The 72,089-nt window shown below is 44.0% G+C and overlaps 2 protein-coding genes and 1 pseudogene across 2 annotated transcripts; 2 read left to right on the top strand and 1 right to left on the bottom strand.

Moving 5' to 3' along the window:
- The first annotated feature begins 22,037 nt into the window (after positions 1 to 22,037).
- Positions 22,038 to 23,632, top strand: LOC109767664 (uncharacterized). Its single transcript, XM_020326398.4, has one exon. It carries the CDS (start codon positions 22,179 to 22,181, stop codon positions 23,334 to 23,336), a length of 1,158 nt encoding a protein of 385 aa, XP_020181987.1. The 5' UTR covers positions 22,038 to 22,178; the 3' UTR covers positions 23,337 to 23,632.
- A 4,582-nt stretch (positions 23,633 to 28,214) lies between these two features.
- Positions 28,215 to 29,919, top strand: LOC109767667 (transcription termination factor MTERF15, mitochondrial-like). The gene has a single exon (XM_020326399.4). The coding sequence runs from the start codon at positions 28,536 to 28,538 to the stop codon at positions 29,715 to 29,717; it is 1,182 nt and encodes a 393-aa protein (XP_020181988.1). The 5' UTR covers positions 28,215 to 28,535; the 3' UTR covers positions 29,718 to 29,919.
- Positions 29,920 to 34,212: 4,293 nt separating this feature from the next.
- Positions 34,213 to 60,552, bottom strand: LOC109767673 (disease resistance protein RGA5-like; annotated as a pseudogene).
- Between the last annotated feature and the right edge of the window lie 11,537 nt (positions 60,553 to 72,089).

Here is a 72,089-nt window from a genome sequence, read left to right as displayed (position 1 = left end):
ATACACATGTGTTCTAAAGTCTTGTTATCTGAATTTTTAAATATTTCTAGGGAACAAAGATTGAAGCAATTGCCTTCAGCAACCAAGCTTATCGATTCAACGCCATTCTGCAGACCGGGCTAACATATGACTTCAGTAGCGTCGGGATAAACCCCACGGAAATGCTAGACGGTCACTTCTGGTATCTATGCATGGAGTTTGTCATTGAACTAAATGCTATAACCATGGTTAGGACATCGGTGCACAGTATTGCATCGACAATCTGTCCACCATTTTTCCCACAACTTGGTGCCATATCCTTGCTACAGGACAAAACCATTACCGGTGCAACATCTTTTAGTTTGTTTTTGCATATTTATCGATTTAACATTTTGTCTCACCCAGACTTAATTTTTTCCAGATGTTCTTGGTATTCTTGTCTATGCTGGTAGGATACAACACAGGTGGGATTCAGTATATAGACGGCAGGTCCATTTTGTTGAGATAGGCATCATGAATTTTCGGTAAATTCCAATCAGTACTTGAGGTTTTATATGATTATTAATATTTGATAGTTGCCTACCATCAACATATCTTTATCATTCCAGACGGGAGATACTGTTTATACGCCTAAGTCAAGAGCATGCTGGTCGTCACTTGTACCACTTGCAGAGCACTGAAAATTTGTTCGAGAAAATTGCAGTTACGTACATATAGGTAAACCGGAGGGATAAGTGCATGGAGACTATGAGGGAGAGCACATTCTTGTTCTCCCCCAACACTAATGATGATGTTCATCATCTTCAAGGTAAGTTATATAAACTATTTCGATTTTTATGGCTTTTTGTTCTTTTCTGTATTACGATGTTATTAGTACTAACAAATTGTTTTTACGTAGATATCCACGAAGCCTGCTTAATGACACTTGACGAAACACTATCATACGTCAATGCTGCAGTTGTAGCCAGGAAAAATGGACAGTAGATGACTTTGTTTTTCAACACGGCTCAATAAAAAGCTCGTTTCCCTCGGTCCTTTTATCTACATTTGGAATAATAATGTATTCACACAGAACAATCATTTCTGTTAAAGTGTGTTTTCTTTTTGCTTGTCAACTCTAAGTGTAGCCATTATGGCAGTATGTATTATTTGTACGCGTACTTAATTCGGGATATCTGGTTTTATACAAAGGTTGATTTTTTTCGATTCGTTGAGATTGAACTGTAAATATGTCATGCCTTAGGAACAAAATATTCAACTATAAAAAAGGAGAAAGATCTGATACGCCCCCGTCACGTTTTTTTATAATTAGAAAGAATCATCTACGTCTTAAATACGACTTGATATATTTGGCAGGCAATAAAAAGCATTAAAAATATATCCGTTTATATATGTGCTGCATCGACATCCTAATTGCAAGACACCTCAGTGAACGATCACTCACGCGTATCGATCAGCGATGGAGCCCATCATTGGAAACAATGCGCCGGCGATCCCTAGCTTTTGGCAATTGTTTATACACATATTTTAGCCTATTAGACTATTATTTAAATTACAATTGTGCCACACCCCTAGCTTTTGTACCGATGAACAGTTCTCACTGTCTAATTTTGCAATGCAAATTAAAATGCATGATTAACACGTAGTGCTTTCCTGATCATTTTTTTCAGTGAATTATTTAAGTGAACAAATAAATTCATTAATATTTCATCGTTATTGTGTACGTCGTTAATTTTCTTTTGCTGTAGCTAATCTCGTATCGTATAACTTCATCCATACACGCACTGTTATACGATACGATGTATACTTTATTCTTCAGAAATAATCACATTCCAGCTATAGAATAGTAAATAAACATATGAAGGTCATACGACACGTACCTTGCATATATTATTTAATCCTGAAGTTGTCCTTGATCTTCCTCTCTCGCCGTTGCCTTAAATTCCAGCTAGCGATTAAACGCTGATTATTTTTTATCTGTTCCTGAATAGAGTAAAATAAATGATATATGCATGGTTTTTCTTATTGATCAGTACCCTACAGTACACAACTAGAACCACGTTAATAGTAGATATGTTAGTGTGCATGCCGTGAATGTTCTATTTTGATACATGCTAATCAATGATAAGTTCATGAAGCTTATGTGTAAGAACATAAGCATTTTGGAAAAAATGAGTACCACAAAAAAAATTAAGGCATGACAATTGACATCATCATGATCTAAAGTATGGATAGGACATTAAGGACAATCTAATTTTATAGTAAGTTTTGATTTCTGACTTCTTTTCTAATACATTATTAAAAGTTATGCGTTTGATAAAAAAGGAAAGATATCTGCACCATACATAAGTATATATATGAAAAAAGCAAAGACATGTGCTACCCAGCCTTCCTCTGCATGGCCTACCATTTTATGTTAACATCCTGTAAAATCCGTCAATGCCTAATTTATTAACAGGTGTGATTTTGATGGAAAAAGGAAATAGATGTGCAGGGGACAGGTATATATGGTAGTGCTAGAGTAAGCAATGATCTGCTAGCCAGTTATCCTCCGCATGGCCTACCTATATATGTGAACCTCCTCTGCCATCCCTCCTCCCCCTCCTTGCTCTTCTTTCGTCCATCACAACAGCCAGACCAGGAGGAGAAGTTCCCAAGGAGTACTCTGTGTAAGCAAGGAGCATCAAGAAGGCGAGTACCTCTAGGTATGAACAATTCTGGATCTTTATTTTCTCTAAAACTGTAATAGTTGTTATGTTTGCTTGAGGTGTACTATCAAAAGTATGTTTGGTTGAGGTATACTACAAAAATATTGATTGCCATCATAGCCTCATAGGAAAGGAAACTGCTTTTTGATAGAAGTAGCTTCTGATTTAATTCACTGAATAATAATTATAATACAGGTAACAAAGGAACACTTATTGGGGGGAAATGAGCTTAGAATTACTAAGATAGGCATTACCTTCTGTTGCTCAATCAAATCAACTGGTACTAAACCATATCATATTTTGGCCTCCCCTTTCTGATTGAGGTGGTTTGGGTTATCATTCCACAGTTGCACGTACATGCGCTCCCTATATTACCATCATTAAAAAAAGGCGTATGAGTGCAAATGATGCAAAAAATTATACAGACTATTGACACAAGATATAATATGACTTACCACAACAGTTAGCACCAAACAATAGCCAGATAGCCAGATTCCTAAAGAAAGAGAACATTCAAAACAGAAAAGCCAGTAGAAGCCATGAGCAATGAATTGCAGTGAGATAAATTCAAGCTAATTGTGAAAATGCCAACAACAGTGAATATTATGTATTTTACATAACCATTGATGGATTTTTGTAATATCAGGATTCCTGATAAGCATTTTTTACTATAGGAAGGGGATCGCTGCTATATTAATTTTTAAACTGTAAATTTCTTAACCTGCAACACAGACTAAATGAGGCTAGAATCACAATATCATGTTGAACAAAAAAATGCCATTTCAATATGAAAGACTTGGCCTTTTTATTGTTAACTAGGTAAATGAAGCAAGTGCACGCCATGATATTCAAGTTCACCGAAACTCTATTTCAGATTATTTTTCCTATGATGGAGCTAAAGTATTCCTATATACTTGTAGGAATCATAAATCACTAAATCAACAGGAAGTCCGGTCATAGATCACTATAGTTCCTCTGCAACAAACTGGAGCTAGCAAGATGAAGAAAATGATGCCTGATTGTTAAAGCAAAGTGTGGATAGATACCTATATATAGTAATTAGACACTTATATGCTAAACCAAACGGCACCTGATTGTCTTAAAGCACTATAATCATTATTCAGTATTTAGATACTTATATTTTAAAAGGTGGACAGATACGTCAAACCTTTCCTATGCTAGCAACCAATATTGCTACTTAAAATTAATACCTCACTATGGTTCAGCTCCTCTGTAGTATTGGCTCGCCTCGTCGTTCTCGTTATGCACAGGTTTTGTTTGCCGAGGTGGCATCAGCTCCATGGTGGCCTCCTCCGAGCTACTGTGCTCATCGACGCCCAAGAAAAAACCAAAAAAGAATCTGGCTATTTATACATGACGACAACAACAAATAATTATGAGGGTATACAAGACCACAACAGTAATTACCGTAGCATGCCTCTTTCTTGGTAATTAGTTGTTGAGAAGCCAAGTCAATTATGCTGCTCCCATTGCCAGCTTAGAAATAAAACAGCAAATTGCTCAAATATACAATACATTGTCAATGAATGCAATACACATTGCACAACACATACACATGCCTTTGTTAAAGAATTATGCCTCAAATGCCATGTTGTAAACAGTAGCATAATTTAACTCCAAAACTAAGAATAGACCCTACCAAAATCATGCATAACCAGAATTACGATGGCATAACAACAACCATTGCAGAGATGGTGCTGACTAATCAGGGCATAACCAGGAACAATATAATTAACCATAAGCCATGTAAATAAAAATAGTAAGAACTTTATACCGATAAACTGAAACCATGATTACAGGCAATGAGGAAATCAAACAAACTTCACCTTATAATTATCCATGGCATACGCATATACAGGAAAGTCAAAACCCTGCCTAGGCAGTGAGAGAACACAAATTAGGGATAAGACCAAAAAAGTATGTTGCGCCAAGACTCACAAATTTCATGGAACCATACTAACCAAGAGAGCCTTGTCGAGCCGTTTTGCTGCTGCTTGGCACTCCTTCGGTTTCTCTTCCGCTTGCTGTTCAAATGGTAGAGTTGAGAAGTAATGAGGAACGTTGAAAACAAAATGAAGTGTGACAGCAAGAACACGTGCAAGGTCTATATTTAAACCGAACTGAGAATTTTAGGAGCTCAAATTTTAACAATAACTTTGATTCCAAGACTCAGTTACAAAGATGTGGTTTTAAGGATAACTTTGATTCAAAGATACATGTTCCATGTACAAATATGAAATGGATGAGTTGGACACTACAGTTCATATCACAGCTACAGTGACAAGTCAACTTAAGAAGCACTATATTCTAAAGATAATATTTTAGACGGCAAGCGGTAGAAGAAGACTTCTCCAATGAGCATATTCAACATCTTCAAAACGAAGATGTTTCAGATGGGCGTGAAGTGTGTTAACCAAAACAAATCCCTGAATCTCTCTGCAGAACCCTCCTAAAACTAAGCATCATCAATCAAACAGTCTTCCAATCTACAACCCCAGAGCATAGAAACAAAAGCAACACATGAACAGCATTTCAATTTAACGGTACATTCATAGAAATTATGAATGCCCCACAAGAACATATTTAGCATGAGCATGTAAATAGTGACAAGACTTGTGTTTTGCTGTACCTGATTGTCCTTGAGGTATAGGGTTATCTTAGTACCCCTTCCAAGGGGCTCTCCAGTAGTATCATGTCTCACAGTGAAGGAGCCACCATCCTGGGACTCCCACACATACTACTCATTAACAAGGTAAGCGGAGTAGAAACTGACACCAAACTGACCAATCATGGACACGTCGATGCCAGCAGCTACAGCCTCCATGAAATCCTTCTCGCCCAACCTTGCAATGGTACCAAGGTTGTTCACGAGGACTTGGTCAGGGTCTCAAACCTGATCTTATCCAACACCTGCACATCATAGCACCAAATACCCAATTTAGTGAGATTCTCACAAATAACCAGTCAATAATGTGTTGGTGATTATGCAAGAACTTGGTTTTGAGACTAATAATGCATTACAGTAGAATCAGCCTATATTTTCATTTATTTTACATTACATATGCAAGAACCTAAACAACACATGCATAGCACACTGCCTCTACCTAGCTAATGGGGCATTTATTTAGCAGAAAAGCAGGTCGTTTAACTAGCTAGCTAACAAATAGCAATCACTGGAATATTAGCATAGTAGCAGGTGAGTGAGGAGAGGGAGAGGGACGTGCTACCTGCTGGGAGCAATGCGTCGTGGTGGCCAGGCTGGACTCGTCGAGCTCGGGACCCTTGATCGCTCGCCTTGGAAGAAGAGGAGCAGAGGGCTTGGTGGCTATGTGCGCCCATCCTCCTCAGTCCAGGGGCTGCAAAGTGCCCTCCTCCCGACGTCGCCGTCTCGTCCGCGCCATGGGCGATCTGAACCATATTACATATAGCTTTAGTCTGAGAGCAGAGGCGGCTTTAAACATTAGCATGCCATGGGCAGGTGTAAACAACCATAGAGCAGAATTATGGCCATGAGAGCAGTAATAAGCCAAATCACTTGAAACAAACAAACTTGAAGGACCAATGGTAATAACAGAATCTATACATTGCTTGAACCAAAAAAATGCTGCTGCATATTCATTCATTGAAGAAACTTGAATCATGTGCATACATAGAAATTGAACCAAAACTGGTGATGTGTTTTCATCACATAGTTGTCCAATGCAAACCAAGAGATACCGAAACACTGGAAGAGCAATAATTAATAATGGACTAGATTAGTTAGTAGGCTAATTGAATTGAGTGCAACAACTAATTACCAAGAAAGAGGCATGCTACGGTAATTATTGTTGTTGTCGTCATGGAGGGGCCGTCTGTCTCACCTTGCCGCGGAAGTGGTGGGGGTTCTGGAAGACGGCGGAGTGGTAGGCGATGTAGACCACAGGCTGCACCACCGTGGCCGTGTCTTGGCCGTCGGGGAGCAGTCTTCGCCCTGGCCATGCCTGTGAGGCCGGGTCACGGCGCCTCGATAGAGCAGCGAGTAGGAGATCAGTTCAGGGCACGCCTAGAATATTGAAATTTAGAAAATTTGCATGCCTTTACCAAATTAGAGGACATTTTCACCTTGTACGTTAACTGTCACAAACGTCTATAGATCAATGCTGTTGCTACTTTGTGTTCCTTATATTTTGCAAAAAAAAGGAACTCTTTTATCCTGTGCCATAAAACTCTTCCTTTTAACACTTCTATATGCTGGGTTGACGGCATCTCATCAATATAGCTAGGTCTCTAATTTTAGTTCTGAAGTAAACGGACCCAGTGGGTAAACAAGTGGACATACAGTAGGCTTATCCTTGCCAAAATGGACAAATAGAGTGTTTTGAAAAAAAAAATTGAAGCTCTAACAATCGGGCTGTTGGTAATGAAAATGTAAAACCTTCATACAAATAGGCAGCAAATGCACGTGCATACTGGCACTACTTGTGTCATACTGGCATTCTAAGATGACGATCACATACCTTTTAGACTAAAAATCATAACGACAGTTTGACTTCTAATTAAAAATCCACTTTGTTTATAAAAAACTATGTACGTTATGCGTTTCTTTTACAATTCTAAGGCAGAGCAAAGACCAGACCTCATTCAGTGTTTCACTCTTCCCTGTTCTTCTGAATTATAGTTGTAGTTACAAGGATCATGACGCAAGCAAGCACTTCGACAAAATTTAACATGAAGGTTCTTTTACGAATCTAAGCAAATTGGATTGGACAACGCCGCACACTCACTACACTCACTCTCAGTTGCGTGATCTCAAGAGTTAATATTCTAGAGAAATCTTGGTTGTAGTAGATGACTGATTAGAAAACAACTATCCATAAATTAGTGCATGTTGTTTTGGTATGATTATGTATGTACATCCGCAGGTGCAAATGCAAACAACAAATGTGCATGCAAAAGTAATAATTCAGACGAACACACATATGCACAGAAATAAAAGATACCACCTCACCTTGAGAAAACCCATGAGTGAACGGACATTGTCGTGCGACAACATTACTGATCCTCACATACTTCATCCCTCATCGCCACCATTGTATAAAAGAAAAGCCTGGACACAACATCAACGCCTCGACCTACTTCATCCAGAACCCCTGAAGCACACCCCTGGTCTCTCCATACAAGAATAATCTGTATATACAAAATATAGCATACAAGCACAAAAAATTGAAATCAAATATTGGTGCGGATCCACATGTAAATCATATGAAAATACACAGAAAATGCAGTGTATAAATGCATACACAAAAAAGAAAAGTAGAGGAGGAAAGGGGTCGGATCTGCGTACCGGAGCTGCTGGCGTTGTAGATCGAGGCACCGCGCTGCGGATCCACCGTCGAACTCGTCGGAGACCAGCACCACCGCGGATCCGACCGGAGGGCGACGGGATCCAGCACCCACGTCTGGGCGATGAAGCTCCATGCGTGCGTCGACAGCAGTCGCACACGTCTCGCCGGAGCATGGTGCGGTGGTCGCGGCTAGATGGCGCGGTGGTTGTGGGCTCGGCGACGCGCGCCGCGATGCGGCGGGGGGGGGGGGGGGGGGGTCAGAGGGCGAGAGGTGAAGCCGGAGACTGGTGCGGTGGTTGCGGGCTCGGCGACGCGCGCCGCGATGTGGCGGGGGGAGGTGGGAGGGCGAGAGGTGGCGCCGGAGACTGGTGCGGTGGTCGCGGCAAGATGGCGTGGTGGTTGCGGGCTCGGCGACGCGCGCCGCGATGCGGCGGGTGTGGGGGGTGAGAGGGCGAGAGCTGGCGAGTGAGTGGACAGGAGAGATGAGTGGAGGGGAGAGGGACTGATGCGGCGGGCGGAGTCGCGCGGCCGCCACCTACCCCGCGGCGATGCGGCGGCGGAGGGGAAAGTGGGAAGATGAAGTGAGTGGAGGAAGAGGAGCGAGTGGGTGGATAAGGTAGGCGGCGGGGGAGGCGGGCCGACGCGCGGGGAGGCGGACCGACGCGCGTGGGAGGCGGGCCGACGCGCGGGGGAGGTGGGCCGACGCCTAGCCCGTGATGCATTTGGTCTGGGCCTGAACGTGCTGTTTATGGCCCGTGTAATTCATTATAGTTTTTTGTTTGAAATAGTTTACAAATGTTTTTTTTGTTGGACATTTGTTCATAGCCTACAAAAATATTTTAAATAATTATCAAATGACTAATTACTTATATATGAACATTGAGGTTTGTTGTTTATCCCGAGTTTCATGGGGTAGGACATTTATTTAAACAACATTTATTTAAATAGGTATCCTTTTTTGCATAGAAAAAATTTGTGTTAGTTTCACTTTTATTTTTTTTATATTATATATACAAATATGATGCAGTATGAAATACCATTTATATTTCATCTTAAATATTTCATCATGGTATATTTGTTATTAGTGGACGTCTGAATTTTTTTTTAAATTATTTTTATACCTCACAAAATATCATATATATTTACAGTATACATACCTCAAAAATTAAACAAATTTGAATATATATATATATACTAAATATGGTGCATAAAAATAAATATTTATATTCTTATGACATATACTAAGGGTATCACAAAACAAATCATATAAAAAATAAATATACTTGGTTAATGTTGGTTTGTTTGTTTTAGTTTTTGTATGGCAATTTTCCATAGCCTATACAAATAATTTAAAATAACTTAAGCAATTTCAGACGCTTAATTACTTATATATGAACATTATATTTTGTTGTTTTCCCCGATTTGTTGTGTTAGTAAAATGATCTAAGCGTCATTTTTTCCTAATATAACCAAATACTATTTTTATTAGCAGAGAAAACAGTTGTGTTAGTTTCACATTCAGTTTTATCATATATTATATATTATTTTATGATGCAGTAAAAAGTATTAATTATATTTTAGCATAGATATAAATTGATGGGTTCCGACATACTCACTGATGAAACGATGACAGACCACAGTGAAACACCACGAGAAGAGGTGCATATAGCTAACCTTCCTCTGTATGTATCTTATAGATGATAATACGGAAGGGCTTTCTTTATTTTTCTTGTTTTTTCAAAATACAGGAGACATGGATATGGACTTTGGAGATGCACGGAAAGAATCCATTGAGGGTTCAGATGCGATGTCGCTGAAAGGGGACGAAGATTCACAACATAAAAATGTCAAAGAGGTTATATCTCATAACAAACCAGAAAAGGATGCTAATTTACATATTATCCCACAAGGTATTTTTTATATATTATTATCAATCTTATTTTTGTAATATTGTCTTTTGTATTGAACTAATTTTGCTCATTTTGATTGTTAAGTTGGCTCATATTTTTATGAATTCGACAGACTATGTTTGTACCGCTAGGGATATTACAGTCATCGAATCAATCAAGTCTGCCCCAAAGAATACCCAGTTCGTAGACATTGGAGATGCCTTGTTATCAACCGACGATTTGGAATGCCTTATTAAAGATGATATGTTCTTACATGACGGTGTAAGACCAATTGCACAAACTTTGTAATTAATAATACGAACAATATATAATATCATAAAATATAAATATAATCTAAATGCCCATTACAGGTGATAAATGCTTACATATATTGCATGCTTGCTCACGACCATCTACAAGACAGGGCGGGTGAAAAGGTACATATTATTAGCACGTTTGTATCGGGCCAGATAAAAGAAGACGGGGAAAGAGACATAGACCCATCAAAATATCGCATCGTGCGTCATGTTAATTGTTATCTACAACAAGATATGGTTAGTTTTTGTATCGTAATCCATGCATATAATTATGGATTGTTTTTATTTAGTTCATATGTTTAATGATTTATTAATAACTATATTTAATTGTGACTGTGACTTGTATCTTATTTACACCAGTTATTCATTCCGATTAACATGCCGGGCTACCATTGGTATCTAGCAGTTGCCAACGCCAAAAAACGAGAGATCCAAGTATTGGACTCACTTGGTGAGAATGTCAAACGCAATGACCTTGCTACTACGGTAAATATCTATTTCTTTTCTCATCTTAGCATTTATTTTGTTTGACTTCATCCTTAACATTTCTCATATATAAAATAGTTGCTAGGGCTCAAGAAATGGCTGAAACTTGTAGAGCATAGTCCGGAGTTTATCAAAGGTCATAAGTGGCATGATCTCAATGTTACAAAATGGACGGTTGTAGAGCAAATTCAGGAGGCAATACAAACCGATGGGTAAGCACTTGTTACAATGGTTTGTTTTTAGATTCATCTGTGTGATATTCTGAAGCATTATTTTATAATATTATAGCGTATCATGTGGATTGTTTATGCTAAATTATATGGAATACTGGACACCACATGGACTGTCAGACCAGTTTACGCAGGTATTTCAGTTTTATACATTATCTCATAATGTTTTATCAAAATATCTTATAAATTGTTTTCATATTTTTTTTGTAGGAGGATATGAAACATTTTCGACAAAAATTAGCAATTATTTTGCTCGATTCAGAGCTTAATAACTTAAAAGGATATCCCATGTACCATCAACCTCTCAACGAAGAAACTTTAGCTAATTTTGATCTTGAGATCCTGGATAATCCATCTGACGTGGTCGAAGAGAAACGTCCCGCCCCAATCACTATCATTCCCACGGACCAACGTGAAATACTTGCCGGCCTCTGCAACTACATCATGTCGATCAATGATGCTGGATGTTTGGAGTAAGTATCATGTATCAATATTTAATGTGCGTATGTATATTATTGTTCTTCTTACCATCCAAATTACAGGAGGGTATGGGTCCGGAGCTCCACACCCGATCCAATGAGCTTAAGTCTTAAGAAACTTCAGTGCATACTTAACATGGAGCAGCCCATGGACAATGATCGCTTCAACACCGCCGTGCTTATGCTGGCATGTGACGAGGGAGTATTGTTCACAGACCCTCCTATACACTACATGGATCTACGATTTTGTGTAAGTTACCGTAACTCTTCATTCTAGGTGCCATTAGTATCAACATGTTGAAACAATATTTTTTTTCTTTTACTTAGTCCATGCTGCTAGAGTCAACACGAGGTCAGAAATTTTGTGAGAAGGAAACTATCCAGACGTTGGCAACATTATTTGATAGCTGGCCTGGGATGGAGACCGACATCTCATCTTGCAATAAGGTAAATAAAATATTTTGACCATTGTTATCATGGTTTGTTTTTGTTTCTAATAGCTCCACTTGTAGATTTATCTTCCCTATGCATCCATCGGCCGATACATCCTGTACATCATCGACAAAGAGGCACATCGTCTATATATTATGGATCCTATTCAATCATCACAATCGTCAGAGGATAAAAACTTGAGGCATTCACTGAAATTAAAAAGTTTTTCAAGGGATTTCAAAGAAGCACTCGAAATAAAGCTGCCTGGGTGGAATTTTGATATATCTAAATGGCATCGTTTATTTCCGGCCGGTGTTCCAACGAGTATAGACGGGTAATGAATTCATAACAAGAATATTTACTTTTGTTATCATTATATTATTTATAATATTAATTGAAAGTTTTCCAGGAATGTGTCTGGCTATTTTGTTTTTCATTTTATGCTCTGGTGGAACGGTAAAGAATTGGTCAAGCCGGTTTGCGCGGTGAGTATTGTGGGTTACATGTTTTAAGACCTTCTCCGTGAATTTTTCATACTAACTACATTTATTTTTTCTGCAGGATGGGTATGAATTGAGGAAGCATTTTTTATTATACTTGCTAAAACATCGCGGGAATGAAGCTAGAGGAAACTTTCCTGATATTGTGAAAGAATTTCTTAAGCGCATCATCTAGATATTAGTATTTTTGTAATAGATGTTAAGTTGTAACATCACTCAGCTTGTTACATTGCAATAATGGACTTCAGTTTGTGTTATATTGTTTGTATGTGTGGATTTTAACATATAACTCTGGTAAACTATTTCAAGAGCCCGTGGCAACGCACGGGCACTCTACTAGTTATTATTAGTGACAACCCGTGCGGCTGCTGGTGTTGTGGGCCCAACGGAAAAATCAGTTGACACGTGTGGCAGCCACAATTTATTAGCAATTGGCCATGACCTCTTCCAATGACCAGAAAATTAGGGCATGACCAGTGGCGAATCGAACAGGGGGGCTTCGACAGGCTTGAGCCCCCCCCCCCCCCCCCCCTCCAAATATTGGAAAAGAAAAATTGCTAGTATTTGTATCAAAATTTTGACCATATTTTGGACTAAAGAATTGAGAGTTTCTAACTTTTTCTACACACAGTTAACTTTGAGCCCCCCTTATTTTTCTTCCAAGATTCGCTACTCGGCATGACGGTGGTTTGTATTATTATTAGTGACAACCCGTGCGGCTGCTGGTTTTGTGGGCCCAACGGAAAAATCAGTTGACACGTGTGGCAGCCACAATTTATTAGTAATTTCAGACAAAGAATTGGTACTGTTAGCTAGTATGCTACTAGTACGAGTAGGCTAGTACTGGTGATGCGTTTATCAGCAGTGACCTACCACCAACGAAGCTGGCCTAATCCAATCATACAAGGAAAGGAATAATATCATCTAAAGACGAGTGGCAGAGATACTAGGATCATCAGAGACTAGGATACCACAAAAAATCATTTACAGGCAGTTCATGCAGATTGCAGAGTCTAGGGGGTCCTCTCATCTCGACCGCATACCGAGCAACCTCAAGCCGAAAACACATCATCTTGATTTGTTGGGTAACCTAGGTTTTTAGCCTGCTGCATGCTTCTATTAAGACAGTGGCGGCAATGTGCAAGTGACAACCCGTTGCAGCCGTGCTTGATCAATGTGGACCATTCTCGCAGGAAATCAATTGGCACGCACAATTATTTCTGACAAGCTACGTGCGGAATAAACATTTCTGCATCTACCCAAGCTGGTCCATTATTGAAATTCATAGCTTAGCCCCAAGCTGATCAATGTGGACCATTCTCGCGGGAAATTCATAGCATAGCGAGCAGGCTTGCAATCATCACCTTTTTAAAAAAATTGCGAAACGGATCAGTAGGTTGAGTTCCGACATAGATCTTCCCGCGTTCATGGTTCAGCCCTGCAACTGCAAGGAATAATACCACAAAATCATCTGCAAAAAAAGGTGATGATTCCAAGCCAGCCTGCGATGATTCTCCGTGCTGATCCGATCTGCACGCACACGGAATTAATTTGCAGAATAATTGTGCTCATGTCCTTGCTGATCTTGTCTGAATAATTGCTCTACTTGTACAACTGCAGCCTTGGTATGCAGAACTGGATACCAGATGGGGCATTTTGATTTTTTTTTACTTCTACTACTTCACGTCCTGCACAAAAAAGATGTGCCTAGTTTGGTTGATATTTTCCAGACGTATTGCTAGTTACTCATGTCAACCGACTCAACCCTGGGGCTTTACGCATAAGTTGATGTAATGTTTGTACCTTTTTTTTAAAGGGCAGCATGATTATTTGACCATAACGTACACCCACCTTTCGTATGTGACACGTACTGACGTACACAGCCGATCCGCCCGCCACACACCCCTCCTCCTGGGCCTGGCCCATTTCTTTTCTTTTTTTAACCCTCAAAAAATAGGGGTATGGGGTAGGATTTGAACTCCAGACGTTATGGTTTATTTTCACCCACTATAACCAACTAGGAGACAACTCACTTGTTATGCATAAATACTTCTTTTACTCTTATTATTGTTTATTTTCTCAGACTACTAATGAGAAAGCTTTGGCTTGTTGGATTTGACTTGAGAACGTGGCTTTTCATAGATAGTTTGTGTTAGGGAACGTAGTAATTTCAAAAAAAATTCTACGCACACGCAAGATCATGGTGATGCATAGCAACGAGAGGGGAGAGTGTTGTCCACGTACCCTCGTAGACCGAAAGCGGAAGCGTTAACACAACGCGGTTGATGTAGTCGTACGTCTTCACGATCCAACCGATCAAGTACCGAACGCACGGCACCTCCGAGTTCAGCACACGTTCAACTCGATGACGTCCCTCGAACTCCGATCCAGCCGAGTGTTGAGGGAGAGTTTTGTCAGCACAACGGCGTGGTGACAATGATGATGTTCTACCGACGCAGGGCTTCGCCTAAGCACCGCTACGATATTAGCGAGGTGTAATATGCTGGAGGGGGGCACCGCACACGGCTAAGAGATCAATGATCAATTGTGTGTCTAGAGGTGCCCCCTGCCCCCGTATATAAAGGAGCAAGGGGGGGGGCGGCCGGCCAAAGGGGAGAGGCGCGCCAGGAGGAGTCCTACTCCTACCGGGAGTAGGACTCCCCCCTTTTCCATGTTGGAATAGGAGAGAGAGGGGGAAGAGGTGGAGGGGAGGAAGGAAAGGGGGGGCGCCGCCCCCCTCTCCTTGTCCTATTCGGACTGGGGGGAGGGGCGTGCGGCCCTGCCCTGGCCTCCTCTCCTCTCTTCCACCTAGGCCCACTAAGGCCCATTAAGTTACCGGGGGGTTCCGGTAACCTCCCGGTACTCCGGAAAAATCCCGATTTCACCCGGAACACTTCCGATATCCAAACATAGGCTTCCAATATATCAATCTTTATGTCTCGACCATTTCGAGACTCCTCGTTATGTCCGTGATCACATCCGGGACTCCGAACAACCTTCGGTACATCAAAACATATAAACTCATAATATAACTGTCATCGTAACGTTAAGCGTGCCGACCCTACGGGTTTGAGAACTATGTAGACATGACCGAGACACCTCTCTGATCAATAACCAATAGCGGAACCTGGATGCTCATATTGGCTCCCACATATTCTACGAAGATCTTTATCGGTCAGACCGCATAACAACATACGTTGTTCCCTTTGTCATCGGTATGTTACTTGCCCGAGATTCGATCGTCGGTATCTCGATACCTAGTTCAATCTCGTTACCGGCAAGTCTCTTTACTCGTTCCGTAATACATCATCCCGCAACTAACTCATTAGTTACAATGCTTGCAAGGCTTATAGTGATGTGTATTACTGAGTGGGCCCAGAGATACCTCTCCGACAATCGGAGTGACAAATCCTAATCTCGAAATACGCCAACCCAACAAGTACCTTTGGAGACACCTGTAGAGCACCTTTATAATCACCCAGTTACGTTGTGACGTTTGGTAGCACACAAAGTGTTCCTCTGGTAAACGGGAGTTGCATAATCTCATAGTCATAGGAACATGTATAAGTCATGAAGAAAGCAATAGCAACATACTAAACGATCGAGTGCTAAGCTAACGGAATGGGTCAAGTCAATCACATCATTCTCCTAATGATGTGATCCCGTTAATCAAATGACAACTCATGTCTATGGCTAGGAAACATAACCATCTTTGATCAACGAGCTAGTCAAGTAGAGGCATACTAGTGACACTCTGTTTGTCTATGTATTCACACAAGTATTATGTTTTCGGTTAATACAATTCTAGCATGAATAATAAATATTTATCATGATATAAGGAAATAAATAATAACTTTATTATTGCCTCTAGGGCATATTTCCTTCAGTTTGCACATAACAAATGGAACTGGTTCCAATTTGTTCCCTAAAACTGTCCAGCGGAAATTAAGTGCGCTCCTAAAATCATGCGGAATTGGTTCTAATTTGTACGCCATATATGGTAGTAAACTCAGACGCATATTAAATTTGCTTCCACCGTCATGAAAATGTGCTTCCTTTAGTTAATCAAATTGCTTAAAATTTAAAATATGTTCGAACTTAACCAAAAGTTGTTTTGTGTTGGATAGAATTATTTATCCCATCACATCTCGAACAGGGAATTTGCTTGCTTCCGATGCATACCAAATTTTCTTTGAGGCAACACGCGTTTTCAACACAATGAAATCATGTTTTAATCAATTCGAGAATTTACTCGTGGTGCAACTAAAATATGCTTCTGTTATTTTTTTGCAAGGAATTAAAATATGCATCGACTTAACATAAAATGTTATCTATATAATTATTATTTTCGTCCATCATAGCTCAGTTAGAGAATCTGCTTCCATGAGATAGATACATGTTTCCGAAAGAAAAGAGATAGATACATGAGTCCAATGTAATATAATATTCTCGTTTCCAATCACAGTAAAAATTGGGCACTCTAATTGTACATTTTGCTTCCATCATGGTTCAAATTTTAGAAATTTGGGTCATGGATGTCCAAAAAAACACCATGTTCAACGGAGGGTGGTCGGCTAGGACAGAAATCTCCATTTGAGAGCACATTTTTTTGGCATCCATCAAATGACGCCAATATTTATTTCCATGAGCTTATATGACCAATTAAAGGCACCATGCCAAGTTGTTTTATTTTTTGACAAATTTTGCATTTTCTGGAGTTTTCTCGGGCAAAAAAGCTCATAAATGGCCGAACGTGTCACAACTTGCATACAATTTTGGAAATCATTCAAATCTAACCTGGATGCCTACCATGGGCATTCCCACCTACTTGCAAGATTTGGGATCATTTGAAGGATGTACAAACATAGACCATGTCCAACGGAGGGTGCCCGGCTAGGCCAGAAGGCTTCGTCTGAGAGCAGGATGTTTCCCGATATCCTTCAAATGACCCTAATTTTTTTCTATGCCTTGTATGACCAATTCAAGGCACCATGCCAAGTTATTTTGGTTTTTGACAATATTTGCATTTTCTAGAGTTTTCTCGGTAAAAAAATGGTCAGACGTGTCGCAACTTGCATAAGGTGTCGAAAATCGTTCAAACCTGGCATGAATGCCTACCATAGCCATGCGCTTGCAAAAGTTGGGGTAAGTTCAAGAATTTCTAAAACTAAACCATGTTTAACGGAGGGTGTCTAGGTATGCTAGAAGGCTTCGTCTGAGAGCATGTTGTCTCTCCACATCCTTGAAATGGCCTTAATTTTTTTTCATGACCATGTATGATAATTTCAAGACATCATACCAAGTTGTTTTGGTTTTCGATAATTTTTGCATTTTCTGGAGTTTTCTTGGTCAAAAAAGTCGATAAAATGACCGGACGTGTCGCAACTTGCATACGAAGTCGGAAATCGTTCAAACCTGACATGGATGCCTACCATGGGCATCCCCACCTTCTTGCAAAAGGTTGGTTCATTTCAATAATATCCAATACTAGACCATGTTTAACATAGGGTGTCCGGATAGGCAGAAGGCTCCGGTTTTGGGAACCTTTCAGAAGGTTCCTAAATCGCTTTTCTGACAGGTTTCCCTTTTAATATTTTATTTTTCAATTTTTTGTTTTTCATGTTTATTTTTATTATTTTCTGTTTATTTTCGCAAAAAAATTCACAAATTCAATAAAAGTTCCTGATGAACAAGATTTCCAAAATCTGTTTATTTTTACCATGTTTGAGAAAACATGTTTCTTGATAACAAGTGTGTGTGCATTCGTATACATGTAGGCACGGCAAACGAACGCAAGTTTTCTTCCATCGATACAGTAGCTGACCCTTATACATTTCCTGCTTCTAAATATCACGAGCGGCAGCGTAGTCGGGTGGCAAACAGTGTAATCAGGATGATGAGGTTACAAAATTTGTTCCCAAATTCAAAAAATATTCTTGATTTCAACAGTTGTTCACAAATTCAATAAATGTTTGGAGAATTTCAAAATAATGTTCGCACTTTAAAAAAATTGTTTGTAGTTTTCTAAAATGTTCGTGTTCTCAGTTTTGTTCCTGTTTTTCGAAATGTTCTACTTTTCAATGTTTTTTCCTTTCTAAAACAAAATTTTGAGATTCCCAAAAAAATCATGTTTTATTTTTTAAAATCACAAATTTGAAAATGTCGCATTTCCCAAAAGTTGTTCACAATTTCAAAAAATGTTATCATTTTCAATTTTGTTCATTTCCTATTTCCCAAAAAACTTCCACATTTTCACAAAATGTTCTAGTTTCTTTTAATCACAGATTTTTAAATGATCGCGTTTCTAAAAAATCCAAAAAGTAAATGAGATCCGATTTAAAAAATATATCGCGGCTTATGGTTCATATAGACCGGGCTACCTTTTTGGACACCAAATCTCAGTTAATATAGTGGCTACCGAAATGGTAGACTGGCGTGAGGTCCCAAGTTCGTTCCCTGTCGCACACTTTGGTTTATCTTAATTTTCTAAGCTCATGTTTTAAGTTATGCCAGGACATTAAGTTTCTTAAAGTTTCTTTTAATACCAATGCCACTAATGCATTCCTTCTTAGAAAACATAATCTTTTTTTTGTGTGTGTAAGTATAAATGTAAGTACTAAATAATATGTGTGTAATTATAGTACAATGCGAAAATTGCACTATTATATACTTATTCTATGCGTATTTCAAAAAAGTGCAATTTCAGTGCAAAGTTGTGTGCAACTTATTAAAGGTTTTTTTAAAATTTTCTTTCTTCTTAAATGGTTTCATTCTTTCTTAGAAAATTAAAAAAAACCATTTTCATTTTTTGTTTTCTTCCTTCTAAAAGGGTAATACCAATGCCATGAATTCATTCTTCCATAGAAAACTCATTTTTATTTTTATTTTTTTTATTTTTTTATGTCATTTTTGTTTTTATTTTGTTTTAATTTTCTGTTCTTTTATAAGGGTAATACTGATGTCACTTATTCTTTTATATTGTACAAATGCACAACTTTATGTACATTGTGTACAATTTTTATAATTATTGTGTTCATTAACTAATTCATTCTCCGTTAGGAAACTTCATTTTTTTGGTTTTTCTTTGTTTTTGTTCATCAATGGGCTGTTGTTTTGCATATGTTGGTTTTGCTTGGAAAAAAAGGCTTAAGTTGCTATAACCCTGAAATTGACTCAAACATATTAGTCCATAGAAATTGTCACTGATTACCAAAACCACACATAGGGGCTACATGCACTTTCACATGGAATAGAAGCTACGCTGCGTGAGAGCTGACATGACGCCAGCCTTCACTTAGACGTCGTCGCACTGGTGCGCCAAGGAGACGGCCTTTGTTGCCTCCTCCTTTACCGCTGCCTAAATCCCGTCGTTGATCTCGTTGTAGGCTCTGGCAAACGCAAACTTCATGTTGTCATACATCCTTTGGCATCGCCCAAGCACCGCCTTCGTCTTGGCGAAGGAAATACGGTCCGACATAGGATCCATCTAATTTCTTCCCCATACATAGGATTTTTTTACCTTTTTACCGAGATTGCCACGGGCATCCATTCCCCACGAAACTGAACACGTGTGTACAATGGGCACCCAGGTTTGATATTCCAAAATTTCATAATTTTTTAAAATTTCCTGATATATATTTTTAGTGCTATATTCATATAGGGGTGCCAGTGCGTGGCACCCGAGAGCCATAAAACCTCCTCTTAGTATACTTACATGAAGTATTTGTCGCTCAAACGCTAAAGGCCTAAATATATCCCTTTGAGCAGCAAGTAATATGCATCGAAGAGAGTACCAATAGTTCATGACCTCTTTCAGTAACCAGATCATTCGGACACGACGGCTTGTGAGAGTGCAGCTGTTGGTGACCTCTTTCAGTGACCTTTTTTTTGCAAGTTTCACATGAAGAGAGATTGCCGACAACTAAAATTCTGGATCGAAAAGGGCTACATCAGAGATACCTATTCTGCACCACAAGCTCCGGTGCACCAGATATTTTCCCGAGCATGACATCCTCCCCTATTTGTTCGGCATATCTTTTGCCCATTTGTCATTTGTTCAAGCAGCTAATCTGAATATTCGACATACATAGTTTAAACATAGAAATACATTGTTTAAATTTGGAAGTACATTGTTTAGTGTTACGAGGACATAGTTCAATTATTTTTGCCAAGGACATCATGAATCCCTTAGTTGAAAACATATTCATCTTCCTTCTTCATCGCTTCGAGGATACTCACATCATCATCAACTCAGTCGTCTTAAATGTCGCCATATGACGATTTGAAGAATTCATTGTAAATGAACTCATCCGCAATGTCCATCGTGTGCCTTGTAAATGTACAAAAAAGAAAGTCAAAACATGGTTGGGCAATCTGTCGGACACATGGCATGCGAGGTGAATCCATCCAGGTGGTCTAGGGCATACCGGGGCGATGAGTGTGTTGGGGGGTAGTGACCGTGTTAGGGGCAGTGCTCCAGGGTGGCCGTCGGATGGTGTCAGGCACGGACAATGAAGGAACAAAGGAGGACAGGAGGAAGAGGGCAGGGGGGATTTTGTCAGTTTGGGAGTGGGGCTTGCGTGTCTAGGCAGACAGTCCCATTTTCATCCTGACATATATTTTGTATTTGTGAGCGCCTAGACATATGGGCTAGGTTTGGGGAGCCTACTGGGCGGTCGTATTTGTGCATGTATTGTCTTTCTGACATTTGGAGGAGAATTAATGGCTACGCCCCTAGAGACGTCCTTAGCACATATAATTCTAGATTATATTATTTTCATCAAAAAAAATCTACGTAATAAAATGTATTTACCATCATGTTTATTGAAAATGATACTATAACATAGTAAATTCAAAATTATTATAAAATATTGAACAAATATTTTTTCCAACAAAAGTTTTCCAAAATATACCCCCCTCTATAAAAAACTATATGCTAAAAAAGTTCACATTTATGACAAATAAAAAATTTATGCTACTTTTTTACTTGTAAAAATGTCCCGTTTGTAGATTTATTTTCTCTTGAGATACATCTCACAGCTCACAAAAATGATCATGCATGTCAAATAGAAGTGTTATCTATTTCTATTTTTAGATTGATTGAAATACCCAATATGTATTTTTTTTCTTAAGATTTATACTACTTCATTGTATACAATTTATTTATGTATTTCAAATAAAATATTCACTCTATTATAATAATTATTTCACCATACAAAAAACATTCCATGTAAACCTTTTATTTATCTCAAAGGAATAAAAATCTGCTATTGATAACAAAGTATCCACTAGTGAAAAAAAGGTCTGCATTTTTAAGTAGTGCCAAAGATATAGATAAAATTTTAAGGCTCCATCCGATCCATATTACTCGTTGCAGTATTACTACAACGTTGTACTAACTGCGACAAGTAGTATGAATCAGAGGGAGTTTATATTGCATTGTCCAGGCAATTTGATTAAATTTTCACTGTGCTTGTAAAAGTTATTATGTCAGATAAAAAATATCCCATATGAATGAGAGAATTATTCCATAATACCTATTTTCTCTCAAATTAATAAGATGTCACTGCCGAGAACAAAAAAAAAACCCATGAAAAGAGAAGAAAAATGGATGATAAACAAAATAATCTGGATACCAACACCATATAGCAGGCCTATCAAAACCCGGCCCATGCAGCCCATATTGACTAGGTCACTCGCTACGGCGGACCAAAGCAACTACTCCAGTGAGATCGCAGTAGCAATCGCAATCCGTCGGAAATATCTCTGTCGCGCCGCCGTCCGCCGTCGCCGCCGCCGCCGTCCGCCTGCGCCATGCTCCGCCTCAGGAAGTGCGTCGTTTCCTATATCCTCTCTTCTTCCTCCACCTCTGCCATCTCCCCACTCCGCCGCCTCCCCTCCACCACCGCGGCCCCCATTTCCCCGAACCCCAGTAGCTTCGCCGTCGAGGAGTACCTCGTCCACGCCTGCGGCCTCACGCGGCCCCAAGCCCTCAAGGCCTCCACCAAGCTCTCCCACCTCAAGTCCCCCGCCAAACCCAACGCCGTCCTCGCCTTCCTCTCCGGCCTCGGCCTCTCCGGCGCCGATGCCGCCGCCGCCGTCGCCAAAGACCCGCAGCTCCTATGCGCCAAAGTGGACAAAACCCTGGCCCCGCTGGTCGATGGGCTCACCGGCCTCGGCCTGTCGCGTTCCGACATCGCCCGCCTCCTCTCGCTCACCCCCGACCACTTCCGCCGTAGAGCCATGCTCTCCAGGCTGCAGTACTACCTGCCCCTCTTCGGCTCCTTCCACAACTTCCTCCGGCTGCTCAAGAACTCATCCCGCCTGTTGTATTTGAACCTCGACAAGGTTATCAAGCCCAATGTTGTGTTCCTGAGGGAGTGCGGGCTAGGTGATTGTGATATTGCCCAGCTGTGTATCCATGCGCCGAGGTTGCTCACCGCTAACCCGGAGCGCGTCTGGGCGATGGTGGCATGCGCCGAAGGTATAGGCGTGCCCCGTGGCTCTGGGATGTTCAGAGAAGCGCTACATGCTGTCGCATTCCAAAGCAAGGAGAAGATTGCCGCCAAAGTGGACTACTTGAAGAATACCTTCAGGTGGTCTGATGCCGAAGCGAGCGTTGCTGTGCGCAAGTATCCACGTCTGCTGAGGAAGTCAAAGGAATCTCTGAAGCGCAGGGCCGGGTTCTTGTTCTCTGAGGTGCGGCTGGAACCCGTGTACATTGCTTATCGACCGGAAATACTTTCTTATAGCATGGAGGGTCGACTCAGACCCCGGTACTATGTTATCAAGTTTCTCAAGCAAAATGGACTGCTAGATCGTGACTTGAGCTTATTTTATGCGGTCAAGATGACTGAGAAAGTATTTGCGGAGAAGCTCATATGCCCTCACAAGGAAGCTGCACCGCACCTCGCTGAAGACTACGCAACTGCTTGCAAAGGGGAAGTTTCAACAAATTTCAGATTTAGATGAACCAGGAACAGGCTATGAAAATTCGTAACGTGTGTATGGCGCAACAAAGTTTTCACTCTGCGTAGTAAGCTGGTAACTCCTGCCTTGGTGTTCTATGCCTAACTGGATGTTTGCTCTCTTTTGTAGTGTGTTTGTTACATGCCAGTTTGCTCATTGCTAACTCTTGCTGTAACTGATAAATTGATTCCTGAACCCTGATATGCTGTTGTTGTCATTCCTTAGAGAAGATCCTTCAAAATATCAGTGTGGTCTCCTTTCATGGCAACGTTTATCTAGCATGTTCCCTTTTGATTTCACTTTCTTTTCAGTTGCATCATATTTCAGTTAGTACTAAGTTTGCAGTCAATGTTCAGTATTTGGATTATTCTTACAAATGTTGTGACAGTTAGTACTAAAGTTTGCAGTTCAATGTTCAGTATTTACATTATGCTTGGATATATATTTCTAATTGATGTCAGTTCTTTTTTAACCTTTTATTTTCTTCCTCCGTATTCGTTCCTAAATACCATAGTTGACCTTTCTTTAGTTTGGAATTTTTCAAATTTCTACACATAAATCAGTCTTATCATGAGCATCCCTCATTAATTGTCAGAATAAACCAATGGACGTGCTTTGTATAACAAGCGAATCCAATGAAGGTTGAACTAACATTTATTCTTGTGAACATATGAAGAAGAAAAGGATATGCGATTTTCCCACTACAACCTACACTGAGGGCAAAAGTTGTTTTCTTCATATCTGTCTACAATTCAGTGAAATTGTAGATTTAAGAATATATTTTGCAACAAAATTCATCCCAGTTTGCTGCCTTGAAATGACACTGAGACCTTCGACCTGTTGTGTCCATCCTAACATAAAAAGTTGTAAATTGTTTTGTTTAGCAAGGACCTTCGACCTATTGTCTCCATACTATTTAACCATCACAACCACAAATGCCAATTTTTCAGGACTCCTCAAGTATAGCAAATCAGAAATATGTATGCATGGAAGGTCACTTCATTCAAATAGAGAGTATTCCTTACTCTATTTACACATATCTTATATTCCTTCTGCATGTTCGGCATATATGGTTTGCAGGGCCAGTTCTGTCTGGTCGAGCTTGTTAATGTATCAGGGGAAGACTGCATTCTGAGATCAATTGACATGTTAATCTGGAATAAAAGAAAATGGCACTAAGCTTCTCAACGTAGACATTCTCGACAGCTAGGTAGTTATATAAAATATCCTTATCTATATATACCGAAGTTTATGTATGTATGTCCAATTTATCCATTAATTTACATCCTTGGTCCTCATGGTGCTGCCACTGAAGTAGACTATATGCATTTTACTGAAGTGGGAGTAATGCCAGTTCTCCACTCAGCATAATGTCCCTCTGATATATATGAATCTACTTTTCGTTGATGCAACTGATGTACTGCCACACAAGGACAAATACTTCTTGTGTACTATAGGAAAAACATGATTCTTCCATCGTGTGGCTGAGTGGTTGTATTCAGAGAACCACAAATATTTTCTTATGATTGTGTTGAATAGTAATAGTATGCTTCAATTCCATGCGCCTAAGAATAATTAAGTTGACCAAACTGGTTCTTTTGTAAATTTGTAACCCAGGTAACTAATTCTGGAGCAGAGGAAGTTAGTACTTCAGTATGAGATAGTTACCACATTTAATGGAAGATAGAAGAAAAAACAGATAATAGCTCAGTTTTCTTTTGTTCTACTAATATGCAGTGATATTATGTAAGGTCTCGCCAGGTCAATACTCTTTGTCGTCTGATTAAGATTCAACTGGTGGAGCTGTCGAATCCATGCCTCTGCACACACCTGCTGGAAAATTTTCCAGGTATAAACAGTCTCAATGTGCCATCATGTTTCTTATGCCCTGCACCTCCAAGTAGTATTTTCATTACCGACTTTATGTTATCAAATAGTGCCAACAATAGCCAGGGATCAACTCTCATCTGTAAGGCCCTGTTTCACACTGTAGACTCACAAGAACACTTTACTGGTATTTTTATATTTATGGCCTCTATCACACAGAGATCTGCCTTATACACTGTATTATCTATTATTCCAGATGCGACTGCCTTCTCTTTCTGTGTAACACTGCAATATTTTTTTTGTTTATCTGCTGAGATCTGCTTCTCTATGCAGTGCATTCCCTCATCACAGTTACTCAGCATACAGTCTATTGGGGTGATTCTCGAAATCCAAAGATATGATTTAAAACTTAGCATTTTGTTTTGCTGTAAGATACTACTATCCAATAAATAGTAAGTAGAGACACTAAGTTCTGTGTAGTCTTACTGCTGTTATGGAGAAAACAAGGGGTCCCTTCTGTCTGGTTGCTGTGAGGTGACCCCTTGGAAACCAGCATTGTGCTGTGTCACAGCAGTTTATGTTCACATAGTTTCTAACTTTCATCTACAACAATTTTAATCAGCATCCACATTCACTATCTGACATATAAATCCAGTTCCTTCTATTCTGTTGCAGTTAATAGTGTAATCTTCAGCTCCTTCCATTTATATATTACTTTTGCAAGACTGCGACTATGAATTGTGACCATTAATATGTTATATGAAATAACAAAGTGGAAAATACGAAAAAATGTGGCAAGACAAATTCAATGAATGATTGCAGGTCTTAGCAAAAGCAGAACCTAGGCGATCAAAACTGAAGGAGAAATAAGATGGGAAGGAGAGGAAATTACAGCTATGGAGGGGAGGCAACAGACAACCCAAACTCATAGAAATAGAGATAGTGGTGGATCTTGAAGGACTCGAGGGCTCTCTCCCTGCTGTTTTCAGCGGCATGGTATGCCTCCATGAACTCCCGGTACTTGGCCGGATTCCTTGCCTCGTGCACCGTCTTCGGTGTCGGGCCTATGCGGCACTCCATCTTGGGCATGACGAGGGTGCCACCAACAACCTTGCTGCTATGGAGTTGGTGACCACATGGTGCTGTGCTCGACCCTCGCTCAGCACCCCATTGCTCTCAATGACTCCGTCTGGTGCCCAAGTTGATGACAAATGTATCGGGTACTGTGGGACTATGAGCCACCTTCTGTCACCCTGGGATTGGGAGAGCATGGTGAGGAGGTGGGGGTCGCAGTGTGGGAAGAAGCCAAGCGTGACGGTGACGGTCGGGTCTGGGCCCATTGCTCTCAATGACTCCGTCTGGTGCCCAAGTTGATGACAAACGCATCGGGCACTGTGGGACTATGAGCCACCTTCTATCACCCTGGGATTGGGAGAGCATGGTGAGGAGGTGGGGGTCGCAGTGTGGGAAGAAGCCAAGCGTGACGGTGACGGTCGGGTCTGGGCATGGTGGGTAGTAGTTCACGATTTATCTGGGTCACCCCCTCAGCGGTGAGCCGGAGCATGTCTGACAAAACAAAGTGCGTGCATGTACCTGTAAGTAGCCGAACTTCTTGCCAGCCTGGATGACATGGTTGAATGATCTCATCTAATTATATTTTTCCAAATCATGGCTGAACGAATTATGTGTTGTCAGTTCCATTTTTCCCCTTGTTCAGTGATGAGCCAGCACAGTGAACTGATGCTCCCCTTCCACTAAGAAAGCCATGTAGCCTCAAACTTGGCTTACTCTTTGATTTTGATTTTTTTTTGGAGAACTGTTCCTCTTTCAACCTGGTGGATTTATTATTTCTTAGTAAGAAATCCATGTATTTTAATCTGATCTAGATTTGCCTCTTGGCCATTGTTTGATTTCGTAAGTGAAGTTCTGCATTTCTGCCTCTCCTTTTCTCATTGATTCATGTCATTAGTTAATTAATTGGCATGGAAGTCCGCAGTGTGTTTTTTGTCACCATGATGAGACAATAAAACATTTATTCTTCCAATGCAAATTGGCTTGTTCTATATGGTCAGTCACCCAGATAGCTTCTGGCTTGTATCCTCCTTGTAGTGTTGCTAATGTATTTAGCAACTGGTTACATGGGTTCTATCACAGGTTTAGAACTCTTCTCATGGTGGGAGCGCTTGCCGTTATTTGGTCGGTTTGGCTATGTAGAAATGATAAGGTTTTTAATGGTAAAATTACTTCTCTGATGCAGGTTATCTACAGATGTACCGGGACTCTTCGTTTATGGTCATCTCTACAACGCGAGGAGAATCGAGACCTATTTACGGAGGTGTGTACACGATTGGAGGCTACGGCGAGGTTTACTTTTACCATACATGGGTGGCAGCATGATCTTAGGATTGGCCCCCTACGCTCTAGGCATTATATGGACTCTACTGTCTCTTTGTATTTCGCCTTTTTTTTTTCAATTTTTGTTTGCATGAGAGGACATTATTTGGCAGCGTGCATGTTAATTATGTAGAGGCCGGGTGTAATGCTTAAAGCTTTTAAATAATAAAGCGCCCCTTTTCGAAAAATGTCATTAGTTAATTTCACGCCTTGCAGTTAGCTGTTCATAGTTGCAGAATTGCAGAGTTCCATTTAACAGTTTGCCTCTGTTCTATGTTCTGTTTTCTGCTTGTCATCTTGTTTACAGATTGTTTGTAAGTGCTTCCTCGTATTGGCGTTCTTGTGCTTTGGTTGTCAGATTGCCGCTGTTTATGATCTTGAAACAGCTTTCCTTGTCGTTGCCCCTGGTATTTTCTCTTGTTTCCATACAGGTTAATCGGGAGTACATATACAAAGAAGCCTTTTTTGAAATTTCCGAATCCCCATGTTTCACCGTTGGGGTGGCCATCAGGCAGGCCTCACCGGCAAATTAAGTTTTGCATACTATCGATGGTGTTCTGTTCTGATATGTAGACCAGGAGTTTGGTTGCTGCTCCTGAAATCGGCTGAAATTTGATACCGTGTGCTCCATGGATTGCTGTTCTGATATACTCTTATATCATATGCTTTCCTATTGTGGCAGAAGCTACAGTACGTAGATTTCAAAAGTTGAAACCAGTATAGCATTGTCACCAGCTGCGGGACGATTCCATGTGTCCACGCACACAGAGAAAAAGACGTCCATTATTATTGGGTAGAGCCCACGGGAACCAGTATAGCATTAGAACAAGGGAAGAAAAAAGGATGAGAAAGAAATGAACATCTATTAGTGGGTAGAGCCCACGCACACAGAGAAAAAGAAGTCCATTAGAGCCCATTCTGACTAACCACGACACGCAATCCATCGGAGATCTCTGCATCGCCGCCGGCGCCGGCTGCGCCATGCTCCGCCGTCTCCTCTCTTCTCCATCCACCTCAACCTCCACCTATGCCATCTTCCCACTCCGCCGTATCCTCTCCGCCGCCGCGCCCCACATTTCCCCAAATCCCAGTGGCTTTGCCGTCGAGGAGTACCTCGTCGACACCTGCGGCCTCACCCGGCCCCAAGCCCTCAAGGCCTCCAAGAAGCTCTCCCACCTTAGGTCCCCCACCAAGCCCGACGCCGTCCTCGCCTTCCTCGCCGGCCTCGGCCTCTCCGGCGCCGATGCCGCCGCCGTCGTCGTCAAAGACCCGAAGTTCCTCTGCGCCAAAGTGGACAAAACCCTGGCCCCCGTCGTCGCCGGGCTCGCCGGCCTCGGTCTCTCGCGTCCTGAGATCGCCCGCCTAGTCTCGGTTGCCCACTGCTACTTCCGAACCAGGCCCATCGTCTCCAAGACGCACTACTACCTGCCCCTCTTCGGCTCCTTGGACAACTTCCTCCGGGCGCTCCAGCGCTCGCCTTGCCTACTCTCGTCGGACCTCGGCAAGGTGATCAAGCCCAATGTCGTGTTCCTGCGGGAGTGCGGCCTAAGTGACTGCGATATTGTCAAGGTGTGTATCCCTGTGCCGAGGATGCTGACCACCGACCCAGAGCGCGTCCGCGCGATGGTGGCATGTGCTGAAAGATTAGGCGTGCCTCGTGGCGCTGGGATGTTCAGGCCAGCGCTACAGGCTGTCGCGTTTCTCAGCGAGGAGAAGATTGCCGCCAAAGTGGACTACTTGAAGAATACATTCAGGTGGTCTGATGCCCAAGTGAGCATTGCTCTCTGTAAGGCTCCGTTTATCCTGAAGAAGTCGAAGGAATCTCTCAAGCGTAGGTCCGAGTTCCTCTTCTCTGAGGTGGGGTTGGAACCCGTGTACATTGCTCATCGGCCCATATTTCTCAGTCTTAGCCTGGAGGGCCGGGTCAGGCCCCGGTACTATGTTCTCAAGTTCCTCAAGGAAAATGGATTGGTAGATCGTGACCTGAGCTTCCATACTGCAGTCAATAGGCCTGAGAAGTTTTTCGTGGAGAAGTTCATATGCCCTCACAAGGAAGCCGCACCGCACCTCGCTGAAGACTATGCAATCGCTTGCAAAGGGGAAGTGCCAACTAAAACCAAAAATGGGCCAAGGAAATTGGTTACTGCGTATGGCACAACATAGTTTTCACCCTGCCTGCGTGTAAGCTGTTTGGTGTTCTTTGCCTAAGATGATTTGGTTGTTTTCTGTAGTATGCCTGTTACATGCCAGTTAGTCATTGCTAAATGCTAACTCCCTATGAAACTGATAATTTGATTCCTGAACCCCCCCATATATGTTGATGTTGTCAGGCTTCCATTGAATATCATGGAAATTGGATGTGTGAGTAGACCAGTTGGCTAGTGGCGTGTGGCCTGCTGCACACCCAGCCCGCCACCCGCGTTCGAGCCTTTGCCTCCGAAGGGTGCTGTGCCTGGGTTGTTTCTTCTAAATCGAGAATACCACAGTCTAGTCTCTGTTGTTTATTTTTTCATGCTCAGTGACTTGAAGTGAAGTACGTTAACTTTCTTTTCCTGAACTTCATGATCAAAACGGAGAAGAATGTACCACTTAGGCAAGATGTGCATGCTTGTGTTGACATCTGGTTATAGTTATATGGAGATGAATGCATTGGATGCTAGGTTCATATATGATACATATATCTAGGCCCATTGCCAGTAGGAAAAAAATCACCCTGCATTTCAGATTCATAAACCTTCTTAAAAGAGTTATGTTTAAGCAAAAATAATGGTTAAGATAGGTTAATTTTTTCACTGGGATTAGACTTACGTTTTACTCAGAAGTTCCACATAACCATCTCTCAAGTAAAAGAAAACGAACCTAATCAGTCCGATGTAATTTTTCTGCTGCACTAGAGCATAATATGGTGATGCTGAATTACCGTATTAAGCATGAGTATATTTTTCTTAATTTGAAGCGGTGGACCACTGCAAGTGGTTTGCGGTTGCTAATGTTCAGTTCTGACTATTAAACATTCATTTTTGACTGAAAGAAGTGGATGTTCCCATTGATGTGTCAGGTCAAAAATGTAAATGTGATTGAGGCTGGTGAGTTGTGCTTTCTCAGGTTTACAAGCATTGTTCATAGAAACACAAAACTGAATTCATATACTTAGGCTTGCACGATTGTTTTCCTTTGGCAAGTTCACTACATCTGTTGATACCTATTTGGGTGATTATAAAAAAAAAATCCAAATATATGATTTGAAACTTAGCATCTTCTTTTACTGTAAGATACTACACCCTCTGTTCCCAAATGTAAGACTGTTTTGGTAGTTCAATTTAAACTGCCAACCAAAACGTCTTATATTTCAACCGGGGGGGGGGGGGGGGGGGGGGAGCCCTTCCACCACCTGTATATATTGCGTAAATGGGGCAAAAGCCACCAGAGAATTCAGTCGTTACAAGAGGGGCGAGAGCTGAGTGCAACTCTCAGGATCCGCAAGCCTCACAGGCTCATCTAAGAACAGACAACCAAACGTCGATGTGGGACTGATCGTCGGTCTTCATCCGGCCACGCCAAAGCACTGCATCATCCCGACAGGCTTTGAGTGTAGCAGCAAGGGACATCGTGTCACCCTGGAAAACAATGGCGTTTCGACGCTTCCATAGCCGCCAGCAGCAGAGAAGGACGAAGCCCGCAGGAGAGTTGGCACTGACGGCCGGGGACGCGTCGAACCGATGAAGCGCACGAACCGAACCTGCAGCAGGGGGCAGCCCGATCCTACGCCAAAACTGCACCGCGAACGGGCACCCGAAGATGAGGTGGTGGGCCGTCTCAAGCTCCGCCTCGCAGCAGGGGCACCCGGCCTCCGCCGCAGTGAGGATGGTCTTGCGCAGCAGCACGTCCCGTGTATGCACACGAGACTGAGTGAGCAGCCACCCGAAGAACTTGACTCGCGATGGGGCACGGGAAGACCAAAGGAAGGAAGCCGCAGGCGCGCCCACACCGCCGTAGTGGTAGAGGGCGTAGGCGCCCTGTGAAGAGAACCCACCACCAGGCCCCGCACAGAGCGCGACAGACCGGGTGTCGGGCTCGCCCAGGGGGGAGGGGGGGGGGGGGCACGCCGCAACCAGCAGCTGAACCGCATCAAGTTCCTGGGCCGCCCGCGGGGTGAGCCGGGGCACCAGCAGCGCGCGCACCCCGCGGCGGCGCGCCTCCCAGACCATGACCTCGGAGCAGGTGAAACGTCTTATATTTAAAACCAGAGGTAGTAATATCGAGTAAATAGCAGTGACATTAAGTTCTTGGTATAGTATGTAGTATGTGGCTGAAGACTAAAAGAATTGACGCTATCCTGTCTTACCACCGACATGGAGAAAACATGGGGTGCAGCTTAGTCGTGCTTTACTGTTCAGATGCCCATGACTTTTCACCTTCTGTGTTTTGGTTGCACATTCTTTTCGGGTTTACTTTTCTATGAGGTGAGCCCTTTCAGAAACCTGCGTCGTGTTGTGCCACAGCAGTTCATTGTTCTATAACTTCTAATTTGCAGCGTCAACGATTTAACAAAGTATCCACATCTTGCAAATGCACATCCAGTATCTGACATATACATTCATTTCTTTATCTACACTGGTCACAAAGCAGGATACCTATGATTTGGTGTTATAGCATGTTTCCTATAGTTATGATTCTGCTTTAGTTATATACTATTGTAGCTAATATTGTATATTCAGTTCCTATGACTACAAGTAAAGTTCTGCTTTACTTGATGTTTTTGCAAATACTATGACTACAGAGTCTGACCATAATACGGTACATGAAATAAAAATCGCAAGGCAAATTTAATGAGCAGTTGTCGGTCTTAGCAAAAGCAGGGACCTAAGCGATCAAATCAAAGGAGAAAGAGGTTGAAACGAGGGGAGAAGATCACAGCAACTACCAGGAGGAAATATATCTCGAGTTTTCATCCTTTTGGTTGCACATTCTTTTTGGGTTTCCTTTTGGTGTAGAGAGTGCCCCTCTGTCTGGTTACTTATCATTTGGTGTTATCAGCATGTTCCTTATAGCTAGTTCTGCTTTAGCATCTTCCTTTTGCTTACTTCTGCTTTAGTTATATCCTATCGCAGCTAAAATTGTATATTCAGTTCCTTCTATTTTTCTAATGTTTTCACGTAGGTTGACCACAAAATCAAACCACAATATGTTACATGAAATGAAAAAGTGCATCGTAATATAAATAATTTTGTAAGTCAAATTTAATGAGCAATTGCAGGTCTTAGCAAAAGCAGAGCCTAAGCGATCAGACCAAAGGAGGAAGGACGACTTGGGAGGAAGGAAATCATAGCAACCAGCAAGAAAAAATATGTCTCAGTTTTTCATGGCCTGCCTAACTACCTTGAAATTGTTGTTGGCACATGTTTGATTTTAGTGCTTCACCAACACACTTGCTGATAAGATACAAGGGTAAAGGCTTGAGGTAATGTGAGGCAGTAATGCCTAAGATGCAATGCCCTGATTTTTTTTTACAACAATGACTGCTGTAGATTTTTTTTTTAGAAAGATGATAGACACACTGTCCTGACTGTTTATGATATCAGCTGTTGTTTATATCTTTTAAAGGCTACTTTCAAACTGAAATCGAGATTGTTACCTGCTTGCTAGTAAGCTGCCGATACTAACTGCCATCTGTAACCCAGTTTGAGAAGTAGAGATCATTTGACCTGCAGATTAGTTGAGTTGGGAGCTAGCCATGTACCAGTTATGTCTGATTAACAGCAGCTGTGATGTCTGAATCATCTCCGGTCCCTGTTTTCGATGTCTGAATCCCTGTGTTCCACCGCAGCTGTGATGGTGACCGTCAGACGTCACTGGCAAGTTAAGTTGTGCACATTATCAATGGTGCTCTGTTCTGATAGGTGAGGAGTAGCAAGAATCGCGGCGACGGAGTTTTTGGCAGGAAATTTCTTTGCAGCTCTTTGATACCGTTTGCTCTATGCATTGCTCTTGTTAGGAAATTTCTTTTTGGTGTATGCTTTCCCAGCTGTAGTAACGTAGAAGCTGCAGTATGTGGACTTGAAAGCTTGCAACCAGAAATTCCATAATATTTGAATGATGTCAGTCCAATATTCGATAATGAATGTGATGCTGCTCCTGTTAATGTGAGTTTGAATTACTACATGGGCAAGGCACCTGTTTCGGTTCTGTTACCAGCGCCCAATCCTGTAAACATTTTTTCAAATTGACTGGATGCACTGTCAATCAAGTCATAGCAAGTTGAGCAAAAGTACATAAAACACTCAACTTGACTGGTTGCACTATATATATTCCACATTAACAGCAGAGTACGATTCGTGTATCATGGATATATATACATAAAACACTCCAAAAAAAAGATATATATATACATAATTAATGACGTCCAGAAGTATACATGCACGCACACATCGAACGAGATGAAATATTTCCAGACTCTGATGTCTGCTTTAAGATGCGCTGATCGAAACGCTCCCATTGAAAAATAGAACTGAAGTGCATCAGGTTTACAGTCTGCACCCAAGAAAAGAAATCAAATACGCAAGGGAAATGCTAATAAAAACATTCTTCAAGACCGCAAAGTGGCGAGGAAATTAATTAAGTTACAAACGATCAAGAGGTGGATGGATCGAATGGATGGCTAATAAATTGAAATAGAGGGATGCCTTGGGTGCAGACTTGCGACGCTCTTGAAAGCAGACTCGAGATCAGCAAGTACATCTTCCCGGTCTTTTTCTGACTTGATGCCAGTGGAGTTTAGCCACACCTCGATGTCCTGGAGGCAGGGCAGGCACTCCATGCGGACCAGCGTAGCACCTTTCCACTCTTCCCAGCTGAATTGCATGGTGAGCCTTTGTACCTTGGGCATACCTCCTGCCTCGAATCTCAGATACACATTGACATCTTTGTCACACTAACAGAAGTTCTCCAGAACTGGGAACAACCCCACGCCAACCACAACTTTGTCTTGGGAGACATCCGACACGTAGAGCCTAACATTGACGAGGGAGGTGTTAGAGTAGTCATTATGGTATATGACTTCTAGTTCAAGTCAGTTTTGTACCCCTACCCTAGGTCGGTTTGTACCCTCTTATATACTTTTGTATGCCGCATCAAATCATCAATAAGCAATAGTTTTATTCAGCTTTCATGGTATCAGATACCGGTCCCAGGGTTTAGGGTATGGCTCCGCCAACGCCACTGCCGCCGCCGCCGCCCGGCTACTTCGAGCGCCGGGCCGCACTCATCGCCAAGGCTGCCAACGCCGCGGCCGCTTCTCTCTCGGCCCTCACCATAGCTCCACAAAACTACCCTGCACCCATCCTCGCCGCATCAATATCTCTTGCTGACACAATCTCCGACGTCAGCCCCTACATCCCCATAGTTCTTGATCTCGCCGCCCACAACTACTACCATTGGAGACATCTCTTCGATCTCCACCTCGGCCGCTGCAACCTGCGCTCGCATGTCGCCGCCAACTGTCTTCCCCGCCCCGACGATCCGCAATGGTTGAAAGACGATCTCGCGATCGTCCAGTGGTTCTACACCCGCATCACCACCGAGATCTTCAACATGCTCGATCACGACGGCGCCACCGCTGCCAACATCTGGCACTCCCTCCGTCAGCTCTTCCAAAGCAACACCGACGCTCGGAAAACGCTCTCCACACCGAGCTTCGCAATATGGTGCAAGGAGACGCCCCGGTGAACCTGTTCTGCCAGCGTGTTAAGACCATTGGTGATGAGCTCCGCGAACTCGGTGATACAGTTAGCGACTCACAGCTAATCAATATCGTCGTCGTCGGCCTCAGCGAAGACTTTGACAAGCAAGCCTCGTTCATACCGATGATACGGCCCCCTCCTACCTTCGCTGAAGTTCGTTCCTTGCTACAACTCGCGGCGGAAACACAAGCTCGCAAGGACTCTCGCCCCAAGGTCTTTCATGCTGCGGCTCGTCCTCCTCTGTCGTCTACACCAGCGCCGCCTTCCATGCCGGCTCCTGCCGCCGGGCCGTCCGCATCGTCATCTGTTCAACCGCCCCCAGGCTGGCGTCCTAGTCCGAACTACCGCGGCAAAAACCCTATCTACAGGCCGCCGTCGACTCGTTCGGTTCCGCCTACGACATCACTAGCACCGAGTCCTGCACCAACCACCAGTGCTCCATCTGCGGTTGCATGGCTGTGACGCTCCCGATTTGACCGTACACTAATCATGCACGCAAATGTGTACGATCAAGATCAGGGACTCACGGGAAGATATCACAACACAACTCTACAACATAAATAAGTCATACAAGCATCATAATATAAGCCAGGGGCCTCTAGGGCTTGAATACAAGTGCTCGATCATAGATGAGTCAGCGGAAGCAACACAGATCATCGAGGGCAAGGATGGTATTTCTCATCATGAACTCAATCGATATCCTGGAAGAGCGCATAAGGTTGATGATGATCACGACACAATTGTCGAGAGATTTCATGAAGATGTAATCAATCAGCGACGACATCAAGTCAAAGGAATGATGAAGCAGACGGTTATTGGAACCATGGGTAGGACACACGCTTGAAATCAAGCTTGTTGTTCCAGGTGAAATGGTATGAGAGGAAGATCGGCGTAAGCTTAGCTCATCATCGAAAGTTGTGCTCCGGGGTTAAGGACCAGGTAGCACAGTTAAAATTTAATACGATAATGATATAGCCGATCAGGCTAGGAATGACTTGAAGGATTAATAAACTCATAAGCAACGAAGATTACTTAGAGTTATTGAACCGTAGTGCGGACTCGGTTCAGTTATCAGTGTCTTTGAGTGTTTAATAACTCAAAACCCGAGGGGGATTGGAATCGGTGAGAATGTAGTACTAGATGAAGAACTCATAAGAAGTTATGTTGTTTCGTGATGATCTCGAGATACCAGGGGGTAATACTCGATGACAGATCAAAGTAGAGGTTGGACTGTGGTATTGCTCTATAGAAGACAAGTGCTTAAACTTGCACAGGAAATGGTATTTAAAGGAGAGCATGGTCGGAACCACGATTGCAAAAAGCCAGATCCCAGATATAAAATGAACTTATACCAAAGGAATAATTAATTTAAGAGAAGCTTTAATGATAAGATCTATATCGTGTCCATGGGCATGAACACAAAGTTCAAGGTCGACTCCCACTTCTCCAATGCATAACCTTTCATTCACTTCTCACTTTCAAAGAAGTTGTAGTGTTGAAATTTTATCTGGCAAAATACCAGAAGAGTATGACTCGTGAAAACTTTCGAGTTCACACATATTAAGGAAGGCATATGTTCAACCCATCGGGGTATCGTGAAAACATATACCACAAGCTTCAATAGTAAATATCACCAGCTCGAAAATAGAGCATGGTTGAGAAAGCAGAGGATACAATTTACCAAAGGCTTTATATATCCGTGGAAAGGCTCACAAGGTTATTTGAATATGGAGGACACTGTCGGATAAAATCCAACAAAGGAACCGATGGTCCACAAGGGATCTGATGTGAGCATCGGTACTCAACCAGAGGAAGAAGAATGCAAGGAGATCTGATTATAGAAACAACTGACTAACTCAAAAGCTCAAATGCAAAGGAATTATGAATTCCAAGACAAGGGATTAGAAGCAATGCTCTGATTAGGGATGGATAAGTTGAATAGCCTTAGGGGTACAATCGATGACGATTTGATTGGTCGAGATCCAGCTCATGTTAAAGATATCTGAGCCGGAAGAATGAATTCTAGGATCTGATTGAGGATTGCGAGCATTCGCAACATATTGAATCAATGGACTCAAAAAGGTAATGACAAAGGGTGCCAATAAGATTTCGAGACTTATGGGATTAATCATAATGCTAGTAAGCAAGAATTTCAAGAGCAATAGGCTCCTGAGGATTTTCGGAAGATCGAATGGTATTCTGAACACTTTTGTGATATACTTGAATTCAACTGGGGATGAGCGGATACTCGGTAAGTGCGAGAATTATCCGTAGGGGTATTCAGGTGTCAAAGAACAGCATAGCAATAAGCTCAAAGGATTCTTGGAACAACAGAGAGCATTACGGGGTATCTTGTAGTAACAAGATCAACTGGGAAACATTGTATGAATTGCGAGTATACGTGGTTATCCATAGGAGTTCATCGATGAAAGGGAATTGTAAAAGCGATGAACACAAGTTCTCGGGTTATCAGCGGAGAGTATCTTCAGGGTCTTCACGTGCAGCAGACGATCATCAGTAATAAGGGGCTCTCCGGGTGAAAGCGATAACGAGATCCTAATGTTAGATTTAGCAAAACTCACTTAACCCGAATAGAAGAGAGATCAGAGTCCCAGAGTATAGACGAGGAATAAAAGATCCTAATACCACCCAATGGCGACGTGGGCCCGTAAGCCACACAGCCATGTTAGTAAACGTTTTTCAATGACTAGACTCGACTTCGGCCAAGGAGTTGGAAAGGGGGATTCCTACAGGCAGTCGGCTCTGATACCAACTTGTGACGCCCCCGATTTGACCGTACACTAATCATGCACACAAATGTGTACGATCAAGATCAGGGACTCACGGGAAGATATCACAACACAACTCTAAAACAAAAATAAGTCATACAAGCATTATAATACAAGCCAGGGGGCCTCGAGGGCTCGAATACAAGTGCTCGATCATAGACGAGTCAGCGGAAGCAACAATATCTGAGTACAGACATAAGTTAAACAAGTTTGCCTTAAGAAGGCTAGCACAAACTGGGATACAGATCGAACGAGGCGCAGGCCTCCTGCCTGGGATCCTCCTAACTACTCCTGGTCGTCGTCAGCGGGCTGCACGTAGTAGTAGGCACCTCCAGTGTCGTAGGTGTCGTCGTCGACGGTGGCGTCTAGCTCCTGGACTCCAGCATCTGGTTGTGACAACCAGATAGAAAAGAAAAGGGGGAAAAGAGGGAGAGAAGCAACCGTGAGTACTCATCCAAAGTACTCGCAAGCAAGGAGCTACACTACATATGCATGGGTATATGTGTAAAGGGGCATATCAGTGGACTGAACTGCAGAATGCCAGAATAAAAGGGGGATAGCTAGTCCTGTCGAAGACTACGCTTCTGGCCATCTCCATCTTGCAGCATGTAGAAGAGAGTAGATTGAAGTCCTCCAAGTAGCATCGCATAGCATAATCCTACCCGGCGATCCCCTCCTCGTCGCCCTGTTAGAGAGCGACCACCGGGTTGTATCTGGCACTTAGAAGGGTGTATTTTATTCAGTATCCGGTTCTAGTTGTCATAAGGTCAAGGTACAACTCCGGGTCGTCCTTTTACCGAGGGACACGGCTATTCGAATAGATAAACTTCCCTGCAGGGGTGCACCACATAACCCAACACGCTCGATCCCATTTGGCCGGACACACTTTCCTGGGTCATGCCCGGCCTCGTAAGATCAACGCGTCGCAGCCCGACCTAAGCACAACAGAGAGGTCAGCACGCCGGTCTAACCCTATGCGCGCAGGGGTCTGGGCCCATCGCCCTATGCACACCTGCACGTTGCGTACGCGGCCGGAAGCAGACCTAGCCTAGTGGCGTTCCAGTCCAATCCGGCGCGCGCCACTCAGTCGCTGACGTCACGAAGGCTTCGGCTGATACCACGACGCCGGGATACCCATAACTACTCCCGCGTAGATGGTTAGTGCGTATAGACCAAATGGCCAGACTCAGATCAAATACCCAGAACTCGTTAAGCGTGTTATTTCTCCGCGAACGCCGACCAGGGCCAGGCCCACCTCTCTCCTAGGTGGTCTCAACCTGCCCTGTCGCTCCGCCACAAAGATCCACTTGCGGGTACTCCTACGAGCCGACCCGACTTTAGTCATCACATGTGTCATGTATATAGTATATAAGTATATACCCGTGGTCACCGCCCAGGTGATCACGGCCCGGTAGTATAGCCCAGCAGACGGACAAGAATGTAGGGCCACTGATGGAAAACTAGCATCCTATACTAAGCATGTAGGATTGCAGGTAAAGGTAACAACAGTAGTAGCAAGGATAGGCTATGCATCAGGATAGGATATCGGAAAGCAGTAACATGCTACACTACTCTAATGCAAGCAGTATAGAGAAGAATAGGCGATATCTGGTGATCAAGGGGGGGGGCTTGCCTGGTTGCTCTGGCAAGTAGGAGGGGTCGTCGACTCCGTAGTCGAACTGGGCAGCAGCAGTGTCGGTCTCGTAGTCTACCGGAGAGAAGAGGGGGAAGAAACAGTAAATACAATGCAAACATAAGCATGACGATGCGTGGCATGACAATGAGTGGTGCTAGGTGTGTCCTAACGCGACAGTAGGTGGTACCGGCGAAGGGGGGGGGAACATCCGGGAAGTATTCCCGATGTTTCGCGTTTTCGGACAGACGGACCGGAGGGGGAAAGTTGCGAGTTCGATAGGTTAGGGAGGTGTGGTGGACGAACGGACTGCGTATCCGGATTCGTCTCGTCGTTCTGAGCAACTTTCATGTTGAAAATATTTTAATCCGAGTTACGGATTAAAAGATATGATTTTCTAAAGATTTTATTAATTTTTGGAATTTAACTAATTATTTAAATTAATTCGAAAATGGATTTATGACATCAGCATGATGTCATGCTGACATCAGCGGTCAACAGGGGTTGACTGGGTCAAACTATCGTGTGGGTCCAGTGGGACCCACGTGTCATACTCTGTTAGGTTAATTAGGGTTTAATTAAACTAATTCTGTTTAATTAAACTAACAGGTTAATTAGATTAATTCATTAGGATTAATTAACTTTAATTAATTAATATTAACATGATTAAATAAGTTAATTAATTATCTTAATTAATTAATTAATTAATTAATTATTTCTATTATTTATTCTTATTTATTTATATATTTATTAATTAATTTATTATTTTTATTATTATTATCTTTTATTTTTATTTATTTATTTTTTTTCAAAACGTTTTGTGGGCGGGCCCCACTGTCATTGGCCCTAGGGGCCTTAACGGTTACGGGCGTGCGGGCGCAGGGGCGCTGTCGCCCAGCCCGAACGGGCGCCGATGCGGGAGCGAGCGCCGGCAGCGGGCGCCGGGCGGCGAAGGAGCAGCGGGGCGAGGCCACGGGCTTGGACCGGATGCAGGGAACGGGCAGCGGTGGCACGACGAGGCCTGCGCGGTTGCGGGCGGCGAGGGGAGCAGGGCGTGCTGGCCGTGGCCGCGGCGGAGGGGCGGAGCGCGGCGTGCGGCAGCGGGAGCGAGAGGCAGGGGAGGCCAGGGGCTAGCCATCCTTGGGCGCGTGCAGGTGGCGCGGTGTGGGGCACGGCTTGGGCGCGGTGTGCACGCATCGGGGCGTGCCGGAGCGGGCCAGTGGCGCGGTGGTGATGGCGGGTCGCCTTGGAGCAAGTGGGGGAAGAGGAGAGGCGGAGGCCGGGGCTCACGGCGGTTCGTAGGGCAACGGCAGCGGGTGTCGAGGAGGGGGACGAGGACGGCGCGACGCAGGGAAGGACGACGGTGTGGCGGTCCGGCGAGGAGGCGTGGTCGAGGCGGTGAGGCGACGACGGCGACGTCGGGTGGTGGCGTCGTCGGGGCGAGGTGAGGCAGCGACGGCGACGGGGCACAACGGTGGGGCGAAGGGGTCAGGGCGGTTCGCCCGATCCAGAATAGATCGGGGGGGGGGGGAGAGGAGCGAGGGGGATCGAGGGGATCGTGCGGGAGTGGGAGTGGGGGTGGATCGGTTAGGGTTTGCGGGTGGTGGGGGATAAGGGAGGCGGCTGGGCTGGCCAGCTGGGTTGGGCCGGTTGGCCAAGGCCCGGGTGGGCAGTGGGGGTTTCTGTTTTTTTACTTAACTCCATTTGTTTTGTCTTACTTTTAAAAACCTTTCTGTTTTATATCAGTTTCATTTTATATTTTAGTTTTATAAAATAGTTAATTAGCCCCTAAATTAGCATTAGCAATTATGCCACTGCCACAATTATCTTAGGTCCAAGATAAAATAGTTTAACAATTTAATATTTATAAAAGGCATTTAATTAATGTCTTAGCTACTGTTTTAATTATTCAAGGGCATTAAACCACTTTATAAAAATGTTGGTTCACCTCCATAATTAGTTATGGAATATTTGGTTCACTCCGAACATTTTAGTTTTAATATTTGAAAACTTTTATTGTTTGCTTTTATTTAAATTTTGAATTTGTTTCAGTTCTGAACTATCGAGAGTTTATCAACAGTAACCGCGGTGACATGGCATCATTAGCGGGGGATCACTGTAGCTTAATTATCCGGGCGTCACAATGGCGGCCTCCTCATGATCCTTGGACGGGGCTTGTTCAAGCATGGTTCATGCCCTGGTCTGCTCCGTCCACCCTCGGTGCTCCGCCGGCATACTCAGGTGCCTGGCAACCCGGCCTTCGGCCGCCTACTGGTGCTCCCGGGGTTCTCAACCCCCGACAGCCGGCCAATGCCTATCACGCCGCCCCGACGTATGCTCCTTATGGTCATTACACCACCGACGGCGGCGCCTACTACACACCTCAGCCGGCCCTGCTCCCAACGCCACCCCCACCACAGCCGGCCAATGCCTACTACACTCCCCAGCCGGCCCTACTGCCTTCACCATCGTATCCGCCGGCACTGCTTCCGACGCCACCCTCACCAGTGAGGCCGAGCTGGGATCAAGCTGCCTTTCTCCAGGCCATGAATAACTTTGCTGCACAAGGAAACTCAGGTACGGATTGGATCTTTGATTCAGGGGCCTCTAGTCATATGTTTGCATCTAGTAATTGGTTATCTTCTTGCACTAAATCTCCTTTCCCTTCCATTATCCTTGGAGATGGATCATCTATTCCTATATATTGTGTTGGTCAGGCTCAACTTCCCTCTTCCACCAAACCTCTTTTACTTCGCGATGTTCTAGTTGCACCCGCCCTCATTAAAAATCTTATCTCTGTTCGCCAATTTACTTGCGACAATCTAGTTTCGGCTGAATTTGACCCTTTTGGTTTATCTGTGAAGGATTACCTGACCAAGGCCGAGATCGCTCGCTTCAATAGCTCCGGTGATCTTTATTCTCTTAATGGAGTTCCTGCCGCCACCCCTCCAACATCCATGCTGGCCTCCGTCGATCTCTGGCATCGTCGCCTGGGCCATCCCAACCCCGCCGTCTTAGCTTCTATGCTTAGTTAATTTACCATACCATGTAATAGGGACTCTCATAATTCTGTGTTTTGCGAGTCTTGTCAATTAGGCAAACATGTGCGTCTTCCCTTTAGTTCCTCTAGTTCTTGTAGCACTTATCCCTTTGAATTAATACATTGTGATTTATGGACCTCTCCCATTGCAAGTGTTTCGGGTTTTAAATACTACCTTGTTATCCTAGATGATTTCACCCATTTTGTCTAGACTTTTCCTCTACGCAACAAATACGAGGTCCATTCTCTTTTCCTTAATTTTCAACGCTATGTGTCTGTTCACTTCTTCCTCCCAATTCGCTTTATCCAATGTGACAATGGTCGCGAGTTTGATAACATTAAAAATCGTACTTTCTTCTTACAACATGGCATCCTGCTTAGGTTCTCATGTCCCTACACCTCCCCTCAAAATGGTAAAGCAGAACGCTCTCTTCGCACCCTCAATGATATAGTTCGCACTCTCCTCATTCAATCATCTATGCCTCCCAAGTTTTGGGCTGAAGCCCTACACATGGCCACCTTCCTTCTAAATATTCGACCTTCTAAAACTAAACCCAACACTACTCCCTATTATTCCCTCTTTCTTTCCCACCCCGACTACTCCGCGGTTCGTGTTTTCGGCTGTCTCTGTTTTCCCAATGCCTACGCCACTTCTGCAAATAAATTGTCACCACGCTCTATCCCATGTGCTTTTCTCGGCTTCTCTGACGAGCACAAAGGCTATCGCTGTCTCGACCTTCACACCGGACACGTTTATGTCTCTCGTCATGTCACGTTTGCTGAGCACATTTTTCCTTTCTCACAACGCACAACTACACCATCCAACACCCCTAGCTCCGCAAACACCCCCTCTCCCCGTCCTTTCCAGCTATATACTCCCCTACCTGCCGAACACAACTTATCACCACCACCATTAACACCCACCATAGCCAATCCCAACCATACACTCACCCCACCCGAGACGTCCCCAACACCCCTGACCCCTGCTCCCTCCCCAACACCCCCGGCCCCTACTCCCACTCCACCACCCAGCCCTGCTCCCACTCCACCACCCAGCCCTACTCCTTCGTCCGACTCTTCCGCTGCGCCGGACTCACCAGTACCCACCTTACCCCCTCGTGCTATTCCTACAGCAGCCCCGATTAATGATCATCGCATGCGTACTAGGGCCAAATCAGGATTTCATCAACCCCAAGACCGCCTAAACCTTCATACCTCCGTATCTCTCACTTCTCTTCCAAAGAATTACAAAATTGCTCTACTTGATCCCAATTGGGCCGCTGCCATGCAAGAAGAATATAATGCTTTACTTCAAAACAACACCTGACAACTTGTTCCTCGTCCTCCCAATACAAATATTGTTTCTGGCAAATGGATTTTTCGCCAAAAGTTCCACTCCGATGGGAGCCTCTCACGATATAAAGCCAGGTGGGTTTGTCATGGCTTTTCTCAGCAACAAGGAATTGATTACGAAGAAACCTTCTCTCCTGTTGTTAAACCTAGCACCATTCGCACCGTTCTTAGTGTTGCTGTCTCCTCTTCATGGCCCATTCACCAACTTGATGTTAAAAATGCTTTCCTCCATGGTTCCCTTCAAGAAGCTGTCTATTGCCAGCAACCTCTGGGTTTTGAAAATCCATCCTTTCCAACTCATGTATGTCTTCTTCAGAAATCTCTCTACGGTCTTAAACAGGCCCCACGAGCTTGGTTTCAACGCTTCTCCTCCTTCATTCAAACAATAGGCTTCACTCCATCTCTCTCCGACACCTCTCTTTTTGTGTATCATCAAACTTCTGACACTGCCTATTTACTTCTCTATGTAGATGATATCATTCTTACCGCCTCCTCTCAAAATTTCTTAGATCATATTGTCTCTCTTCTTAGATCTGAATTTTCTATGACTGACCTAGGACTCCTTCATCATTTCTTAGGCATTGCTGTTGTTCGAGATTCCTCCAGCCTTTTTCTTTCCCAACGCCAGTATATTCTTGATCTTCTTAATTGTGCTGGTATGCTTGACTGTCAATCATCTCGCACTCCTGTCGATACTAGTTTTAAACTTCCGGCTACCGGTGAACCCTTTTCCGATCCTACTCTCTATCGTAGCCTAACAGGTGCTCTCCAATATCTCACCATTACTCGTCCTGAAATCTCTTTTGCTGTTCAACAAGCATGTCTCTATATGCATGATCCCCGGGTTCCTCACTATAATCATGTTAAACGCATTCTTCGGTATTTAAAAGGAACTCTCAATCATGGTCTCCACCTCAATAATTCTTCTCCAAACTCGCTTACCGCATACTCTGATGCAGACTGGGCTGGTTGTCCTGACACTCGTGTTGGAAATATGCCCTAGAGGCAATAATAAATGGTTATTATTATATTTCTGTGTTCATGATAATAGTCTATCATTCATGCTATAATTGTATTGTCCGGAAATCGTAATACATGTGTGAATACATAGACCACAACCTGTCCCTAGTAAGCCTCTAGTTGACTAGCTCGTTGATCAATAGATAGTCATGGTTTCCTGACTATGGACATAGGATGTCATTGATAACGGGATCACATCATTAGGAGAATGATGTGATGGACAAGACCCAACTTAAGCATAGCATAAAAGATCGTGTAGTTTCGTTTGCTAGAGCTTTTCCAATGTCAAGTATCTTTTCCTTAGACCATGAGATCGTGCAACTCCCGGATACCGTAGGAGTGCTTTGGGTGTGCCAAACATCACAACGTAACTGGGTGACTATAAAGGTGCATTACGGGTATCTCCGAAAGTGTCTGTTGGGTTGGCACGGATCAAGACTGGGATTTGTCACTCCGTGTGACGGAGAGGTATCTCTGGGCCCACTCGGTAATGCATCATCATAATGAGCTCAATGGGACTAAGGCGTTAGTCACGGGATCATGCATTGCGGTACGAGTAAAGAGACTTGCCGGTAACGAGATTGAACTAGGTATTGGGATACCGACGATCGAATCTCGGGCAAGTAACATACCGTTTGACAAAGGGAATTGCATACGGATTGATTGAATCCTCGACACCGTGGTTCACCCGATGATATCATCATGGAACATGTGGGAGCCAACATGGGTATCCAGATCCCGCTGTTGGTTATTGACCGGAGAGGCGTCTCGGTCATGTCTGCATGTCTCCCGAACCCGTAGGGTCTACACACTTAAGGTCCGGTGACGCTAGGGTTGTAGAGATATATGTATGCGGAAACCCGAAAGTTGTTCGGAGTCCTGGATGAGATCCCGGACGTCACGAGAGGTTCCGGAATGGTCCAGAGGTAAAGATTTATATATGGGAAGTCTTATTTTGGTCGCCGGAAAAGTTTCGCACTTTATCGGTATTGTACCGGGAGTGCCGAAAGGGGTCCGGGGGTCCACCAAGGGGGTCCACCAGCCCCGGGGGGCCACATGGGCTGTAAGGGGTGCGCCTTGGCCTATATGGGCCAAGGGCACCGGCCCCAAGAGGCCCATGCGCAAGAGATAAGAAAAAAGGGAGAGTCCTAAAGGGGGAAGGCACCTCCGAGGTGCCTTGGGGGGGGGGGGGAAGGACTCCCCCCTGGCCGCACCCTTCCTTGGAGGAAGGGGCAAGGCTGCGCCCCCCCTCTCCCTTGTCCCTATATATAGTGGGGGGAAGGGAGGGAAGCAACATCTAAGCCTTGGGCGCCTCCCTCCTCCCCTGCAACACCTCTCTCTCTCTCGCAGAAGCTCGGCGAAGCCCTGCCGTTGACCCGCTACATCCACCACCACGCCGTCGTGCTGTTGGATCTCCATCAACCTCTCCTTCCCCCTTGCTGGATCAAGAAAGGAGGAGACGTCGCTGCACCGTACATGTGTTGAACGCGGAGGTGCTGTACGTTCGGCACTCGGTCATCGGTGATTTGGATCACGGCGAGTACGACTCCGTCATCCACGTTCATTGGAACGCTTCCGCTCGCGATCTACAACGGTATGTAGATGCACTCCCTTCCCATCATTGCTAGTAGACTCCATAGATGCATCTTGGTGAGCGTAGGAAAATTTTAAAATTATGCTACGATTCCCAACAACTCGAAGGTCCACTTCCGGTTTTTGTGTTTTTCTTGGTAACAATTTGATTTCTTGGTCTTCGAAAAGACAGGTTACAGTCTCACGTTCGTCGGCCGAGGCTGAGTATCGCGCTGTGGCACATGCCGTTGCAGATACAATCTGGATTCGGCAGTTACTCTCCGAGCTACACAGGCCTATTGAGCAGGCCACTATTGTCTACTGTGACAACATATCAGTAGTCTACATGACCAGCAATCCGGTTCAACACCGACGCACAAAGCATATTGAGATTGATATTCATTTTGTTCGTGAAAAGGTTGCTCTTGGTCAGGTTCGGGTGCTTCATTTTCCCTCTACGGCTCAGTTTGCTGACATTTTCACCAAGGCACTGCCTACTAAGCCATTTCAAGATATCTGTTTCAGTCTCAACATCGTCGAGCCTGCCGTTGATACTGCGGGGGGATGTTAGAGTAGTCATTATGGTATACGACTTCTAGTCCAAGTCAGTTTTGTACCCCTACCCCAAGTCGGTTTGCACCCTCTTATATACTCTTGTATGCCGCATCAAATCATCAATAAGCAACAGTTTTATTCAACTTTCAGGAGGGGAGTTCACCAAGAACACGAACCTCATCACTTGACAAGTGCAACACTTGCAGACCGAGCATCTGGAGGCAACATAGTTCACCAATCCATTTGGGAACTCTTATGAGCTGCCAGTTTGGCAGATAGAGTTCCTCGAGACGGGGAGGAGGATCATGTAAGGAGTCCATCTGGCTGTCAGGGTCACTGCATCTACACTCCCAATCGAGGAAGAGGCGCTTGAGATCTCGGAGCGTTCCAATGGAGGAGACCAAAGCATCCTCTTGTTCCAACGTCAAGCACACGTCTTGATACGTGCTTAAGTCCAATTCCGTCAGATTGGTCAACTCACCAAGGCCTTTGATATCCTCCAGCAAACTCTTCTGCATGTCCCAACAACGCAGGGTGCGGATTGATTTCATCTTCTTGATCCCTTCAGGCAGCCCTATACCGCTTAGAACCACTAGATGAAACAAGTTGGCCAAACAACTTGTATCCGAAGGAAAGCTTTGGGTCACCTTGCAACGTAACTCCAGAGTTCACAAATTTACGAGCCCTTGAATTTCTGTCGGGAGCGGTACGACTACTGATGCGGCTAAAACATTCAGACATCTCCGTAAAAACAAACGACCAATTGCAGTAAGGTCGACTGTCATTTCCAAATTATCTGGAAACTCAAAGGTAAGCACTCGTAGATAATTAAACCGTGAAAGTGGAGGTGTATATTTAGGACTCTCGAAACCGTGCAGATGATCGAACTTGTGACATACTAGTAGCAAGGGCCTCCGACTTTGCACCTCCTACACCTGATTGGAGGGATAATCGAGGAACCTTGTACTCAGAACTGCATGATCTAACCACGTCTTCATAGTTATTGTTGGAATATTAGGCAAGTTCATGATTAATTCCAGTAAATAATTCATGACTAGAAGAGATACTAGCATGCAATAATCTAGCAAACTAGAAGAACAGCAAGACATGCATAACAACAGCAAACACGTAACAATAGCTGTAGAAACAGACATGAACAGAGGATGTTGGACGTACTGATCATTAGCTATTATGGGTGCGACAGTGTTGATGACGATGTTGGCAACGATCTGGTGCTGACGGCGATGAATACGACGATGAGTAGCACCGCCCGACTTGGACGGAAGATGACCTGTGATGACGAATTTGAGCAATCGCGCACAGCGCTTCCCAAAAACCTAATTCGTCCTCTCCCGGTGCAGGATCGCAAAGACGAACGGTTCCGGAGACCTGCTCTCCCACGCGCCGATGCACGCCGGCGTTTGGGATGGAGTAGACTATGATGGCGGTGCAAGTTGTGAGATGAGGCAAAACCCTAGGTGTTTTTCGGTGTGTCTCTGGCCGCAGCCGGTAGCTGTATATATATTAGGACCAGAGGCGGTATTGTGTCGCGACCACAATCCCAAACCGACTCGGTTTCTAATTCGTATACTTACCGGACAAGAAATCAAAAACTTGTCTGCCAAGACATAAAAATAAAACGGCAAAAGGAAGCTGCGCTCCTGCAAGGAGACGGACCGGATTTCGGCGGACCATTCACGCGCATGTCGCATGTACGCGCCGCCTCGCCTCGCCACGGCACGGCACGGCCCGGCCCGGCCCGGCCAGGCAAGGCGAGGCGAGCGAGCGCGCGTGTGTGGTTTTCCCTTTCTCTTCTCACACACCACTTAGAGTGGTGGAGAGAAACCACTATATAAAGAGGTCCAACTCTTCTTCAACTTCCGGGGTGGGACTAAACTTAGCACCACCACTTGCCATTTTACACATGGGCTTTGAGATTTCAGAAATTGCTATGGGCCTAGCCCATTAATTCTAACAATCCCCCACCAGATCTCAAATACCCATTTAGAGATTTGGCTTCTCTCACCACTTGTTTAATATACCAGTGTTTCAGCAGAGGCTGTTAAGTTGAACTTCTGCCTAGAACTTTAAGCTACATCCATTCACAACTTGACAATGGACTATGCCTTGAATTGCTAGTTTTGTGTGAACAGGTTTCACTCAAAGTCTTAACTAGTACCTGACCGCCAGTAGGCTATCCCGCGGTTTGGAGCTTATACGTCATACTCCCTGGTCTCATCGTGAGCTTACTAGAGATCACCCAAATCTCATAGACTGCGACGTTTACAGTCAGAACTCATATAGGTGTGTTCTTTCAAGACTGCTCTGTAGGACAGCATCTTTGCTAATTATAGCCAATAGAACCACGTTAAGGCATGTTGCCAACCTGCCTTACAGATCTGAGCCTTACAGCTCTGAGAGTTTTGCATCTTCACTTGGAGACGATCATAAGCTATTAGATCCTAATTCACGGGATCTCCGATCACAAAGGTTGGGTTACTACTATGGTGTAACATCTATGGGTCTCATACCGATCTCCCTCGATGCAATATCTATCACATTTCGTGATAGTCCCTTTGTAAAGGGATCTGCCAGGTTTTTGTCTGTTTGTATATACGTAACAGTTATTACTCCGGAGTTTCTCAACTTCCTGACAGACTTCAAACGTCTTTTCACGTGTCTTGATGACTTTGCATTATCTTTAGAATTGTTCACTTTAGCGATAACCGTTTGGTTATCACAATTCATAAGAATAGCCGGTACAGGTTTTTCAACAACCGGCAAGTCCATCAAGAGCTCACGCAGCCATTCTGCCTCAACAGTAGCTGTGTCCAAAGCAGTTAATTCTGCTTCCATAGTTGACCTCGTCAATATGGTTTGCTTGCAAGACCTCCATGACACTGCGCCACCACCATGAGTAAATACATACCCACTTGTTGCGTAGAGTACATCAACATCGGAGATCCAATTTGAATCACTATATCCTTCTAGCACAGCAGGATGCCCTGAATAAGTAATTCCGTAACTCATAGTACCTCTCAGATAGCGCAAGACCCTTTCTAGTGCATGCCAATGATCATCACCCGGGTTGGACATGAACCTACTCAGTTTGCTCACAGCAAAAGAGATATCTGGTCTTGTAGCGCTAGCTAAGCACATGAGTGAACCGACAATTCGGGAGTATCTTAATTGATCTCTCGTTTCTTTCTTGTTCTTTCTGAGTGTCACGCTGGGATCATAAGGTGTTGGAGAAGGCTTGCTATCCATAAAACCGAATCGGTTCAAGACCTTCTCAACATAGTGAGATTGCGTTAATGTAATCCCACTCTCATCCTTAATAAGTTTGATGTTTAGAATTACATCGGCTTCTCCCAGATCTTTCATGTCAAAACTTTTTGATAGAAAAGACTTGACCTCATTAATTGCATTAATGTTTGTACCAAAGATCAGTATGTCGTCCACATACAAACATAATATGACACTATTGCCCCCACCATGGCGATAGTAAACACACCTATCAGCCTCGTTAATGACAAATCCTGCAGAAGTCAGAGTTCTTTCAAACTTCTCATGCCATTGCTTAGGTGCCTGTTTCAGACCATACAAAGATTTTAACAACTTGCACACCTTTCTCTCTTCACCCTTTACCACAAACCCGCCAGGCTGATCCATATAGATCTCCTCTTCCAAATCTCCATTGAGAAAAGCTGTCTTTACATCCATTTGATGAATGATAAGACCATAAGAGGCAGCCAAGGAAAGTAACACTCGAATGGTGGTCATTCTAGCAACGGGTGAATAGGTGTCAAAATAATCTTCGCCTTCTTTCTGAGTGTAGCCCTTGGCCACTAGCCGCGCCTTGTACTTATCAATAGTACCATCAGGCTTTAGCTTCTTTTTGAACACCCACTTACAGCCCACAGGTTTACAACCATATGGTCTATCAGTTAGTTCCCAAGTTCCATTAGAAAGAATTGGGTCCATCTCATTATGAACAGCTTCTTTCCAATCATCTACATCCGGAGATGCATATGCTTCTGCAATCGTCTTGGGTGTGTCGTCCACAAGGTATACAATGAAATCATCACCAAAGGATTTTGCAATCCTTTGTCTCTTGTTCCTTCTAGGAACTTCATTGTTATCCTTCTCAAGGACTTCCTCATGTGATTGTTCGAAATATTCATCAGTTGTACTAGATTCAGGAATTATCTCAGAAGAAAATCTAGCAATGCTATGCATATCTTTCATAGGAAATATGTTCTCAAAAAATATTGCATCACGAGATTCCATTATAGTATCAACATGCATATCAGGTACTTCAGATTTTACCACTAAAAACCTATAAGCAATGCTCCGTTGAGCATACCCTAGAAAGACACAATCCACTGTCTTTGGTCCAAGTTTGCGTTTCTTAGGAATAGGAATATTGACCTTTGCCAAACATCCCCAAGTGCGCAAATAAGTTAGTGATGGTTTTCTCCCAACCCAATCCTCATAAGGGGTTTTCTCCTTATTATTGTTGGGAAATCTATTCAGGACATGACATGAAGTCAATAGAGCCTCCCCCCACCATGCCTTAGATAAACCAGCAGTGTCTAACATGGCATTCACCAAGTCAGTCAATGTGCGGTTTTTCCTCTCGGCCACTCCATTTGATTGAGGTGAATAGGGAGGCGTCCTCTCATGAATAATACCATGTTCCTCACAAAATTCATCAAAAACTTTGGGAAAATACTCTCCACCACGATCGGACCTAAGACGCTTGATCTTTCTCTCTAGTTGATTTTCAACTTCAGCTTTATAGATTTTAAAGTAGTCTAATGCTTCATCTTTAGTTTGCAACAAATAAACATAGCAAAATCTAGTCGCATCATCAATCAAAGTCATGAAATATCTCTTTCCACCTTTTGTCAACACACCATTCATCTCACAAAGATCAGAATGTATGAGTTCTAGAGGTGCCAAGTTTCTCTCCTCGGCAGCCTTATGAGGCTTTCGAGGTTGCTTCGATTGCACACAACTATGGCACTTAGAACCTTTGGCAACTGTGAAGTTCGGAATTAAACTCATGCTGGATAGCCGAGACATTAAAACAAAATTAATATGACATAAACGAGAGTGCCAAATACTTGCGTCATCATTAACACTAGCACAAATTTGGTTTATTGACTTATTGCAAAAATCTGAAAGGGAAAAGCGGAACAAGCCTCCGCACTCATAGCCTTTTCCTATAAGTTGTCCAAATCTTGACACGATTACTTTATTGGACTCTAAAACTACCTTAAATCCATCTCGACATAGAAGGGAGCCGCTAACTAGATTCTTGTTCATAGTAGGGACATGCTGCACGTTCCTTAGTTGCACGATCTTTCCCGAAGTAAACTTCAGATCCACCGTGCCAATGCCACGAACAGAAGCATGTGACCCATTCCCCATTAGGACGGAAGAATCCCTTGCGACCTGATAAGAAGTAAACAGGGAGATGTCAGCACACACATGAACGTTAGCACCCGAATCAATCCACCACGAAGATGATTGAAATACTGAAAGCACAATAGGTAAATTACCATACCCATCAGTATTGCTAGCGGTCACCATGTTGACAGTCTTGGAGCTTGTTTTCCCTCTGCGGTCTGCACGTTCAGGGCATTCCTTGGAAAAGTGTCCGGGCTTCCCACAGGCGTAGCACTCTAGCTCAGCCTTGTTGAACTTCTTCTTCTTGAAGGTAGTAGTCTTGGTAGGCTTGTTGAAGACAAGTTTGTTCTTCCCTTTGTTCTTATTCTGTGGGTACCTCTGCACCATGTTAGCAGTAGGATGAACCTCACCTCCTTTTTCAGTAGTATCTTTAGCCCGAGCTTTTTCTTCAACATCAAGAGATGCAATCAGATTTTCAACTGATATCTCCTGTCTCTTATGCTTCAGAGTTGTGGCGAAATTCCTCCATGAAGGAGGCAACTTTGCAATCATGCACCCAGCCACGAATTTGTCGGGTAGAACACATTTAAGGAGTTCAAGTTCCTTCACAATGCACTGTATCTCATGAGCTTGTTCAACCACAGAACGGTTATTCACCATCTTGTAGTCATGAAAACTCTCCATGATGTACAGTTCACTGCCTGCATCTGTTGCACCGAATTTTGCATTCAGTGCATCCCACAGAATCTTTCCGTCATTTATGTGCATGTACACATCACACAGACGGTCAGCAAGAACACTCAGAATGCATCCCACAAACATAGTATTGGCTTCCTGGAATTTTCTCCGATCTTCGTCGGTCATTCCCTCTGGAGCACCAACACTAGCGTGGAAAACTTTCAGAGCAGTAAGCCAGAGCATGGTCTTCACCTGCCACCTCTTAAAGTGCACACCGGTAAACTTATCCGGCCTCAGTGCATCAGCGAATCCAGCCATAGTTAACTCAGGAAATTGCCTATAATTAGGTTTTTGGATTGTTGGAATATTAGGCAAGTTCATGATTAATTCCAGTAAATAATTCATGACTAGAAGAGATACTAGCATGCAATAATCTAGCAAACTAGAAGAACAACAAGACATGCATAACAACAGCAAACACGTAACAATAGCTGTAGAAACAGACATGAACAGAGGATGTTGGACGTACTGATCGTTAGCTATTATGGGTGCGACAGTGTTGATGACGATGTTGGCGACGATCTGCTGCTGACGGCGATGAATACGACGATGAGTAGCACCGCCCGACTTGGATGGAAGACGACCCGTGATGACGAATTTGAGTAGTCGCGCACAGCGCTTCCCAAAAACCTAATTCGTCCTCTCCCGGTGCAGGATCGCAAAGACGAACGGTTCCGGAGACCTGCTCTCCCACGCACCGATGCAAGCCGGCGTTTGGGATGGAGTAGACTACGATGGCGGCGCAAGTTGTGAGATGAGGCAAAACCCTAGGTGTTTTTCGGTGTGTCTCTGGCCGCAGCCGGTAGCTGTATATATATTAGGACCAGAGGCGGTATTGTGTCGCGACCACAATCCCAAACCGACTCGGTTTCTAATTCGTATACTTACCGGACAAGAAATCAAAAACTTGTCTGCCAAGACATAAAAATAAAACGGCAAAAGGAAGCTGCGCTCCTGCAAGGAGACGGACCGGATTTCGGCGGACCATTCACGCGCATGTTGCATGTACGCGCCGCCTCGCCTCGCCACGGCCCGGCCAGGCGAGGCGAGGCGAGCGAGCACGCGCGTGTGGTTTTCCCTTTCTCTTCTCACACACCACTTAGAGTGGTGGAGAGAACCCACTATATAAAGAGGTCCAACTCTTTTTCAACTTCCGGGGTGGGACTAAACTTAGCACCACCACTTGCCATTTTACACATGGGCTTTGAGATTTCAGAAATTGCTATGGGCCTAGCCCATTAATTCTAATAGTTATATGCTACACTGATAAAATTATCTTTTTCACTGTGGCTTAGGATCAAATCAAGCATCATATCATGTACTCTGCAAGAAAGTACCTTCCCATGATATGTCTTTACAGGTTGAAACAGACTTCTATTGACGAGCTCGTTCAAATAACTTTCTGCAACATCATCCAAATCCACTATGTGCAAACTACAAACAAAGCCCTCGGCTATCCATTGCCGAACAAGGTCATTCCTCTTAATCTCACGGTCTTCTGGATACATGCCAAGATACAAAAAACATGGCCAGAGATAAACAGGAAGATGCATGTAGCTAAGGTACAGTAGACCCCCTCATCTCTTCCAAGGTGGGTTTTGTGGCAGACTTGGCACCAAGAGAATTCTTTATGCTCTCCCATTCCTTTAACGGCCTTGCTTCACGACTAGCTAATAGGCTAGCTACGGTGATAATTGCAAGTGGAAATCCTCCACACTTCTTGAGAATTTGAGCTAAAATTTCTTTAAACTGTGGTGGGCAGACATTTTCAGGCCCAAATACTCTACTAAAAACAATCTTATTGAGTGTTGCTCTTCGAGTGGCTTTATACTGTAAATGCAGGCACGATCACTCCAACATGATGTGGCAGCTACGTCATCCAATCGTGTGGTTACCATTACTCTACTTCCATTATCATTGTCTGGAAAGGCATACCTAATAGTATTCCATGCTGATTGATCCCACAAGTCATCAACTATAATTTAGTACCTATTGTAATTTGTAACGCCCACGATGCGGCTATATCTCCCACGTGTCGAGGCACGACTTAGAGGCATAACCGCATTGTGGTTTTGTCGCAACAAGGGTCATCTTCACACAATCCCATGTAATGAACAAGAATGGGATAAAGAGTTGGCTTACAATCGCCACTTCACACAATACATAAATATATTTCATACATCATCCAAAATACACACACAGACCGACTACGGTCAAGATCCAAATGAAAATAAGATAACCCCAAATGCTAGGTCCCCGATCGTCCCAACTGGGCTCCACTACTGATCATCAGGAAAAGACACATAGTAACGACCACGTTCCTCATCGAACTCCCACTTGAGATCGATCCCATCATCTGCACCGGCATCGTCGGCACCTGCAACTGTTTTGGCGGAATCTGTGAGTCACGAGGACTCAGCAATCTCACACCCGCGAGATCAAGACTATTTAAGCTTTTAGGAAAGGATGGTGTAATGAGGTGGAGCTGCAGCAGGCACTAAGCATATATGGTGGCTAACATACGCTAAAGAGAGCGAGAAGAGAAGCAACGGAACGGTCGTCATCTAGCAATGACCAAGAAGTGACCCTGAACTCCTACTTACGTCATTCATAACTCAAGCCGTGTTCACTTCCCGGACTCCGCCGAGAAGAGACCATCACAGCTACGCACACAGTTGATGTATTTTAACTGGGTCAAGTGACAAGTTCTCTACAACCGGACATTAACAAATTCCTATCTGCCTCATAACCGCGGGCACGGCTTTCGAAAGATAGTACCCTGCAGGGGTGTCCCAACTTAGCCCATCATAATCTCTCACGGTCAACGAAGGATAAACCTTCTCCCGGAAAGACCCGATCAGTCTCGGAATCCCGGTTTACAAGACATTTCGACAATGGTAAAACAAGACCAGCAAAGCCACCCGAATGTGCCGACAAATCCCGATAGGAGCTGCACATATCTCGTTCTCAGGGCACACCGGATTGTCCAAGCTTCCGATAGGCCAGACCAGAGTTGCCCCTGGTGGCCACCGGCGACTGACAGATTGGACCAATACTCAGAGGAGCACTGGCCCGGGGGTTTAAAATAAAGATGACCCTCGGGCTCTAGAAAACCCGGGGGAAAAAGGCTTAGGTGGCAAATGGTAAAACCAAGGTTGGGCCTTGCTGGAGGAGTTTTATTCAAGGCAAACTGTCAAGGGGGTCCCATAAATCACCCAACCGCGTAAGGAACGCAAACTCAAGGAACATAATCCCGGTATATCAGTAACTAGGGCGGCAAGAGTGGAACAAAACACCAGGCATAAGGCCGAGCCTTCCACCCTTTACCAAATATATATAGATGCATTAATATAATAAGAGATATTGTGATATCCCAACATATCTATGTTCCAACATGGAACCAACTTCAACTTCACCTGCAACTAACAACGCTATAAGAAGGGCTGAGCAAAATCGGTAACTTAGCTAAACAACGGTTTGCTAGGAAAGGATGGTTAGGGGATGACATGGCAATATGGGAGGCATGATATAGCAAGTGATAGGTAGCGGAGCATGGCAATAGAGCGAACAACTAGCAAAGCGAAGATAGAAGTGATTTCGAGGGGTGGTCATCTTGCCTGCAAGGTTCTCAGAGTTGTCGAAAGCTTGATCCTCGATAGCGTACTCAACAGGTTCCTCGTTCACGAACTCGTCTCCCAGCTCTACCCAAGACAAGAACACAAGCAAACGGAACCACAATCAATCACGAGAAATGCACAAGCAACATGATGCAAAACATGTATGATATGCGAGATATGATATGCGATGCATATGCGTGCTCCGGAAGGAAAATGATGAACAAGGCAGTAACTTGGCAAACCAAGCATGCCACTGGAAAGATGAGATGATTTCGGTCGAAATCGATATAAAGATCACCGGAAACGGATGCACGGTTTGCAAATGGCAAGCAAAACAAGAATGACACGAATCTGCGATTAACAGCATGATAGCACTTAAAATGCAACAAGCAACAATGCTACAGCACTCCAACATAGCAACAAAGCATATGGCAGTAATCTACAGGAGATGCTTGACAAAAGATGAACACTGAGCTACTGCTAGATTACAACATAACAAGCTCAAACAAGCATGCCAAAAGTGCAAAAGATAACAGGTTCACAGACTTGGTGAAATTACTGGACATGGCAGAAAACAGCATCAGGTAGCAATGTTCAGTGCATGAAATCAACATGCTACAGGAACTTAACATGGCAAAACAAGGCATGACAGTATTTTACTAAATGCATATGACAAAAGTCCCTTACTGGCCATAAGCGAAAAAGGATCAGAAGATATGATGGCAACCATGTAAACATAGCAAGTTTCGTTAACAGGTTTCAGACTTAGCAGAAAACAGAGCATGGCAGAAACAATAATATGAAGGCATGTTTGTGAGCTTGATGCACTCACCACAAAGCAATGCATGACAAAACTAGCATACCTACAGCAAGATGGCATGTTTATGAAGGTATCCATGGCAAGAACAAAAGCATAGCATGTATGGATCAACTACAATAAGCTTGGCAAAATTGAATAACACGTAAACAATCTGCCAGAAATATTTTATAGCAAAAGTAGAGTAAGATTGAGTCATGCTATGGCACTCCATAATTGCAAACAAGGGCAGGAATGGATCAATTACAACTATAGCTACAAAACATCCTTAATGAACATCTCCAAAATATGCTTAGATCTCTCTGTAGCATCAAGTTTACATGGCAACAAAATAACAGCAGACAAGGACTTGGAGGAATTACTGTCCCTGAAATCAGAAACATTATGGAGCCTAGTTTGCATGCTTGTGATAGTCACCACAGAGATCACAAAAATACATGGCATACACCACTGGAAAGATGGCATGGCATACAACAAAACACATGTAGAGCTCATGCCCATAAGATGCACAGATTAAATGCAACAAAAATGACAAATCTCCAAGTTCTGATAAGAACCAGCAGATAACAGCAACTAGCACTCTTGCAACAGAGATTTGGGCATCAAGATGGACTCTAATGGACATGGTGCAATTTAAAAAAAATGTAGAGCATCACGAGGCGAACAATTTGACATATTACACGCGCGAAACGGACCTATATGCAGAGAGTTATGCAATGTTGAACAAGTGCAAGTACTGAAATAATGCAAGACTTGGAAAAAAACGGGGGGGGGGGGGGGGTCTCGGGTCAACCTCGAGCGTTGACCCAGATCGGATCGAGGCCGGGCTAGGGTTCCCGAGCGGCGGCGCGGGCGGCTCGCCGGAGAGGACGGCCGGCGGGAGAGGAGAAGGGCGAGGGAGACCGGAGGGGTCGGAGGAGGACGGCGCGGCGTCGGGGCCCCGCGGGCTCGCGCCGGCGACGGGTTGTCGGGGCGGCGACCGGAGTGCGGCGGCGGAGCTTCGCGCGGGCGCCGGGGCCGGCGATAGCGGCGGCGACGGCCGGTCGGCGGCGGCGGGGAGGCCGCGGCGGCGCGAGGAGGAGGGCGCTGGCTCGGGCTCGCGAGCCGGGAGGGCTCGGGCGGGCCGGCGGCGACGGCGAAGGCGGCGGTGACACATGGCGGCGGCGGTGGAAACGGACGTGTCCGTCGGTGGACGATTTTGTCCGGCGGCGCGGGGGGACGAGGTTAGGGTTTCATCTGCGGATGTATTTCGGGAGAGATGCCTATTTATAGGTGGAGGGAGCTAGGAGAGTCCAAATGAGGTGCGGTTTTCGCACACACGATCGTGATCGAACGACCTACAGCATGGAAGAGAGTTTGGTGGGTTTTGGGCTGTTTAGAGAGGGGGTTTTGCTGCAACACACAAATAACATCTGCGGTTACCCAGTTAACCGTTGGAGTACCAAACGACCTCCAAATGGAACGAAACTTGACCGGTGGTCTACCGGTGGTATACTAAGGCCACTTGACAAGCCTCGGTCCATTCCGAGAATGTTTGACACCCGCTCATGAAATAAAACAAGAGGGATGCACCGGAGGAGATGGGAGCGCCGGATTGCAAAACGGACAACGGGGAAAATGCTCGGATGCATGAGACGAACACGTATGCAAAAGCAATGCACATGACGACATGATATGAAATGCATGACATGAGCAAAATACAAAACGAAAGACAAAACTCGACCACGAAGGAATATCATAACACATAGCCGAAAATGGCAAGAGTTGGAGTTACAAATATGGAAAGTTACATCCGGGGTGTTACATAATTCATACATTATATCAGTATATGGTTGTAAGGTATAGAAAAGCATGAGAAAAAATGAAGGAAACAAAGGATGTTAAGAATGATGTCAAATGTTAGTACTAGAATGAAAAATACCTCTTATGTTTGAGGTGTTCTCTAAGGCGGTCAATAAAATCTTGCAGCTCGTAAGCATGAGAAGAATCCCCCATCCCAAGCTTGAATTTGTAGGCCACCTAGATGGCTTTTCACATCTGGCCTTTGGGAGACTGCAAAAAATGCCTTGTGGGTAAATTCCTCTCTAACCTCATCATACACTTGTTTGGCAAGTGTGGTTTTACCCAAACCTCCAAACCCTACAATGGAAACCACTTTGAGTTTTTTTATAAATATCCATCAACAAACTGGCCAACTGTTCCCTCGGGCCATCAATACCAACGAGGCCAGCCGCCTCCTTGTAAATGGCCGAAATCCGGGGATCCACAACCACAGGGCCATGACTCAAATGGATGCAGTCATCAATATTGTACCTCTCGCGCCGAGCATTCACCTCCACTGCAAGAACCTTGAGCTCCTCGATGCGTTGGCGATCTGATGACGCCTCCTCAACCTTCTGAGCCGCTGAGCCATCTTCGTGACGAACCCTTTCTTTGCTTTGGCACCTTCAATGTCATGAATGAAATCATCGATGTAGTTTTCCATATCATAGGCCATCTCCCTGATGTGGTTCCTCCAGTTCTTGGCAGATGGATCAAGCTTATCCATAAGCTCCATCTTGTCAAACAGAGCTTTCATGGCGCTGAGCTTGTCCTTGGGGAATGAGGCCTGCTTCCTCACACCGGTGAGCATCTTGTACTCTTCACAGAGCAGGTTAGTGAGCTTGCCGAGGAGCGGGTTCAGCACCCCCGCCGTCGCGCTCGCTGCCATGCGGATGTGTACAGTGTACTGCTACTCCGCTCTTCACTTCCGTGCCGCCCCGGGAGGCCAGAACCAGAGAGAGGAGTTGGGCAGCGGCTAGAGATGGCATTGCGAGCTACCCGAGAAACCCGACTCGGGAGGCGCGGGCCGCCGTCCTCGGAGCTGGAGGCTGTAAAGGAAATATGCCCTAGAGGCAATAATAAAGTTGTTATTTATATTTCCTTATATCATGATAAATGTTTATTATTCATGCTAGAATTGTATTAACCGGAAACTTAGTACATGTGTGAGTACATAGACAAACAAAGTGTCACTAGTATGCCTATACTTGACTAGCTCGTTAATCAAAGATGGTTAAGTTTCCTAGCCATAGACGTGAGTTGTCATTTGATGAATGGGATCACATCATTAGAGAATGATGTGATTGACTTGACCCATCCGTTAGCTTAGCACTATGATCGTTTAGTTTATTGCTATTGCTTTCTTCATGACTTATACATGTTCCTATGACTATGAGATTATGCAACTCCCGAATACCGGAGGAACACTTAGTGTGCTATCAAACGTCACAACGTAACTGGGTGATTATAAAGATGCTCTACAGGTGTCTCCGATGGTGTTTGTTGAGTTGGCATAGATCGAGATTAGGATTTGTCACTCCGATTGTCGGAGAGGTATCTCTGGCCCCTCTCGGTAATGCACATCACTATAAGCCTTGCAAGCAATGTGACTAATGAGTTAGTTATGGGATGATGCATTATGGAACGAGTAAAGAGACTTGCCAGTAATGAGATTGAACTAGGTATGATAATACCGACGATCGAATCTCGGGCAAGTAACATACCGATGACAAAGGGAACAACGTATGTTGTTATGCGGTTTGACCGATAAAGATCTTTGTAGAATATGTAGGAGCCAATATGAGCATCCAGGTTCCGCTATTGGTTATTGACCGGAGAGGTGTCTCGGTCATATCTACATAGTTCTTGAACTCGTAGGGTCCGCACGCTTAACGTTCGATGATGATTGGTATTATGAGTTTATGTGATTTGATGTACCGAAGGTTGGTCGTAGTTCCGGATGAGATCACGGACATGACGAGGAGTCTCGAAATGGTCGAGAGGTAAAGATTGATATATTGGAAGGCTATATTCGGACATCGGAAAGGTTTCGAGTGATTCGAGTATTTTCAGAGTACCAGAGAGTTACGGGAATTCGCCGGGGAAGTAGTGGGCCTTAATGGGCCATACGGGAAAGGAGAGAAGGACCTCAAGGGTTGGCAGCGCCCCCCCATGGGCTGGTCCGAATTGGACTAGGAGGTGGCGGTGCCCCCCTTTCCTTCTCCCCCCTTCTCCCTCTTCCTTCTTCTCCTACTCAAACTAGGGAAGGGGGGAAACCTACTCCTACTAGGAGTAGGAATCCCCCTTGGGGCGCGCCATAGAGAGGGCCAGCCCTCCCCTCCTCCACTCCTTTATATACGGGGGAGGGGCACCCCATAGACACACAAGTTGACAATTGTCTTAGCCGTGTGCGGTGCCCCCCTCCACAGATTTCCATCTCGGTCATATCGTTGTAGTGCTTAGGCGAAGCCCTGCGTCAGTAACTTCATCAACACCGTCACCACGCCGTCGTGCTGACGAAAATCTTCCTCGGCCTCAGCTGGATCAAGAGTACGAGGGACATCACCGAGCTGAACGTGTGCAGATCGCGGAGGTGCCATGCGTTCGGTACTTGGATCGGTTGGATCGCGAAGACGTTCGACTACATCAACCGCGTTACTAAACGCTTCCGCTTTCGGTCTACGAGGGTACATGGACACACTCTCCCCGCTCGTTGCTATGCATCACCTAGATGGATCTTGCATGTGCGTAGGAAATGTTTTGAAATTACTGCGTTCCCCAATAGTGGCATCCGAGACAGGTCTATGCGTAGATGTTATATGCACGAGTAGAACACAAAAAGTTGTGGGCGATAATAGTCATACTGCTTACCAACATGTCATGCTTTGATTCAGTGGTATTGTTGGATGAAAGAACATGTGGTGCCCCCATGTTTGGTTTTGGTAATTAACGACAATCTCTATGGACTAATGGTTGCCTTGAGTTATATTTTAAGGTTTTGTCCATAGGCTTTTCTTGGAGTACATGTGTTGGTTTCAAGGAGAGTTTGTGTTGACCAAGGTGCTATTAAGGAATTATCCAAAGATTGGTCATGTGAGAGTTGAGCTTATTGCAAGCATGTCTTGAAGAAGAAGATTGTGTGATCATTCATGTTTACCTTCAAGACATCATCCAAATGAAGAGAGTTGGAAAGATTCTAGGTTGATCAAGACTAAGTCAAGAGTGAATCAAGTTGATCAACTCACAAAGCGTAGAAGATGTACCGAGAGGGATCAAGTGATCCCATGGTATGGTAAGCATTGTCCATTGTGCTTTGTGTACTAACCCATGGTCTATGTGAGAGTTCTATGTGGGGTTAGGTACGTGTTCATGGGCTTGCGTCAAGAGGAAGATATTACTCAACCCATGGAGATGATGACATCAAGTGGTGATCGTCATCAAGATTGCCGTGTGCAAGTTCAAGTGGAGCATCACGAAGATATCAAGTGCTTGAAGCTTTCCGTCCATTGTGGTGACAATGGACTTGTGAAGATGTGCCTAAGAGTGGCTCACCCATAGTGGACTATGGGGGAGTAATCATCTAGTCTTCATCGAGCCAACGCAATCAAGAAAGGTGGTCCAACTTGAGGAGTCAAGATCGTCATCATCTAGCTCAAGTGGACCATGTGCAAGGCAAAGGTTTGCCCTTGATAGGTTTTCTATTTTACCGGTCTCATGGTGGTAGTTGGGAGACCGGGTTATAGGATCGATAGCCGTACTATCAAGGGGGGCTCTCAAGTGAGTAGCTTGATCATATCGTTCGTCGAGAGCTCAAACCATTGCATCCTTGCATCATGTTTCTTGGTTCTTGTTTGGTTCTCTTTGTGAGTCTTAGAGCTTATGGTCATCTTGATGACAAACTTGAGTTCATCGAAAACGGAGTTTGCATGCGTCTTCTATGATGTTTTCGATGTTGGAAGTTTTACCGGTCTTATCCGAGGAAGGGTTCTCACCATTTTCTTTTGGGCCTTTTCTCATTTGCTTCTTATTGGTATTTCTATAAAGATTGTATTAGTCCTTGTCGCTAGCTTTCCAACAAACTTGGTTTCGTCGAATTCGGAGTCCGTTTGCAGAAGTTGTGTCAGTTTTGGTGTTCTGAAAAGGCTGCAGCAGTACTACCGCGGACAGGAGCGGATGTAATTTTTTACTACCGCTCTTGGGAGCGGTACTACCGCTTGGAGCAGTACTACCGCGGCTACTTCCATGGCTACTTCCGCTCGGGACCAAAAACTCGTCACAAGTCCAGCGGTGGTAGGCACGGATGTAAATTTTTAGTATCGCTCGCAAGCAGTAGTACCGCTACCCTTAGCAGTAGTACCGCTACCCCTAGCGGTAGTACCGTGAGGTCAAGCGGTACTACCGCTCCGACGGTTCTTCTGGCTTTTTTGCCTCCTCACTGTTGTGTTTCAAAGGGCTACTACCGCCCTAGCGGTAGTACCGCTCCTTGGAGCGGTAGTACCGCTCAGTGCGGGCTGTGACCATAACAATTGGATTTTCCCCACCTATAAAAGGGGGTCTTCTTCCCCAATGAACTTTATCCTTTGAGCTCATGTTCTTCCCCCATCGTTGACCTTCTTCGAGCTTGCTAACTCTCAATCCCTCCATGGATTCATGCTAGTTTTTGAGGGAAAATAGAGAGGAGATCTAGATCCACATTTCCACCAATCACTTTCTCCTCTATGTGAGGGGAACCCCTTGGATCTAGATCTTGGAGTTCTTGGTGTTCTCCTTCTTGTTCTTCCTCTCATTTTCCTCCCTAGCATTAGTTGCTTTGGTGGGATTTGAGAGAGAAGGACTTGGGCACTCCGTGTGCCCTTGCCATTGCATTTGGTGCATCGGTTTGAGTTCTCCACGGCGATACGTGGAAGTTACAAGTTGAGAAGCTTATTACTCTTGGGTGCTTGGTACCCTTGAGCTTGTTCCTCTTGGGTGCTTGGGCGCCCTAGACGGTTGGTGGTGTTCGGAGCTCAATCATTGTGGTGTAAAGCTTCGGGCAAGCGTCGGGGTCTCCAATTAGGTTGCGGATATCGCCCCGAGCAATTTGACAGGTTCCGGTGACCGCCCCCAAGGGTTGCCAAAGTGTACGGGTCCGGTGACCGCCCCCAAGGGTTGCCATTTGTACGGGTTCGGTGACCGCCCTCAAGGGTCCCTTAGTGGAATCACGTCATCTTGCATTGTGCGAGGGCGTGAGGAGATTACGGTGGCCCTAGTGGCTTCTTGGGGAGCATTGTGCCTCCACACCGCTCCAAACGGAGATTAGCATCCGCAAGGGTGTGAACTTCGGGATATATCGTCGTCTCCGCGTGCCTCGGTTATCTCTTACCCGAGCTCTTTACTTATGCACTTTACTTTGTGATAGCCATATTGTTTCTTGTCATATATCTTGCTATCACCTAGTAGTTTATCTTGCTTAGCATAACTTGTTGGTGAACATAGGTGAGCCTAGTTGTTGTAGGTTTTGTGCTTGACAAATTAACCGCTAGGTTTATTCCGCATTTGTTCAAGCCTAAACCGTAATTATTTTAAAGCGCCTATTCACCCCCCTCTAGGCGACATCCACGATCTTTCATTGGATGAAGTGGCTCAGACCGACATTACGCGTACGCTTATGCGAGACTGGTTCTACCGACGTGCTTCGCACACAGGTGGCTAGTGGGTGTCTGTTTCTCCAACTTTAGTTGAATCGAGTGTGACTACGCCCGGTCCTTGTTGAAGGTTAAAACAACAAACTTGACGAAAAATCGTTGTGGTTTTGATGCGTAGGTAAGAACGGTTCTTGCTAAGCTCGTAGCAGCCACGTAAAACTTGCAACAACAAAGTAGAGGACATCTAACTTGTTTTTGCAAGGCATGTTGTGATGTGATATGGTCAAGACATGATTATATAAATTGTTGTATGAGATGATCATGTTTTGTAACAATTGCTTTACTTTATCACTAAGCGGTAGCGATAGTCGTAGAAGCAATAGTTGGCGAGATGACAACGATAGTTGGCGAGACGACAACGATGCTTCGATGGAAATCACGGTGTCAAGCCGGTGACGATGGTGATCATGACGGTGCTTTGGAGATGGAGATCAAAGGCACAAGATGATGATGGCCATATCATATCACTTATATTGATTGCATGTGATGTTTATCCTTTATGCATCTTATTTTGCTTAGTTCTACGGTAGCATTCTAAGATGATCTCTCACTAAATTTCAAGGTATAAGTGTTCTCCCTGAGTATGCACCGTTGCGACAGTTCATCGTGCCAAGACACCACATGATGATCGGGTGTGATAAGCTCTACGTTCACATACAACGGGTGCAAGCCAGTTTTGCACACGCAGAATACTCGGGTTAAACTTGACGAGCCTAGCATATGCAGATATGGCCTCGGAACACTGAGACCGAAAGGTCGAGCATGAATCATATAGTAGATATGATCAATATAGTGATGTTCACCATTGAAAACTACTCCATCTCACGTGATGATCGGACATGGTTTAGTTGATATGGATCACGTGATCACTTAGATGATTAGAGGTATGTCTATCTAAGTGGGAGGTCTTAAGTAATATGATTAATTGAACTTTAATTTATCATGAACTTAGTCCTGATAGTATTTGCATAAATATGTTGTAGATCAATAGCTCGCGATGTAGCTCCCCGTTTATTTTTGATATGTTCCTAGAGAAAAAACTATGTTGAAAGATGATAGTGGCAATGATGCGGACTAGGTCCGTGATCTGAGGATTATCCTCATTGCTGCACAGAAGAATTATGTCCTTGATGCAACGCTAAGTGACAGACCTATTGCAGGAGCAAATGCAGACGTTATGAACGTTTGGCAAGCTCGATATGATAACTACTTGATAGTTTAGTGCGCCATGCTTTACGGCTTAGAACCGGGACTTCAAAAATGTTTTGAACGCCACGGAGCATATAATATGTTCCAAGAGCTGAAATAGGTATTTCAGACTCATGCCCGAGTCGAGAGGTATGAGACCTCTGACAAGTACTTTGCCTACCAGATGGAGGAGAATAGCTCAACCAGTGAGCATGTGCTCAGATTTTCTGAGTACTACAATCGCTTGAATCAAGTGGGAGTTAATGTTCCAGATAAAATAGTGATTGACAGAGTTCTCTAGTCACTATCACCAAGTTACTGGAACTTCGTGATGAACTATAATATGCAAGGGATGACGAAAACAATTCCCGAGCACTTCGTCATGCTGAAATCAACAAAGGTAGAAATCAAGAAAATCATCAAATGTTGATGGTTGACAAAACCACTAGTTTCAAGTAAAAGGGCAAGGGAAAGAAAGGGAACTTCAAGAAGAATGGCAAGCAAGTTGCCACTCCTATGAAGAAGCCCAAAGCTAGACCCAAGCCTGAAACTGAGTGCTTCTACTGCGAAGGAAATGGTCACTGGAAGCATAACTGCCCCAAATACTTGGCGGATAAGAAGGATGGCAAAGTGAACAAATATATATATATATGATATACATGTTATTGATGTGTACTTTACTAGTGTTCATAGTAGCCCCTGGGTATTTGATATTGGTTCAGTTGCTATGATTAGTAACTCGAAACAGGAGTTACAAAATGAACAAAGACTAGTTGAGGGCAAGGTGACGATGTGTGTTGGAAGTGATTCCAAGGTTGATAAGATCACCATCGCACACTCCCTTTACCTTCGGGATTAGTGTTGAACCTAAAATAAATGTTATTTGGTGTTTGCGTTGAGCATAATATGATTGGATCATGTTTATTGCAATACAGTTATTCATTTAAGTCAAAGAATAATTCTTATTCTGTTTACATGAATAAATCCTTCTGTGGTCATACACCCAAGATGAATGGTTTATTGAATCTCAATCATAGTAATACACATATTCATAATATTGATGCCAAAAGATGCAAAGTTGATAATGTTAGTGCAACATATTTGTGGCACTGCCGTTTAGGTCATATTGGTGTAAAGCGCATGAAGAAACTCCATGCTGATGGGATTTTGGAATCACTTGATTATGAATCACTTGATGCTTGCGAACCATGCCTCATGGGCAAGATGACTAAAACTCCGTTCTCCGGAACAATGGACCGAGCAACTGACTTATTGGAAATAATGCATACTGATGTATGCGATCCGATGAGTGTTGAGGCTCGCGGCGGGTATCGTTATTTTCTGACCTTCACAGATGTTTTGAGCAGATATGGGTATATCTACTTGATGAAACATAAGTCTGAAACTTTTGAAAAGTTCAAAGAATTTCAGAGTGAAGTGGAAAATCATCATAACAAGAAAATAAAGTTTCTACGATCTGATGGTGAAGACGAATATTTGAGTTACGAGTTTGGTCTTCATTTGAAACAATGTGGAATAGTTTCGCAACTCACGCCACCTGGAACACTACAGCGTAATGGTGTGTCCGAACGTCATAACCGTACTTTATTAGATATGGTGCGATCTATGATGTATCTTACCGTTTTATCACTATCGTTTTGGGAGTTGTGCATTAGAGACAACTTCATTCACGTTAAATAGGGCACCATCTAAATCCGTTGAGATGACACCATATGAACTGTAGTTTGGCAAGAAACACAAGTTGTCGTTTCTTAAAGCTTGGGGCTGCGATGCTTATGTGAAAAAGTTTCAACCTGATAAGCTCGAACCCGAATTGGAGAAATGTGTCTTCATAGGATACCCAAAAGAAACTATTGGGTACACCTTCCATCACAGATTCGAAGGCAAGCTCTTTGTTGCTAAGATTGGATCCTTTCTAGAGAAGGAGTCTCTCTTGAAAGAAGTGAGTGGGAGGAAAGCAGAACTTGATGAGGTAGTTGTACCTTCTCCCTTATTGGAAAGTAGTTCATCACAGAAATCAGTTCCCGTGATTCCTACACCAATTAGCGAGGAAGCTAATGATGATGATCATGAAACTTCTGGTCAACCAGAGTAAGATCCGCACAAAAGTGGTATAGTAATCCTGTTCTGGAGGTCATGTTACTTGACCATGACGAACCTATGAACTATGAGGAAGCGATGATGAGCCCAGATTCCGTGGAATGGCTTGAGGCCATGAAATGTGAGATGGGATCTGTCGTGAGATTGTCACGGCAGATGTCCTAGTGTGAGGACTTAGTCGTGGAGCCATCGCAACGAGATTATCTTAAAGGGGTTAAAACTGGACAAAGGACACAGGGAGTTTATACTGGTTCGGCCCTTTGCGGTGAAGGTAAAGGCCTAGTCCAGTTTGAGGTGGTATTGCTTGTGTTTCGATTACCAGGGAGCGAATATGCTTGACCTAGCTTTCAATCTCTTGTTTCTTGCCCTTAACTCGCGGCCGGGTAATCCCTTTATATATACAGGTTGACGCCCGGTGGCTTACGGAGTCCTAGCCGGCTTATAAACGTATCCGGCCCGGTGACTTAACTACAATTTCCTTATAATACTAGTCATACACATATGGCGGTTTATACCTACGGGCCTTAAGCCGCCCTTGGGCCTTGGGCTCTTCATAAGTCACCATCATGAACCACCATCTTCAGTTCCTTCATGGGCTTTGTCTTGTGAGTCGCCAGGAGTTAACCCGGCCCCTCCTGGGCGGGTTAACTCAATAGTTATATCCCCAACATTAGGCCCCAGGTTGATTTGAACTTGTTCACATCAATCTTCAACACTTGGAAAAATTCCTTCTTCATTACCTTCGCGAAAACTGGTAACTCGCCATGACGTCATCCTCTAGAACCATGATAACCCGCCGTGACGTCACCTGTCATTTATTTTATACAAAGCCAAAATCTTTAATGTATCTCCTTAGTTTTAATGAATCTCCGCAAATCGAGGCGTCTGCATTGTCACATATCCATTTTTTGGCCTCCTCGGTTCCTGTGCTTGTCATTTATCCATTTGCCTTATAAATAGGGCCGGGGGTCCCTTTCACTCCCCCATTCCTCTTTGTCTTGTCTTCTTCCTCGTGACGCCCTAGCACGCAAGCTCCGCCGCCGCCGCCAACCTTCACCTCTGCTCCGACGACGGCCGCTGCATCAACCTGTTCGGTCCAGATTTCATCCGCGCACCTCCGCTGCTCAACAACCCCGGTTAGTCCTTCTTCTTCCTTTCCATATAGATCCATTAGGGTTTCGACAGAGTTCATCAAAGTTCTTCCTCGTTCTTTGCTATAGCACTCCTTTTTGATTTGAGCTTGGTATCTTTCCTGCGCGGTAATATTCATAGTACTTATTTTCACTATCAGGGCATCTCATGTCAAACGAAAAACTCGTCTGGATCTTAGGAATTGCTCAAGCACCGTAATTTAGGTCTAAATATTTTCCATTTATCTGATGCGCCGCAAATCCAAAATTATCGCATCAATCTGTGAAAAATCTTTTTCTGAACACTTAGCCATTTTGCTTCATCCGTAGATCTGCTCTTTCAACATTGGTATAGGCGGCTTAATTGAAAAATAGTAACCCGCCAGGTATCATTAGTCCCCTCTTAAGCCGCCAATAGTCTTTCAGTAATCTTGTGGTATCACGCTCCGGCTTAATACCTAGTCGTGCTTCATTATTGTTTGTCCTTGAATCATGAGCCGGCTGAAGCATGTGACCTTAAACTGGCGTAATATTTTTTTCAGAAATGGCTAAGACATATACTTCTTGCAATTGGGTCAAATCCCGGGTAACCGAGGAAGAACTGAACAATTATGTTGCCACTGGCGCCTTAGCCAAAAAGGAGGATATCCACTGGAGAGCTCCTGGTGATGAAGTCCCTCCTCAACCCAAAGAAGGAGAAGTAATCATTTTTACTGATCACTTGGGTCGGGGGTTCAGCCCTCCCGGCTCAAAAAATTTCCGTGATGTGCTTCATTTCCTCCAACTGCATCCTCAAGACATCGGACCCAACTCCGTGTCTAATATTTGCAACTTTCAAGTATTCTGTGAAGCCTATCTTCAAGAAGAGCCTACGGTTGATCTATTCAGGGAATTCTATTATTTAAACCGCCAGACTAAATTTGTTGATGGGCCATGCTAAGAACTTGGTGGAGTCATTATTCAGAAGATGAAAGATGTCAGTTTTCCTCGCGCCAAGCTGCATAGCCACCCCAAAGACTGGAACCAGACTTGGTTCTATGTTAAAGATACCTCTCCAACTGGTGAAAATCCTGTGCCGGGTTATCGTGAGCACTGGCTTAACAACAACCACCCACTTCCCCAATGTCTTGACGCAAAGGAACGGGCTATGTATGCACCTGCTTTCTCAAAGCTTCGAGCCTTTATGGCCAACGGCTTAACTGACGTTGATTTTTTCCGATGTTGGTTGTCTTGGGATATCTTGCCATTAAGCCGCCGCCCCGGCTTAATGTGCAAATATACTGGTGATGTTAAAGATCCTCAGCGCCATTGTGATATTCAGCTAACTGAAGCTGAAGTTATTGAAGCCACCAAAAAACTGTTGAATGAGCCTGTGAAAGAGTGCAACAAAACTGGACTTAGTCCTTTCTGCACCGTCAACAACACACCAGTGTCATGACCGGTTTTTCAATAAAATATTTATTGAGAGACCAATCCCTTTTATGGACCAGTAAAGAAGAATTCCTTCTCACTGGTAGACAATATCTTGGTCACAAAAGAAAAATACCAGGAGTACTGAATTTAATACAAGGTTGAGCGGAGACTGCTCAACAATTTATTACAAACACGCCAATAAAAGCATAATGGCGGATAGGGTGGCATAACTACTAACTCACGATAACAACGGTGGTGGAAAATATCACCGCGGAGTGGGTGATATGACTCCTGAAAACTACAGCTCTTCGAGCGTCGGAGTGAGGCTCGAGGAGACTTATTGCGGGTGGCGGAAGCGTATATAATACAAGTGACCAATATCCAGGATCGCACGGGACTGACTGGGACTCCTCTAGGCGTCAGACTCACTATCAAACTCTTCATCCATGAGATCGCCTTCGTCAACATCTGGCCAAATCAACAAGCCAGGTGAGTACTATCAAAGTACTCGCAAGACAGTTCGGACATAAGATATAACAAATGTAAGCATGGAGCATAAGAACAGGTTAACAAGTGCATTCAGACATCGAGACGATAATGCATGGGAAATAAAAGAGAAGTCGGGCGGTAGTCCTCCCGAAATCCCAAAAATAAATACTGGGTGCCAAACGAGGGTCTGAATGACTCCTCGAGAGGAAAATGCAAGAATAATAATGCCGCAGTCGGGCGTCAGGGCGACACCACATAAAGGGCTTATAATTGAAAATAAAAGATAGTGCGTGCCACAGTCGGACGTCTGAGCGACATCGCAGAAAGGGCTTATATCAAAAGTAAATAACATAAGTGCCACAGTCGGACGTCTCAGCGACATCACATAAAGGGCTTATATC

The sequence above is a fragment of the Aegilops tauschii genome, chromosome 5 (assembly GCF_002575655.3).
Source record: "Aegilops tauschii subsp. strangulata cultivar AL8/78 chromosome 5, Aet v6.0, whole genome shotgun sequence".
Taxonomy (NCBI): domain Eukaryota; kingdom Viridiplantae; phylum Streptophyta; class Magnoliopsida; order Poales; family Poaceae; genus Aegilops; species Aegilops tauschii.
The sequence above is the reverse complement of the archived record's forward strand: the minus strand, read 5'-3'. Positions and strand labels throughout refer to the sequence as shown.

Excerpts from the sequence above, each read along its gene's own strand:
- LOC109767664 (XM_020326398.4), top strand. The coding sequence starts at position 22,179 with ATGCTCCGCCTCAGGAAGTGCGTCGTTTCCTATATCCTCTCTTCTTCC.
- LOC109767667 (XM_020326399.4), top strand. The coding sequence starts at position 28,536 with ATGCTCCGCCGTCTCCTCTCTTCTCCATCCACCTCAACCTCCACCTAT.